The sequence below is a fragment of the Rhipicephalus sanguineus genome, chromosome 11 (assembly GCF_013339695.2).
Source record: "Rhipicephalus sanguineus isolate Rsan-2018 chromosome 11, BIME_Rsan_1.4, whole genome shotgun sequence".
Lineage (NCBI taxonomy): Eukaryota > Metazoa > Arthropoda > Arachnida > Ixodida > Ixodidae > Rhipicephalus > Rhipicephalus sanguineus.
Window position 1 is genome coordinate 106,023,283 of NC_051186.1, and position 72,089 is coordinate 106,095,371.

A 72,089-nucleotide genomic window follows, 5' to 3' on the forward strand; every position below is an offset into this window, starting at 1 on the left:
TGATGTCGTGGTGAGGGTTTTCTACAAGGGTTTTCTGCAGAAGCTGCTCGTCGAGGCAAAGGAGTAAGCATAACGCCAAGAAATGTAGAAAAGGGAATAAACTTATTCACTGAGCCAGTGTGTTTTTTGCTGAGTGCAAACATGGTATTATTGTGCCTGTTTTGCCTGATAACACATTTGGAACCAAAGCTGAGAGTTACCAATCTGTGGTTAACCTGTATGCCTTGTGTAACAAATATGTTTTGAAATATAACTGAAATAGCATTGAAAGAGAAATAGTTCATTGACAAATATGCCCGCCATCTCCATACCTGCCGCGTACCTTGTACACAGCATAATTTTTAGCCACCAAGGCTGCCGTCCACCATCTGCCCACCTAAATTACTGTCCACTATCCACCCACCTTGTCCACCATCCACCACCGTCCACTATCCACCCACCACCGTCCACCATCCACCACCGTCCGCTATCCACCCACCATCCACCACCGTCCACCATCCACCCACTACATTAATCCACTATAATGGTGGATGGTGGTTTCCACCATGTCCACCATTTGACTTTTTCCAATAGGGATGTACGTGCTGTGCTGGCCCGGAAACGTTATACTCGATAGCAAAAACATTAATCATACAAGAGTACCTCTATTTTACACCGCCATCTCTAAATGTAGCAATCGCCACAGTGGTCACAAAGCTGTTATATATTGTTCATTTCGAAATGGCGCACTCTCAGCATATCCGAGAGAAAATATCACGGTCCATACTCTCATAACCTTCTTTTGGTAAAATTACCCGGGGCTGAATATTTCAATATATGCTGTTCTTTGACGTACAAGTGCCCAGGACACCAGGAAATAGCGCAATTACTTGCGCAAGAGGAGCTCTGCGAATTTGGCCCTAATTTGTTTTGACATATATTCTGCAAGTAAGGCTGTAAACGTTTTATAAAGTGCGCACCATTCCAGATGACTTAGAGGTGTTTGGATGCGAGCTCGTTCGTGCGAATCATTGAAACCGTTTCCGGAAAAAGAAACCCTATACAAATACCTGTGAGTGTGAGGACACTCCTTAACGCATGTTTTGCGCGGCACAGGAGTAGAATCGCACCAAGCGCTAAAACATCTGAATTGCGCAAATAATGGTTGGTCTAAAGGCACACCAAGTGCAAAGCGCACAGGCATAATTATGTGACTAACAGCGCAAAAAAGGACAAGGGACCAGGAAGAAACACAGACGAGCGCTGAACATACAGCTGAAGTTTATTTCTGAAACGAGACCAACTTTTCCAAAGATTTGCTCTCTTAAGGCATAATTTATCATCGCTATCAGCAACAACATGAACAACGTGTACAGGTACTCGTTTTGCTTTACAGATGCGTAGTGGGGGTACATCGCCATTTCACAAAGGAAGATTTATGACGTAGTTGGCACTTCGCAACGGCAATTGCTGTAGGTATTTAGGATAGTTCGAAAAGGCCAATTTTACGTCCGCAGACCATCCTTTCTTTGAGGTACGGTCGAAGTGCCCACCTAGAAGAGAAGCCAGGCTAGTGATTTAGAAGGCAATCCGAACGGGCCCGATTATACGCTATCGCGTTCTACTCATAAAGGGGAAGCTCAAGTGTCCTCTAAGTTTTTTTTATAAATATATATATATATTTTACAATTTGGACACTTTTGCACTGTAGTAAGGTATCGCATCCGTCATAACAAATGTTTACCAGGTTTTTAATGCTGCTTTCCGTCTCATCATGTATCCACTACAAGCCACAAGCACGCCGGTTTGCGCAAGGAAATTACGAGGGAAGGGGTCCAGGGGAGCGCAATCATGTATCTTCTGGCGGCGCTTCAACTCCATAACGTTTTAGTGCAAATGGCCCATTGCGTTTCTTTAGCGCAACCGAGTGCTGGTGCGATATTGGCCAAATCAGCGGAAGCTCGCAAGACAGGAGGGTCATTGCGGCCTTTTTGTGTACATCATTTAACTGGAAACGCTCCAGCGTGAGGCCCGCTGCAACGAGACGGCGACCCCAGGGCATCACCTCAAGATTAGCAATAGATAAGAAGAGACGAACTCTGTGTCGGAGCGGTGGTCGCTTAAGTACTATGATTGCGCGCCAGTCAAGGTGATACGAGTAGGTAAATAAAACAGATGAGCAAATATTGATAGAATGCGGCGTTTATTGATTCGAGGGTCACACGTCTGGCCAAATAACGTCCAAATGTGTGTGAGAGAGAGGGAGAGCGTTTAATTAACAAAATATAGTTAGTGAAGTCGGGAGGGTCAGGTCAGAGGATTCCTCGAATAAGGGGTCAAGCGTGCAAATAAAAAGAAATACACGACATTCCTGCGGGACAGCGTAGCGAGGAATAAAGCCTAATCTAAAATATTATCTTGAAGAGAGATCAGTTAAAGAAAACAAATCGGTAGACATATCCTAAATAGTTAATAGCTGAAATTTAGCCATTCCAAAAATATAATCATCTGGTCATCTGCCGTTTCATGCAATTTATAAAGCAAGACCTCTGTTATGCAGCTCACAGTTCATGTTTGATTCCATTTTAAATGCAAAGCATTTCTTAGCGAACCTCAGGCACTTAGGCCATTTCTATCTACATATCTATGTATCTATCTATCTATCTAGCCGTTAACGTCTGGGCGCTCCCCTGGTCGCCTCCATAGGTTGTGGTATACCAAAATTGGCATAGCAGAGGATCAGTGTACGACCAACACGATTCGCTCGTCATGACAGTCGATAGCGCAAAATACCTGTCGCGTACGTCATGAAACCCTTTCTCTCAGTTACGTGTGGCACATACGCGCATACCATAGTTCATGTCATGCGGGTATGTGCCACAGATGATACAGTCTCAATCAACACAGTAACCGCGAACATACACAATGACATGCGAAGAAGGTGATCATAATAATAATTGTTGGGGTTTTACGTCCCGAAACTACGATGTGATTATGAGAGAAGCAGTAGTGGAGGGCTCCAGAAATGTTTACCATCTGGAGTTCTTTAACGTGCACTGACATCACACAGTAGGCAGGCCCCTAGCACTTAGCATCCATCGAAATGTGACTGCCGGGGCCGGGATCGAACCCGCGACATTCGGGTCAGCAGCCAAATACTGTAACCGCTACACCACCGCGGCGGATGCAAATAAAGTGAGGGAGCTGAAGGCAGAACACCCCTGGATAACGCTCTACTACCATCCACTCGTCCACATGGTCCGCAACGTGGACAGCATGGAGTGCGCAAAAACCTGGGTCGATGCTTCCTGGAATAACTCTACCCAGAGGACCATGCTATGTCGGGCAGACAAAGTGCTGCTTAAATAATTGATTATTTGACCACAGATCCTCTTTGAATGGACGGCCATGTTCGAACCTTTCACTTCACTGTAGGGACTGCGGCTGCGCGCCCAGGTTCACGGAAGCAGGTGTACTAGCAAGATTTAACGGAAAAACGGAGCGAGGAATTGAGGAAGCGTTCTGTATCTAAATATACGACGATACATGTGTCGCGAGGCCATGGATAGTGTTGCACCCTATCGAAATAGGTTACCTGGGTGCTAGTCACTAAAACACGTTTTCATTATCGTATCACGTGTCTTGTTCCTTGTGTATATATCTGTGAATGTTCTTCAATAAATTTCAGTTGATAGTCTGCGCTGTGTATGTTGCCACTTTACTTTGTCCGTGTTGTTTTGCGCTACGCTTATAAATGACTAGGCTTGAAGAGCGAGTGGTCCGTTCTGGCAAAAGGCGCACTATTCTGGATTGTCGGCAGCGTTTTCTTGTTCTTGGCATCTATTGAAGGCCTTGAAAAGTGCTCCAGCTCTTCTTCTTCTCCTGAGCTCGTTTTATGCCGTGCCGTTTCGGATAACGTCTTCTTCAAGTAAGAGATCGGTAGTCAATATTTTCAATTCATATATCTTTTATTTAAAATATATCATCTTCGAACGAAAGAAGGACTTGATACTGCAGCGCTAAACTCGAAAAGAAACGCTAAGAGGCAAAAAGAAGTAGGAAAGTCGGCCTCTCAGTCTTTATATTCGAGTTTTGCTCTACAACATCATGTACATCAGTAAGTGCCAAATAGCCCTAGAAACACTAAGTGTGGAACGTAAACACAATAGCAAAGCAACGAGGACACAAATGAAACATGTTGGATGAGACCATGTTGGTTGTTTTGCTCACGATTGTTAGGCGGCGCTGGTTTATTGAATGTGGCTCTGTATGATTGAAACAGATGCAGCATTTAGCTCATTTTTCATTAGAAACGGCGTTTTTGAGTTCACTTTACAATCAGGAATGGTCCCATTTTGATTCTGACTGTTTTAGGAGTTAAAGATACTTGGGTGCGCTTTGCGCTCCTGTGAAATTTAGCCCAGTTGCGGTTTCTGCATTTGGCTCTTTAAAAAAAAAAACGCCACGTTTGAGGCCCGTGCACTTAGATTTAGGCGCACCTTTGAGAACCCCAGGTGGTCGAAATTTCCGGAGTCCTCCACTACGGCGTCTCTCATAATCATATCGTGGTTTTGGGATAAACCCTAGATATTATTATTATATTAAAGCAAAAAGGCGCACTGCGGAACAAGGACATAAGAAGGGAGAAACCGACGGTCATACGACGAGCATAAGAAGAAGGATCACTGTTTGAAGGAATATTTGCCGCTAAAAGGACGCATACAGAAGACGAGGATGACGACACGGGAGCTACTTGCAATTTAATTTATTACTGTCAGGACACAAAGAATACATACTGAAATACAACGCATACGCCTAAGACCAGAAAAATACCTAACAACGCTGAATGTATCTAATCTTCGAAGAGTGCAGTTGTAACGATGGTTCTCTAATACACACTTCACCCAACTTCTCAATACACACGAATTCCAAGGATTCACGAGCTGTTTGTTGATTGGTCCTACCAGGAATCTTCATGTTATCTAATTGCAGTCCACGCTTGCTGGTCGTACAGTGCACATGTCCTTTATAAAGAAAAGGTAAAAAGACTTAAGTTAGATGCTTAGATTAGACAGCGTGCTGGAAAAGATTGGGAAGTGCAAGGAGAACTACCTTGAAGTCTTTTTTAGCGCTAAGACGCAAAAGCCAGAACCGCCCCCCCCCCCCTACGAGGAATCGTTTCTCAAGTAGGTACATGGCAGAAAGCTTTAGCTACGTTCCTGGAAGAAAAGCTGAAGCTTTTGGAAGTAAATGACCATTTCCTTGTGATAAAGTCGCAGGAAGTATTGGACGTTATCACCCCCATATCGAGCGAAGGCCTGTGCGCCGTGTCTACTGATATCAAGGACCTCTATTACTCGTTGTCTCGCAACGCATTGCGCGAATGTATTAAGGGTGCTCTAATTCAGTTCAGCTGGATAGATTTTAAGAATGGTTCAGGCATTTCGTCCAGACATCTCTTAGACCTTTTAGCGATGTACCTGGATTGTACCTACATTCAGGGGGATGGGAATCCTTTTATCCAGAAACAAGGTATCTGTATAGATAAACATATTGTGCCCATTCTTAGCGATTTGTTTTAGGCAGTCTCAACAGAATTCTCTTGACGCGTCTCACTGGAACAAATGCGTTTAGATATTTCAGATACGTTGACGAATATCTGTTTTTTGTGAAGTGTGACGAAGGTTCTTTTGATTCTGATAATTCTAATACACTAACACTTGTCAGTGACTGTCGACAGCCTCTGGCGCTGACTCATAAGGTTCCGGGAGAGGATAGTACCTTGAAGTTCTCAGATGTACGATTTTATTTCGGCGTCACGCATACGTTCTGGTCGTACGGTCCAAGGGGTAACAAATCTTTTCTCACGTTTTCTTCATCCAACTATAAATAAATTAAGATGATTGTCGTGAGATTGCCTCGAGAATGCGCTAAGCAAATCATGTCGCCATTTAGTGGGGACCAGCCTTGACTACCAAAAGCCTCGCCCTGCACAAGCAGGCTACCGTGACCACCTCCTGGTCTCAGTCGCGGAATCCCAGCTCAAGAAGCCTTCAGGTTGCCAGCAGAATGCCGCCACCGTTATGAATGTCCGAAAGAAGTTCACTACGATGCCCTACGTACAAAGATTTCCCATAACATAAGAAAGGTGGGCTCTCGGGCAATAATTAGCCTGGCTTCTACGGCTCCAAATAAGCTGGGAAAACTGTGCAGTCGCAGCAACCCAAGGGCACGCAAAGCACGAGGCTGTGATGAAAATCATAGGAGACGTCACGTACCATGCAAAGAAAGTGTTCTGTACCAGCTCCCCTTAGCTTGTGGAAAATACTACGTAAGGCAAAAGGGGCGGTGCCTCAATAAGAGGCTTAGAAACATCAAAACAATGTAAAGAAGGGTGGCGATCGCTTGCTTTCCGCGCATTGCAGCGCGTGTGGGTGTTTGCCTGTGTTTTTGTTGAGTGCTCGGTTGTGCGCATGCACCAAGATGAAACTACGCGGTTCATTGTTGAATCGGCTACCATACATAAGGTGGGCCCAGATTGCGTCAGCGCACCATCATTGCCATTATCCAGAAAAGATTTATCATCTCTTGATGGCTCCACATTTTCGCATGCCTGAGTGACCACAAGTTTTCATGTTTATATGTTTCATCCGGCTTCCAATAAATCATTGTTGAAAGTTAGCGCTTGTGTGTGTGTTATTCCCTATTGCGTGCTCGTCATTTCAGTTCCGCGCTTAGCAATATGAATATGTCGCACCAGCAAGGCGAAATATATAAGCTTGCCAAATATATGGCGTCATGCCCGTGAACCCATTCAATGCTAGTAACTACATATTGATCTTTGCAGAGCCTGTGTCTTCAAGCACGCCAAGCTGACGCAGTGCGGCGGGCCCTTGAGCGCACTCGTATGCAAGCAGAGCGATTCGATGCTGACTTCGGTGTCTGTGGTGGACATTATGCCGCAGCATATCACATGACCGGCGTTAAACGTCTCTTACACATCTCTGCGTCTTTTTAGCGAGAGAAAGTATGGTCCACAGCGAAACAAGAGAGCCTGACGTGCTTTGCTCCTCGCTCATGCACACGCTTACGAGGTCGCCTTATCACAGTCTCGCCGGCCATTTTTACCAACCGTCGCATCGCCTACAGTCGCCGGAAAGACCGAATTGCAGATCTCGCTCGAATTTTGTTTTGAATTCATGTGCATGTTGTTGCACTTACAGCTGATATAGAGAAAGCGTTTTTAGAAATTATTGCGCAACAACTTCTTACTTATGCGAAGAGCTTCATACTTCAGTATTTCCCTGATTGACATCAAGTGGTAGTCTCTGCTGAATGGTCGCTTCAATATTATTTTTCTAGTATTTTCTAGTAGTGCTGACTTTGTGTGCGCCGCCAGGCTCTTCTTCATGATGACTTGGGAAGTGCCTACGCTTGATATTAGAGCATGTGTAGCTTGTAGAGCTGATATGATTCACACAGGGTGCATTATAAATGGTCGCCGAGCATAGCGCGCCTTTCTGGGAAAGCAAGTGGCAACTTCATAAAACTACCTTGAGGAAAGTAACTTAACTGACTAAATCACGAGAAACGCTGTACTTCTTTGTCATAAATTGATGTTATTGTCATTCACAGCATTACTGAAATTGGACAATGTTATATATCGGCCATGACTCGTTCATATGCCTCATAAAAGTATTTCTAGCGTTCTGGAAGACTCCGGTCGAAACTTTTGAAGCGTTGATTGAACCTTGCCTAGAATGAATATTGCGAATACGTAACAATGAGGAGAAAATAGTGGCGGTGGCTCAGAATTAGATACCGGGGGTTTTTCCAACGAAGGTATTTCTGAGGAAATATTTATTTCCTCAATAAAACGGTACTTCTCCATATATTTATGTATTACTTAATTGAATTATTTAAATAATTCAATAATTTTCTTAGTGTATTATAATTTAGTTTATTATTGTGATTGATTAGGGGCGAACACAACACCAACACGAATAACATTCATTCCAAAAAGACTAGCAACTTAACGCACGCAGAACCGTGGAAAAGAAAGAAGGCACGAAAACTTATCTGTGCATGCACATGCAATACGCGAACCTATCAGTCCGGCGCACGTGGGGGCCTACGTGAAATATAACTGTTAAGGCATTTGATTTCATCTTTATGCAAGTTAATCGACGGTTCGCTCAAGTATGTGCCACCACTATTATCTATACGCCATGCCTTAATCGTCATGCGCGTTTCTTCATTCCTATGCCGGTACAAAACTGCGCATTTATGGAGCTTTGGCGTCCACTTACACTCTCGACAATGTAAAGATAGATTAGAAGGTGAGCCTCCAGGTAGTGATCTGTTATGTTTCAATAATACCTTATTAATGCAGCGGCCCGTATGTTCTACGTAGAAGCGACCGCAGCTGAAAGAGACCTTGTACACAACACTTGTACGGCAATCAGTCAATACGTAGGTTCTTGGTACAAAACAAAATATTGGTCAGCTTCGTCTCTTTCACTCGCTCATTCTTTCTCTGCACAGCGCCATAAATTTTACCTAGCATAATGGCAGCCACGAAGACCACATTAACGCCATATCTACTTCCTAATTTCTGTATTTTGTGAGATACGCAATGAATGTACGCTATACCTACGACACATTTCTTCCTATCGCTTTCTGAAACCATACTCGGACTTAACGGACTTCTTTAAACGTCCAGCGACAGTGGCCACTGCAACACGAGGATAACCTACATCTAAAAGACGCGTACGTAACATGTGCGTTAAAGCTACCATTTATTCATTTATTTTGGGCTCACACGAATTGGTGAGGGCAGGCTTAAGGCAAGGCATGGCTATACCAATTTTTACAATCTTCGAATACTTCGACGAAAAAGGTTCTAAAAAGCGGTCCTGATTCCTGATTCATCGCGAGCAGTATGTTCGAGCTAGCAGTGGCCTTAGTCCATGTACATTGTACTCTCAGAGCATGGCACCGCGATGTCTTTATTCAAATTGAGATCAAAATGCTTACCTGAACGTGTTATACGAAGCGTAAACTTATTTTCTGCTGACAGCGTAAATAGCTTGCGGTAACGATGTAATACCACCGCAGTCCGTTCCGAGTACTATTTGTCTCTGCCACAAATTCCACCAGTAAAAAAACAGAAAAATGCGCGAACATGAGGTGTCGGTGGAGCCGACGATTTCACAAGCGCACTCGTCTTTTTCAAGTCTTCTACGTTGCGGCCTGTCGAAACGGCAGCTCCAGTTACACATCGTGTTCACGAATTTTCATATCTTCACGCTTTCTTAATTCCCTGAACTACTGTTCTTTTAAGATCACCAGTAAAATTAAGTGTTTTAAAAGCACAAATAATGTTCAAAAGTTCACCGATTTATCAATAATAAAAATAAGGCTTGTATCTAAGCGCCGTCTCTTGATCTCTGAGTAGCTGCATTATCTCTCTGTTCGTAACATTATCCATGAGTGTTACGCTCCTTCTTTCATAAGATACAACTCAAATCCACTGCGGTATATCAAGCAAAATGCAAAGTTTTTTGCTCATCGGATCAAAGTCGACATTTACTTTTATGGATAATTTAGAAAATTGTGATTATATGCGCTGTCAAATGGTAGCAACATTAACAATAGCGTATAACTGATTAGCATTTTTGGTTTGTAGAGAATAGTTGTGTTTCATTAAACTTATTTTGAACAAAACCAGATATAAGAGAAGCTAGTTTTTCATTAGCAGCAAGTGTGTTAACGTGGCCCAAATGTAAAAGAAGCAGGACGCAAGCTGATACTCTTTAGAGTCTCAAAGCATTTCAGTTTATTTGCGAGGCATGCTGGAGGAATTCGAAATGACGCTGAATGCACCGCATTACCAAACGTGTCTTGCAGTTCGCCAGGTAATGGCCATTCTGTAAAACAGAGTAAAAGAAAACGACTTGTAATAATCAGGATTTTTTTCTTGCTTGACATCCGCTTCATAATAAGTTGCTTCACGGATGAATGATGAACGCGCTCTTTGTCCTGAATTCATATTAAAGTGCTATATAAACGACTACGTGATCGATGACAATCTAGAAACTACTTTATATGGGCGTTATTATATGATATAGAAAGCTTTGTTTAAGATGTCGGGAAATGGTGCGTTGTTATTTTATAGAACTGATGCCACTGTCTCTACATGGATGTCCAGGAACCCGCCAGTTGAGTAATATTCCACTGCGTACGGCTGAAAATTTAGCATTTTATGTAATAAAGACAAAATATTTCTCTGTAATTAGCCAGGTGGGCGCGGCGGACGCTCTTCCCCACGTCTGTAACGTATCTCAATAAAATTGTTCTTCTCTCTCTCTCCCTAATTAGCAAATTTAAATGGGGTAATAAATCTATTTATATTGTATTGCTATGAGTGTTTTTCTTCACTAAATGCAGTCAAAACTTCAGTATGTAGTTAAAAAAGACTGAAACAATATTCGATCTTTCTGTAGTCACTTTCATAGAACAACCTTCCGCTTTTTTTTTTTTTATTGACATGATGTAAGGAGATGTTGGCGCACAAATAAGGCGCCGGCTACTCCTTATCTCTTGGAGTACATAGGGTCCATAAAGATAAAGTACATATTGTCCACATTTCTAATCACAATTAACCCGTAGTACATACAATATACAACTTAGCGTAACAGTCAAGACATAACAGTCAAAACAACATATTCAACAATCACATACATGTGTACACACGGTGATGTTAAAAAAAAGAAACAGCAACTGTTGCATAACATATCCAAGACAAAAATAGGCAACACACATAAGTATACACTCTGCCGTTAATACAAAACAAAGCTTAAATCTGCTAGTAATGGCCAACACACATAAATATACACTCTGTCGTTAATACAAAACAAAGCTTAAATGCGCTAGTAATGGCCAAGGATGCCACTCTCTTCAAGAAAAATTTTCAATGCTTTTAAAGCACACTTCTGTAAGCCTCTTGTTGGCCACGGGCCTAGAAGTTTCCTTAAACTTAGTGGTCTGCGGTCTAATGTTTTAACGATGATTGAAGTCGGCGTCTTGGTACGTCGTGCTGTGGGCATTCTAGAAGGAGGTGATATATGTCTTCATCTACGAATCCACAATCACATTCAGGAGTTTCAGCGCGGCCAATTTTGTGTAAAAAATGCTTGGTGTAGGCAGTTCCTAGCCTTAATCGGTGAATAAGAGTTTCCACACTTCTGTCTAAAGACAACGGAATTTCAAATTCGATAAGTGGATCTACATGATATAAATCGGAGCTTTTAGAATTTTCGTCGAACCACGCATTTCTACACATATTGAAAGATTGTGTCTTTAAAATGCTTCGCAATTCATTTTTCGATATTGGGATAGAAACGATATCTTTTTTGCGGTGTGCTTGTCGTGCTGCTTCATCAGCTGCTGTATTGCCAGGAATGTTGCAATGTCCCGGTATCCACTGGAACATTATTTCATGATGCTTTTGATCGGCCTTGGTGAGCTCTTTAAGTGTCTCGTAGATCAGACTATTATTAATTGTTTCTGCTTTTGTGCTACAGAGTGATGTTAGTGCCGCCTGCGAATCACTGAAAATTACCCATTTCTGAGCATCTCTTACAGAATTGATAAATTTTATAGCACTTAGAATAGCGAATAGTTCAGCTGTTGTAGACGATGTAACGCGAGATAATTTAAATGAATCTTGTACCTTGAGGTGCGGTATAATAAATGCTGAAGTTGAAGATTTTGGTACACTGGAGCCATCTGTATAGACATGTATGTAGTCCGGATATCGCATATATATCTGGTAGAACGCTAGTTGTTGGGCGGCTAGAATGAACATGTCATTTTTTCTGATTATGCCGTCCACTGACACTTCGACCTTTGGTAGCGTAAGTAGCCATGGAGGATAATCAACGTCAGAGTTATAAAATGCATTTCTTGGCAATATACTGGCTCTTTCCTTAATTTCTTTATGAACATGGCTTCTATTCCTTTGTAATATCTCCAGAGCCAATGGGTGGTTTTTATGTTGCGTCTGAAGACGAAAAAAATGCCGACATGTTTCTATACTTCTCATGACTGTGAAGGGAGATTGGCGAGTCTCTGCTATTACAAGGGAACTGGAAGTCGCTCGTGGAACTCCTAGACATATGCGCAATCCCCTAGCTAAAAGCCTTTGAAGCCTCTGTTCCGACGTGGGTGAAAGGCCGTGTAAGATTGCCGCAGAGTACGCAATTCTTTGTCTTATTAAAGCATTGTGAACATTGAGTAGGGACGACACTGATCCACCCCACGACGTACCAGCAATTCTGCGAAGTATATTTACTGTTGCATTAACATCGTTTTCGAGTTTTTCTATGTGTGGTGTCCAGGATAGCTGCCGATCAAGTACTATTCCAAGGAATCGATGCTGTGTCACAATCAATAAAGGTCGTCCTTCCAGGCTGAGATTAAAATTCTTTAACTTCTTACGGGTGAAGGGCAACACAGCTGTCTTCGCATGCGACAGAGCCATCCCTCTCTCTATTAAAAAGTTGTTGATGGTATTAATGCCCTCTTGTAGTGCCGTCTGAATTAACTGAACATTAGTTCCAGATGTCCAAATGCACACATCATCTGCATACAGCGAGAATCGTAACTGAGATGACAGTCGTCTTGCTAAATCAGCCATGACACAGTTGAATAGAAAAGGGCTAAGCACACTTCCCTGTGGCACTCCTTGCTTGACATCGTGTTCTGCACTCTTTCCTTCACCCGTCTGGACAAATATCTTGCGATCTGATAAAAATTCAGAAATCCATCGCAAGGACTTTCCGGACATTCCGAGTTCCAACATACTCAGTAGAACATGCACGTGACTGACGGTGTCGAATGCCCTCTTTATGTCCAAGAATACTGCGACCGTCACGTTACCGCAGGCGCGTTCGTGTTCCACGTACGTTACTACGTCTATTATAGCATCCATTGTGCATCTCTGCTTTCTAAAACCTGTTAAGTAGTTGGACAACACATCCGTTTCGTTGCACCACCACTCAAGTCTCGCGCCAATCATCTTTTCCATTACCTTGCATAAGCAACTTGTCAAGCTGACTGGACGAAAAGAATCAAGGCACAAGGGCGTCTTTCCAGGTTTTAGAATCGGAATAACTCGAGCCACTTTCCAAGGTTGCGGTACAACTTCTTCTGTCCATAGATTATTATAAATGTCTAAAAGAGCTTTGGTGCCTGTCGGCCCGAGGTTTTTTAGCATATTGTAAGTAACGCCATCCGGCCCAGCAGCAGACTTTTGACGACATAAAGCAATTGCACATTGCAGTTCGCTTAATGTGAATGCGGCGTCTAGTTGAGGATGTTGTGCCCAATAGCAAGCATTAATTTTCTGCTTTGCTAACGCAACAGAATTATTAAATGTTGCATAATTTGATGTAGAGCCAGGTCTGCAGATAAGTTCACAAAATTCATCTGCAACCGCTATTTCCTGCGTGTCTAGAGCTAAAGCGAGGGCACGAAATGGGAAGCTCTGTGTTACAGGGCCGTTAAACGCTCGAATTACCAACCATATTCTCGGAACAGGGGTGTGTGGAGAAAGCGTGCCGCAGAAACCACGCCAGCGCCGTTTTCCTAAATTTTCCATCCGTTTGCGCATGACATTGTGGATTTTCTGAGCGCTTTTGTAAGCTTCTAAACTACCGCTCCGTCGGTACGCTCTTTCAGACCGGCGTCTAATGGCTCTGAAGTGTTCGTATTCTCCGTCAACTGCAGCGTAGTCTTTCGGAATTGGAACCTTCTTTGTGCACATGTTCACATTATCCTGTAAAAATTCCGTAAATTCTTCAACGCTTGTATGTTGTCTAAGTTGACTGCTTAGGCGAAACCGAAAAGCTTTCCAGTTCGTCAATCTGCTGTAGCGCCGGATGTCATCACTCCGCATGTTAGGGTGATTTACAAGGACTGGAAAATGATCACTTCCGCGTGTTTCCAAATCCGTTGACCAACCCACACCATTCACTAGATCTTGTGAACATAAAGTTATATCTATACAGCTAGAGTAATTATACCCGCGAAGGAATGTTGGTGATCCGTCATTTAAAACTGTCAAATTGCACTTGTCTATGGCGCTCTCTACAACGTTACCACGTGCATCACAGCGATCACTGCCCCAGATAATATTATGTGCATTAAAGTCTCCACAAATAAAGATATTAGAACTAGAAATTTTGAAGATATCCACTAGCTCGTCCACTGAAATACGGCTTGAAGGTTGTAGATAAACATTAATCACTGTTATGCACAGCTTATCAAACAATACCTTACATGCGATGAATTCCGGAAAGTCAGAATCGCTTGACTGAACTTGATAAGATGGTAGGTCCTTTCTGACACACAAGTGCACTCTGCTAACTCCACCTCGACGAGACGACTTGTATATCACGTAGTTTGAGAGACGGAAATCATCATTCATTCCAGCCTCTTGAATGCAAAGTATTGGAAAGTTATACTGCACAAGCAGTTTACGAAAGTCAGCACACTTCCTTCGAAGACTGTTGGCATTCCACTGGAATATGGAGACATTTTTGTAGCGGTTATTCATATGCTACTTGCTGCAGGTTTGACCCGGATTGTTTGCACAATAGTGCTTCCAGAGGTAACAGGGCTTTCACTTCTGGTAGGTTATTTGCTTCCGGCAGAGCAGACAGGATTGCTCTAATTGCAGCGAAAAGCATTGGCAGAATGAGTTCCGTCACTGATGCACTGGTGTGGTCGGTATTGGCTGGTATTTTTCCTGAGGGTCGCTGAGAACGACGTGGAGTTTCACTCGTATAGCTTGTGCAAACATTAGAGCTCTCGGGTCCATTACTTTCTGCCGGATGTCGCGGGGGTGTTCGCAGCTTTGAAGCGTAAGTAGGGGCACTTGGCTTTTCTACCCTTGTTTGGTCTTTCGGTTGTACTCTTTGTGGTTCTCTTGAAGCGTCTCTTTGATGTGGTGGTTGCGGTGTCCGCTGAGGTGGGTGATCGCGTACAGGATTTACAATCGCAGGATTTGGAGAGGCTTCGTTGCGGCGCGGTTGTCTTCCGTGGATAAGTTCATGTCGTCGCATTTGTGCAGCAGCCTTGTTCTGCGGGCAGCCTGAGTAGGAGGCAGCGTGATTGCCCGCACAGTTCGCGCACTTAGGCTGAAGAACTGATTTGCACTCCTTGTGGTCATGGTCTTCTGAGCAGATCTTGCACCGACGTGTGCTGCGGCAACTTTTCGCCATGTGTACAAATCGCTGACAATTATAGCACCGAAGTGCTGGACCAAGATATTCCTCCACTGGACGACTGGTGAATCCCAAGTAAATTCTTCCTGGAATTGGGCGGTCGTCTCGGAAAGTCAGTATTACTGTGTGAAGTGAACGCGACGTCACTGCTCCATCTTCCTGGCGGTAATACTTCATTTGTCGGCGCGCCGATATAACCCCAGCATCTTTCAAGTACTCTAAGAGTTGTTCGTCCGAATACTGCAGAGGCACATTGCTCACTTTCCCAACGTTTCGCGTGTATGACTCTGGGATGAAAGGCCTGACTTCTAGGCCGCCTACATTCGAAAGCATCAGAAGGCGTTTTGCTGATGCTAAGGAAGCAACGCTGACACTGAAACTTCCATCTCTGGTCGTCCTGAATGACTGCACTTTTTCCTTGGCAGCGGAAACTATTTCGGCTGACACTCGATTGGGGTTCACTTGCCAGAAACTAGTACCTTCGCCTGTTGGACGAAAGACAACTGGGATGCCCTCTGCTCGCTTTTTCTTATAAGTCACCAGCGTAAACGGCTCATCTTCGCCCATGTCTTCTTCATCAGTGAAGTCATAAGTTGACGTTTTATCGTCGAACTTGTTCTCTTCTAAGCGGGGCTTCTTGCTCTCCGCTTCATCGTCATCCATTGCTCCTGAACTCGTTGAAGCCGTTTCACGGTTGTGAACGAGTAAACGTGCTGGCTTTATGATGTTTTGTCGCGCCTGTAAGCCCCCAGGCTTTTCATTATGCCCTTGGTTATCACTCATATGGCTGGACACGCTTGGACGAGCATAGGGCTCGTGGCGATGGCTGCCAACCACCGTAGCGGTAGCGTATCAACCAAGCCTTCGATAAAGGAACGTCGTACCTGTAAGGCGCCGAGCCCGCGGAGTCTTCACCCGACGTCTTGTTAGTACACCGAGGAAGAACCTGATGTCGGCGTAAAAGTCCAAGAAAGGAACCTTCCGCTTAATGTATTGTTTTCTTTTGCGTCATTCCTCGTGACTACCCGGTCGGCAATTTGCGACATTCTTTGACCACTTTGTTCCTCATATAATATCTGGGGTTTAACGTCCCGAAATCACGATGTGATTATGAGAGACACCGTAGTGGAGGGCTCCGAAAATTTCGACCACCTGCGGTTCTTTAACGTGCACATAAATTTAAGTGCACGGGCCTCGAACATTTTCACCTCCACCGAAAACGCAACCGCCGCGGCCGGGATTCGATCCAGCGACCTTCGGGGCAGCAGTTCTTTCCTTAGCCGATCCCTTATATCATCCTTAGCCCGTTACGGTTTAGCATTCTATGGTCCGACTGGGGCGCACGGAAGTGAGCGTGTGTGTTTCTGTTCTATCCTACAGGTAGCAAGCGTGGTCGCTGTCCGCCACCTGTTGCCGACACCACAGTATTCTCAGGACGTTCCTCGCCGATCCTTGTTGCCCACTTACAGTGACCTGCTGTGATACACGGAGGAATAAGTAGTGAGGCGACAGCGTTGCGCATGACGACTGAAACAAATAAAGCATACATTATCGGCTCAGTACTTGAACACCCACAACGGAGCTCGCACGCATTGATGACCCTGCTTGGGCCGCGTAGCCGAGCGTACTTTCGTAGCCAAAGCGGTGCTCTTTAAAATAACATGCTCGGCAGATACTGCAAAAGAAAGAGGGAGAAAAATTGCTGCACGGAGAGTTCCATTGCGAGTGCTCGTTGCGTGACGTAGCATTAGTCGTCATGCTCGCTTTTCTGTCGTCAACTTAGCTTTACAAGAATTTGGGAGCAATCAGCCACAGAGCAGGTAGCAATCCTAGACAGTACATATAACCCGCATGTTTTAATTAGGCGAACTCACGCTTGAACTAGAAATAGCACCTGGCAGAATAAACTGTATAAGAAAAGATACGTAAACTCCAGGCCTTGAGACGTTGCGACGCAAGTTCCGCGACAGGCGTCGCAAACGTCGCCACATCCACCCGAGTATCCTCAACTTCAGGCACAACTTTGCAAACAAAGCGAGTCTGTGGGTCATGAGTTCCATTATGGCTGAAGTTGTCTCTTTTTGGTCGTTGTCTTTCGACGAAATGCTCCTAAAAAAAAGCATCTACACTTATACACTATTCACCTCGGCAACCATGCTGGATCTAATAAAATTCACATTTTAATTCTGTCGCTTTAGAGACGGGGAGCATATAATTTAGGGAGGACATAAAATGAGGCTTTAGAATGCGCTAACTAAATGAACCGGGCTTACACATCAATTTGCAGGCCATTTTGCATTCCACCTGGCTTGCGTAATTGTTGTCATTACCGCCGCACCCCCCATAGTAGAATGTGTCACAGACTTCCAAAGTAGCATTGTAGAACCAGCGCACCAGTTGACCATCGCAAGAGCCGCTGTCTGGCGCCGGCTGGCAGCCGGTCTCGAAATCGACGCCTTCAGAGTCGCTCACCCGCTCCGGATCTGCATGTACGCAAATTGTCGTGCTTTAATGCGAAAGCTTTACGTATAGCGTTCAACGCAGACCTTGAACGAAACAGGACAGCCGAATTAACTGATACGGAAATCCACGTGAACTTCTCCGAGCGAGGGACGTTAGTAATGGGAACGGCTTGTTGTGACGTAGTCATGACGACACGCATCACCGAAATTTGTAACTTCTCATGACTTCATCTGATGACAAATCGTCGCTCGGTCAAAGGAAGGCCCATCCCACAGGTGCAGTGCAAGACTATGTGAGGGGCGGAAAGTTGAATGTGAGGGAGAAACAATTCAGTTGGCTGAGAACATCATGTTAATTTAATCCAGATATCTCCCACTGCGGCTCTTAATGTCCTATAAGCAGTGTCGCCCCTCATTGTGTAACGTAATACATTACCCCGGGGAATGGTTGCGAGATTGTAAAAGGCCAAGACGATCAAATGTGCTATCAGTTTATTAAAATTTAACCGCCGAAACGGTGCCGAGGCAGGCAAAGAGATAAAAGCCACCAGCAAATTTGGCATCTCCCGGGCACTCGCTAGATTGATTTTTACTGACTTTTTTAACTGACAGATGTCATGACAACAGATTTCTCTAAATAGATAATGAATGATTCACTGCTTTGAATTCTCATGATTAAAAAAGTGGTCGACTGACAGGCTTGTCACCGTCCCAACTGGAGAAATTCACTCGTCAAATATTGAGCCATTGAGGTACTACTTGCGAGCCACTTTGACATCAACGCCTAGGAGTCCCACTCACGTCGTTTTATGCAGACAAACAAAATAGCGTGATTACGTGCGCCAAAAGTGCAAATAACACATAGGAAAGTAATATCTTACAAAATCTGTTTATTTATTTATTTATTCGAACGCACTGTCAGTCCACATTTGTGGGTCAATAGAGAGAGGGAGTACATCAAATAACAATTGATATATAAAGAACACTCAAAGAACATCAATGTCAGCAGCAATAACAAAGAAATCTAAAATATCAAAATCATCAACAAATGGCATATCAAAATCATCAAGTGGCATGACAGGAAACGTAGAACATCAGATATCATCCAGTTAATTTCAGGGAACGCAGCTGTCAAGCAAATCTTCAAGCGCCTTTATATCAGTACACTCAGCAATCTGTGAATGTAGTCCATTCCAGTTTTTAGTAACATCCGGAAAAAACGAATACCGAAAGACTTTTGTGCGCATGGCATAAGGTCCAATGGCTACACTGTGATTTATTCTTTTGCTAAGTCTACCACCTTCTCGTATGTGTACACTTTTATCAACATTTATGTGACCCTTAAAATTTGAAACAATAATTTTATTCTGTTCCTCTTTCGCCTAATATCAATCAATTCAAATTGATATGAACTCAGCATCTCGGTAACTCAGTCTGATTTTTTGTACCTAGAACATATAAATCTGGCTGCGAGTCTGCATTATTTGCAGTTCAGCAATTAGGCCAATAATGGAAGTTTACGTCTCTACCAAAACCAACAACAGCATTTATGTTTTAAAGGGCCCCTCAGCAGGTTTGACAATTTTGAGCTAACGAGCGCAATGCAAACATTGGGCGTTCACGGTCACGTATGCCAAAATTTGCAACGCTACGCGCCGCGAAAATGGGTCAAATTTCAAGGTGAACGCTGCTTGCCCTTCCTCTCGCGGGTGCGCGCTTGAGAGAATGAGGGGATGACGTACATGAGAAAATGGCCCTACGTAGATGGTAGTGCTGTGACGTCGCTCCTCTACGTAGACGGCTGTGCTGTGACGTCGCCAACAGTAGCACGTGACGCTGCGATAATTATTTGACACGACATGTGTAGTTTGTGTAATTTGTTGCTTGAATAGGTTAATACAACTTCAGAGAAATAATGAGACACACAAAGGGAATGTGTGCGTCTTTTTCTTTTTTTTTGTGAATTGCAGCGAGATGCGGGGCTAATGTGCCTCCCTTTCCCATGCGTTCGTGTCCCCGCGGTTAGCGCATCGAGCAGACGCCAGCCCTGGAAACGAACGTAAGTTTTTTTTTGTGTGTGTGTGTAGCGGCCGTGGTAATGTTCTGGCGCGTTCGAGCACTCATTATGCTCATTTATTCGACCGCGTCCAAGTAAACGTTAATGCGGCACTGGCTCATGATACCGCCACTCTCATTAATATCTCAACTTTCATGCCCGTCCCGCAGAAAGAGGCAGTACACCACAAAGAACGCCGACAAAACGCCCACGGCCGCTACATAAAAAAAGGTAGCGGCCGTGCAACGCCGCTCGCGTGCTCGGGCTGGCTCGGGCACGTCATGCGCACCTGACCATGCATGCGCATGACGTGTTCATGCGTATATGTCAAGTGAAGAGGGCAGGGAAGGGATTTGGCTTGCTAAGGCTACACAGGGCGTGTGGCAAGGGCTTGAAACTCGCCTCCTCGCATCATGGATTCGCGCCGCTACAAATTATTGTTTTTCTCACCTCGTAATGAACCGATTTGAAAAATTCTTGCGGCATACTGCTCTTCATTCGGCACACAAAAACTGCCAGCGTCGAACTAAAATTTGCTATGTGACCTGGTGAGGGGCCTTTTAAGGTCAGCACTCGGGCGTGAGGAACGTAATGGGACAGATCATCGGCATACCCGCTGTCCTTATGACCCGGAACTTAGCAATCAAAGTATCAACAATCGAACGCGCCAAGAAATTCTTAACTTATGCGAAATGCAAAAGTTCGGAAAACTGTAGTACACTTCCAAGGCAACAACCATAAAACGACGTGGCTAATATTTTGTGTTCTCACTATTCCATGACACTTCTTGTAGTCAGTGAAAAGCCATTGAGCGTTGCCAACTCAAAAATGGGCAGATGCTACGCATTGTCGGAAACAATTTCAAGCGAAGCGGACAGCTAGTAGCAGCCTACGCCGGACCTCTTTCATTGAGTCAAGTCTCACGAGGCGTATCGACGTTATTGTAAATTAAGTAGCTGTTCTCAATCAAGCGCTTCACAGGCATGATAGTACGCTAGTATGGGCAACTGAAGATCCTATGTGACGTCGGCACTCACGTTCGACCAAGGACGTCAGTTTTATCGCTACCAAATCAACAATAGTGTGTGATGATTGGAGGCTGGATTTTTAGGCATTAAAAAAAGTTCGTTGTAGGCGCCGAAAATGGGCAGGCAAAACAACGTTTTAGGCCTCCAATAACGTAAACATAGCCACGATAAACTTTCACATAAACGCAAATGATGTCAAACAAAGACGTGCGCGACCTCTACCTTGGGCCCCCACCTGCACTTAGTGGAATGGTCCCGAGTTCCTTTAACCACAAAAAAAAAACGCTAGGCCTGCGCGAATCACGTAGCAGAGTCACAGCGAAAGATGGAGAAGCGTCTCATTGAGCCCATTTGTAACTCTCTTGTGGAGACAGCCACAAGTGTATTCCCTAGGTACCCACAGCACCATAACTCATCATGATGCTGCGAAGTAAGGGATGTAGCCACTATGCCATTATTCTTCATTTAGTGGAGAAGGCAGGTACCCACTAGAGCTCTGGAGACATTTTGCGCCCTTTTGTCCCGCTGTGGCTGACAACGATAAAGAGCTGTAGCTGAGCCCTTTGTAATGGGTGGCAAGCTTTAAACCACCCACTCGCTGCGCATTTCGCACAGCTGCACCAGGCGTGCTGCGCACAGGACGTCTGGTGCGATTTTAAGTGCGAATGCACTTTATAAGCGACCCTGAATCCGCCGTCCCATAGCAACGGCGCGGGGAGCGGAGAGGAGCGTCTGTAGCAACGGCGCAGCGACGTCACGCCCCACGTGACCGCGCGCGTTCTGCCCTCCGCTCCGTGGCTGCGCGCGCCCCGCGCATTGCCTGTGGTGATGAAGGCCGGCGGCGAGACGCCGAACGAAAGCGTGCGAAGCGAGCCGAGCACCCCGAAGCCGATCTGGCGCGGGGACGCGCGATGCGTGTGCGAGCGCGGGCCCTCGAATTCGATCGGCCAGACGTGCGCTTCAAGCGAGACTTCCTGGACCGCAGCTTCGGATATAGCTGCGCGGTGTGCGATCGACTGTGGTACGACAACAACCTGAGCCCCATCTCGGGCGTGCGCAACGCCGCCAACAAGTTGAACGCGTTGCGGGTTCTTTGGAACGAGTTCGGAAGACAGATCATCATCATCAGTAAAAGTGCTTTGCACTTAAAAACGGCCAGACCTCCGTGGGTCGGCTGGCGCGTGCTCTCTCGCTGCCGTCTCCTTCGCTCGGCTCTGCAGTTTAGCCGCGCGCGCCCCCTCATAACATCACCCCGTGCTTCGCACTTCCTCATACTCCCCTTCGGGGAAATGCGGGTTTTTTCTCTTGCACCAGGTGATCAACATCTGTTAACGTAATTCCTTGCCCGATATGACATATGCACATGGCGTTTCTACAGCAGAACTGTCAAGGTCGAGGTCGGCCGTCACTCGTTAAGGGAAAATTATCATCATGAACCGGCGCTCGCCATTTTCGTCCTGTTATTCATCGCCTTCCTCTTCTTCTGCTTCGTTACCAGAAGTGCTGATGTGTGCGCCAGCTCAGACCCAGTCGTCCAGACAAGGGTCGTGGAGTGGGCCACACAGGTCGCCGTCAACCTTGGGTTGATGGCCATCTAACACGAAATTGTCCGCAACTGCTTTCTGACGAAATAAAGTTTTTCCACCCATCCATCGGGCGAGCGATGCGATATCTTGATGGGTGAGAGAACAAGAGGAGAGAGAGATAAAAAAACAGAAAGAAAGAGAATGTCTCGGCGAAAGACATTTTCGTGCTGAAACAAGATTCAAAATGAGAGATTAGAAAAAGACAGAACTACAGAGAAAGAAATAGACGGACAAAGAAATGTATAGAAAGTACACAGAAACATGACAGACAGAAAGTATAAGCCATGTATGGTACACTTCAGCAAGTATAGTATACCATGTGGCGCGGAGAAACTAGCACATTCATGATCCAGCACGTGCTCTCTTCGTTATATTCTTCATCTTTTTCCACTTCTGCGTCGCTCCAGAACACGTTGCGCCAATTTTTCCACCACCTGTCCACCAGTCTTGGGCGACTTTGTGCAAGAAGCGCAAATTTTTTTGAAGGAGCTTCAAGCACCGCCGTGGCGCACCGACGTGCCTATTTCTCACTGGGCACGCATATTTTCCCCGTTTCACTTTTTAATGCGACACGCTCTTCGACAGCTGGAAATGGCGCCGACTTCTAAAGTTGTCTCCGACTTAAAGGCGCCATGACACGGTCGCCCAACGATTTGTGGTTTTCAGCGAAAACTAGAAGTAGAGGGTCTATTATTCTTATACTGATTTCAAAAGTGGGCCGTAACTACTATTTCAGTGCAAAACGAGACATAGAGGCACGCCCACAGCCGGCGACCGCCATATTGCTATGGCGCGTGTGACGTCACGTGGAGCACGGAACGGAGCCATCGTCTTCTACCAAAGTTTAAGCCGCTGCAAATCGTTTAATTTCAGTGCCAAGCTGAAGAAAGCTCAAATATCTCGATAAAACGTGCAGCTGACCACAGAACAATATCGTTCGCCACACTACCGTGGCTTGCACAGCTAGCTGCTTGTTACGTCACGGCTCGCGAGTGCACCAGTGTTCCTTGACTCTAGGGCCGCTCGCATGTTTATAAAAATATTCGATTATAAATTAAGTGCTCGACCAAATGTGCTAAAATTTCGCCAGTATATTTGTGAATGCATAAGGATTAATCCACACAACACAGATTATGATGAAAAATTGGGTGTCATTGCCCCTTTAGGGTCTTACGAAAGCATTTCTTCAGGGTTTCTCGTTGAAGACAAAGTGTCAGGCACGACACCTTCCACATCCCACTGTGCACATCCTTCCGAATTGTGATAGACAGATTTGTTAATTTCAGGAACTTAGTACGTTTATTTATTATTCGATTTCATTTTTATGAGGACATTTCTGGAGCGCTTTGAGCGCTGCATATGACTTTTATCTGAGACTTCATAATCATAATCGTAATCGCAACATAAACAACAATGTTTCGACTATAGAAACGGTTTTCTATATGACGTGACAGCGGACAGTGAGAGTCGGCGACAAAGTTAGGTCCTTAGGTGCTTCGCTCCTAAAAGCGCTAGAAGGTAGCAATATTGCTTTTAAGGTTTGACACAAACAGATCGGCGTCACAATTGAGCAGAAGCTTCCAGGTTTATTTTAAGTTTACGATATGCTCTTATTTAAGTACAGCCGAGATTATATACACCGGCTGGTGGATATATGATCGAGGGAAGGTGAAGCTCTAGGACAAGGATTTAGTGCAACGAAATGTGGATCGATGGTAACCAACGATCCAAATGACCACGCGGTGTCAATGCAGGGCCAAGAAATACCGAGGGTAACCGAATACAAGAACCTAATAATGAGGGTAAATGGGGGTGATAAATACATGGTTGTACAGAAAAAAAAGCCTTATCAGAAAAGGGAAGGGGGAATGCTGCAATAATAATGCACAGAGCGTTATAGGAATACAACAGGTGCAAGGTGCTTCGAGGTCTGTGGAAAGGTGTAATGGTTCCCAGGCTTACATTTGGGAACTCAGTACTGTGCATGAAATCAAAGGTACAATCAGGATTGGATGTGAATGAAATGATTGTGGGACGCCTTGAGTTGGGCGCTCACGGGAAGACAACAAATGAGGCTGTAAAGGGCGATATGGGATAGACAAGTTTTGAGGTGAGGGAAGGTCAGGGCAAAATAAGGTTCGAAGAGGGTATAAGGAATATGAAAGGAAGTATATGTGCAGAGAAGGTGTTCCGGTATTTTATAGGAAGAGCGTTGACTGACAGTGGAGGAAAATTAAGGGAGCTTCACACTAGGGGATGCCACGTCTGAAGTAAATGCGCAGCTGGGCAGCCTTCTTTGTTTCTGTCCGGTTTTCTCTTTCTTTCATTCTCTCTTTCGTTATTTTCTCTTTTTCCGTTTCCTCTGTCTTTTGTACTCTATTTTTTATTTATTTCTTCCTCCCTCTTTTCTTTCTCTTTCTTGTTCTTTCTATTTTTCCTCATATTTTTTTCCCGTTCGTGCTATCTTTCTGTTTCTTGCTTGCTTCCTCCTTCTTTCTATTTTTATACGTGTGTGGGATGCGAAGTCGGTGAAGGACGGATCCCAACATAAAACAAACGATGTTTATCAACGTAGTAGCAGCAGCAGGGCAAGCATGCCGATGCTGCGCTTCGGAAGGTTAGAGAAACTAACATGAAATCAAGCTTGGTAGCTTGGGTTATATAGCCAGCAGTGGTGACGTAAGCCTCCGACGAAACTGCGTGGCGCTGTCTTTTATCGGAAGCGTGCTGCAGCAAGTAGCTTTGTCACGCCGGGCTAATCAGTGACGAGACGGAGGCTGCGTAGGTCTGTGCGCAGTGGTCGCCACATCACCCCCCCCCCCCCGCGGAGTGCAGAGCCCTCAGGGTCTGTAGAAATCTGGGAGGCGTACCAGACGTCCAGAGCGTGTCGTGAAAGGAGCGGGCTGCGACGTCGGTGGAAGGACGCCAGTTGAAAGAGTGGCGCTGCCAGGTTCATTCGCCGCGATGTATGCAGCTCGGCGTCCGTGGTCTGTGTCTCGGCGAGGATGTCTGCTGTTATTTGCACCGAGCTGATGGTGGCCACCCGTGAAAGCGCGTCGGCGACCATGTTGTCTTTCCCGCTGATGTGTTGGATGTCGGTGGTGAACTGTGCGATGAACGAGAGTTGGTTCTGCTGAACAGGCGGGAGTTTGTCGCGACGTTGAGAGAAGGCGTACGTTAGAGGTTTGTGGTCGGTATAGATGGTGCAGTGCTGCGCTTCGAGAACGTGGCGAAAGTGCTGCACTGCTTCGTATATCGCCAGAAGTTCTCTGTAGTAAGCTGGCGAACTCGAACGGGCAGCGGTCGTGGTTTCGTCGGTGGAACTGGCCATGGAAGGGCTCACCTTCCGAGATGAGAGTTTCCTAGAAAAGAATGCCAAGGCGTACCAGGTGTTGTCCACGCGTTGCATCAGGGCGGCGCCGACGGCGATACCAGAGGCGTCCGTGAAGAGTCCCAAGGGAGCGTCTGGGACGGGATGGGAGAGGAGCGTGGCGGTGCAGAGAGCAGTCTTGCATTCCTCAAAAACTTGCACCAAAGTCGGTGTCCACGTGACGGGTTGGTTTCCACGTAGACCAGCCAGGACATCATGAAGGGGCGCCTGGTAGTCGGCGGCGTGCGGTAAGAAGCGTCTATAGAAGTTCAGCATGCCGAGGAAACGGCGAAGGTCCTTAGCGGTGGTGGGTTGAGGGTACTTTTGCAAGTCAGAGATGCGATCAGGCAGGGGTCGAGTTCCCTCTGACGAGACTTCGTGGCCGAGGAAATGGACAGTGGAAGCGCCGAGCGTGCTCTTCTGGACGTTGACGAGCAGGCCGTGGTCGTCGAGGCGTTGGAGCAACAGACGAAGGTGCCCGTGGTGTTCTTCGGCGTCTCGTGAAAAGATCAATATGTCGTCAAGATAGACGAAGCAGAAGTCGAGGCCACGGACGACTTCGTCGATGAAGCGCTGAAAGGTTTGCCCAGCGTTCCTAAGGCCAAAACTCATGAAGGGAAACTCGAACAAGCCAAACGGGGTGATTATTGCAGTTTTCGTGACGTCGTCCGGGTTGACGGCTATCTGCGTGTAAGCCTTCACCAAGTCTAGCACGGAGAAGACGTGGCAGCCATGAATGCGATGGGCGAAGTCCTGTATGTGGTTGACTGTGTACCTGTCCGGGATGGTGCGTGCGTTGAGGGCGCGGTAGTCCCCACATGGTCGCCAGACAGCGTTCTTCTTCGGGACAAGGTGAAGTGGCGAGGCCCATGGGCCGTCGGAGCGACGGGCGATGCCTTCTTGGAGCATGGCTTCGAACTCTGCCTTGGCTATGCGCATGCGGTCTGGGGCAAGGCGACGGGCACGGCAAAACACCGGGGGGCCTGGAGAGGTCCGGATGTAGTGCACGGTGGTGTGCTGCACTTTGCGTGGCAGTCCGCTTGGGCGCGTCAAGCCGGGAAACTCGGCGAGGATGGCATGGTACGGCGAGTGATCATCAACACTGTGGACCTTGATGCTTGGCTGTTGGGCTGTCGTTCGCTGGCCTGGTGTGGAGTGTCCCGTTGTCGCGTCGATGAGCCGGTCGTTGCGGCAGTCCGGAAGGAGGTTGTAGTGAGCTAGGAAGTCTGAGCCGATGATTGGCTCGGCGACGTCGGCGATGACAAAGTTCCAGTGGAGGTCGCGGCGTGAGTTCTTGAGCTGGATGTGCAGGCGCAGCGAGCCGTACGTCTTGATTGTGGACCGGTTTGCCGCGCTGAGCTCGAAAGATGTCGGCGGGTGAGGGCCTTGAAGGTGAGATCGCGGGTAGCAGCAAATGTCGGAACCGCTGTCGACCAGGTAACGCTGCTTCGTGATCTGGTCGGTGACGAAGATGCGACGGCCTCCGGGTTGGCAGCTTGCGGCCGTCTCTACGAGCTGCCGTTGTCGTTTTCCGCATGTCCCATGGAACAAGGTGAACGACATTGGCGGGCTTTGTCGCCGAAGCGTCGGTGGTAGTAGCACAGACCGTTGATGTCAGGTTGCGGCAATGAGGTGGTGTTCCGGTCGCGGCTTGGCGAATGGCGGCACTGTCACGTCGGAAGACGTTCACCCAGGTGTTGTTGGATGGAGGTGCGCCGTCGATCGATGTCGTCGATACGGCGCGCAAGCTCCGTGGTGTTCAGCGGTGCGGCGACAGCCTGGGTGGTGGGTGACAACTGCGATAAGGAGGCCTCGACGACGCGATCAGCAATTTCCGCAAGTTCGTCGAGAGGTAGCCTGATCTGTGCCTGCAGAATTGCCTGGGCGTGCGGCGGGAGTCGTTGGAGCCACAGCAATCGCAGGAAAGAATCCTGTACGTGCATGTTGCCCGCGAGTGCACGCATGTGGCGCAGGAGCTGCGAAGGGTTGCGCTCAGCAAGCTCAGCGGACTGCAGTTGTCGTATCTTTTGCTCTTCTGAGAGTGATAAGCGACGGATAAGTGCGCTCTTGAGGTGTTCGTACGCGTTAGCCGTTGGCGGGTTTGCGAGGATATCCCGGACCTCGTTGGCGTAACGTGCGTCCAAGTGGGCGACGACGTAGTCGTATCGGGTGCGGTCTTGATTGATGTGCGCCAGGGAGAATTGGGCCACGACCTGGGCAAACCAGACCTCGGGTGAGTCCGCCCAAAACGGCGGAAGCTTGACCGCAACACGCCAGGAAGCAGCGTGCGGGGTGGCTTCAGCAGCTGCGGGTCCGGTGTGCACGGCCTCGTTTGTGGAAGCGTTGCGAGCTTGCTGCTGTTGCTGGGTCAGTAGTTCCTGTTGGAGTTGTTGTACCTGATGGCGGCGAGCGGTGAGGTCTTCTGGGTCGGCTATGGCGGTGCGGTTAGTTCGATTTCCGGGCACCAGATGTGGGATGCGGAGTCGGTGAAGGACGGATCCCAACATAAAACAAACGATGTTTATCAACGTAGTAGCAGCAGCAGGGCAAGCATGCCGATGCTGCGCTTCGGAAGGTTAGAGAAACAAACATGAAATCAAGCTTGGTAGCTTGGGTTATATAGCCAGCAGTGGTGACGTAAGCCTCCGACGAAACTGCGTGGCGCTGTCTTTTATCGGAAGCGTGCTGCAGCAAGTAGCTGTGTCACGCCGGGCTAAGCAGTGACGAGACGGAGGCTGCGTAGGTCTGTGCGCAGTGGTTGCCACACGTGGTTTTGCCTGCGTTACGCCAAGCGCCGAGAGCATACGACAGCCCGGACCCTTAAGGTGCTCCGCACTTATCATCATCAAGGTGCTCGAAGAATAAGAAGTAGAAGACTTCTCCTTGGTGCGAGCGCCCGCTCAATATGTTACAGATAGCTGTGTTATTCGTGGTTTTGCCTACGTTACGCGAAGCTACGGCAGCATACGATGACAGCATATGACAGCATACGATAGGCCGTGCCCCTAAAGAGCACCGCCCTTAAATTAACTAGGAGACTCACCAGCAAGTATAAGGCTGTTAGTGTAGGGGATATGGAAACAAAGAGCGTTAAGCTAAGAGTTGAAAAGCAGCGATTGAATAGCAGCGATGAAAAAACGGCTCCGAGTAAATACCGAAGGGGCAAAAGCGAAATAAGGAGCAAGGTATTTGATGATACGTCATGGGGAAGTGTTTTATGAATTGAAGCAAGGTCGGGTTGCCTTAGGACGCGTAATTATAAAGCGAGATTCAGTAAAGGAGAAGCTTTCAGTAAAATCCGGTCTCTAGTGATGATGCTCACACCATAAGTAGCAGTCGTAGGCGTATTCGCGCCACGGTTGACTACACCTTTTGTGAGTGATAGTTGTATATATGGAATGTTTATTACATTTATATGTAGCGGAGAGCGAACTCTGCCACCACAGTTGTGTTTGTTTTGACATGGCAATTGCATAGGCTTGTTTTCCGAAGCAGTTCGCAATTATGGTGGGGCTCTGTGGCAGAAAACTTCCCTGTCATGCAGAATATTGGCTTCGATGTGTGGCTGGAGCCTTGATTTGTATTCTTTGCTTCTATATTGATATTTCACCCATCCACAAGCCCACCGACGCTGTCATTGTATTTTTTGCGACAGGAATACCTTGTGCATGAAATGCAGAGGACAGCACTTCTGATGAAAGGGTCAAACTTGATCACGAAGCGATCTCACGACTATTGTCTCTCGGTCAAAGGAAGGCCCATCCCGCATGCTTAGTGCAGCCCAAAGTAAGTGGTGCAAAGTTTCATGGGGGCGGGGGGGGGGGCAATGCAAGCGACTCAGAATGTCAAGGTAACTTAATGCCTTTATCTCCCACTGCGGCTCCTAAGGACTTGCAAGGAGTGTCGTCACTGAATATAAAACTTAAAGGATTCCCAAGTGCTCGGCAGGCTTTCGTCTTCGTGTGTTCCCGAGTGCAACATACTGCGGAGCTTTATTAAAATTGGTTGGCTTTCGCAAGTGCGCCTTTGTACACGGTTTCAAGGATGTGGTGCCAGGATACACAGGGAAATGTATAGAGACTGGAAAGTGCGAGAACTATAAAATACCCTGGCAGTTTATTTTAACAGCTCAAACGATGCCGAAGCAGTTAAATGGACAAAAGCCATCTGCGAAAATGGTATGCGCAGTCTACTCGCTAGCTTGATTTTGGCTTACTTTCTTAACATACTGGTATCATGACAATAGATTGCTGCTGTAAATAATTAACGAATGATTGACTCTTTCACATTGTCATACTCAAAAAGCGGTCGACTGACAGGATTGTCATCGTCCCAACCGGAGGAATTCACTCGTGAAATATTGAGCCATGGAGGTACTATTTGCAAGTCAATTTAAAATCAAAATCTAGGAGTCAATTCACGCCATTTCATGGAGACAAACAAAATAGCATGATCACATGGGCCAGAACTGCAAACGAAACTTAGGAAAATAATTTCTTACGCAGTCAATAATCCAATTTTTACGTCTCTACCGAAACCAATAACAGCATTAATATTTTAAGGTAAACACACGGCCATGAAGAACGTAATGGGGCAGAGCCTCGGCATACCCGCTGTCCTTAAGACTTAGAAGCTGGCAAAGTATCGACAAATGAAGGCGCGAAGAAATGTTATAACTAATGGGAAATGCAACATTCCGGAAAACTGAAGAACACGTTAAACACAAGGCAGACGTAAAGCACCGTGGCTAATATTTTATGCTCTCATTATTGCACGTTGCCTGTTGTAGTGCGTAAATGGCCAGCGATTGTAGATGATTAAAAATGAACCGATCTCGAGCATTATGGGAAGTAATTTCATGCGAAGCAGATGGTGAACAGCCTACGCCGGATTTGTTTCATTGAGCCAAGAGTTACGAGGTGTATTGACGTCATTGTGTAAAGTAAGTAGTTGTGCATGTTCGTGCGTTTCCCAGGCAGAAAGAGTACGCTGGCATGGGTAACTAACAATCCTACTTGACGTCGGCAATCACGTGTGAGCGAACATGTTGCACGATACGGGGTGGTGATGTTCATGTAATCAGTAGCGGCCGTAGGCGCATTCGCGCAACGCTTGATTATACCATGGTGAGGCATAGCGGTACATATTTAACGTTTATTACAATTTTGTGTAAGCGGTGTGCGAACTCTGGCACCGTAATTGGCTTTGCCTTGACATGTTACTTGTACAGGCTGTTTTTCCGATGCAGTTTGGAGCACTGGCGTGGGTCTATGGTACAATACATGACTACCATGCTGAATGCATGGGTTGCAAACCAGTTCGAGCCTTCATTTTTAATCTTTGTTTTTATATTGATATTTCGCCCATAGAAATACGCCGCCGACACCGCCGACGCATTTTCTGCGACAGGGATCCTTGTGCAGGGACCGTCGTCGCGCTTATGAATTACGCGGTCCTGAATAGCTAATTATCCATTAGCTACATTGTTGTCGGCCCAGTGGCTGGACGGCCAAGCCGCATTCTGAGTTATTTTACCGCAATAAAAATAAGCAATACGGAACACACTGACCTCCGCATGTCTCTTCACACTCCTCTACGGTCTCGAAGTTGTTATCGTTTCCTTCGCAGCCGCCATAGTAGAACAAGCTGCAATTTCCGACTCTGGTGTCGAAGAAGTAGCGAGGAATGAGTCCCCTGCACATTCCTTCATCCGGCGGCAGTCGGCAGCTGTCATTGCTCCGTTCTGGTTCGGTCTCGGCCGCGGCAGTCACATTTCGATGGAGGCGAAATGCTTGAGGCCCGTTTGCTGCGTGATGTGAGTGCACGTTTAAGAACACAAGATGGTCAATATTTCCGGAGCGCTCGACTACGGCGTGCTTCACAATCATGTCGTGGTTCTTGCACGTTAAACACCATATATTATTATTTCTCTGCGCTGAGTGCGAGGGGAATTCTGTCCAAACTTGGAGTCATTTAAGAGGAACGCCTGCGTAACACCAGTCTCAACTGGGTGGGATTATAACGAACAAATGTAATTACTATATTGGAGTCACATAAGCAAGGAAAAAGTGCTTGAACACAATCTGTGCAAGAAGGATTATACAGCAAAAGTGGTAAAGTATTGGTCAACAGCGCCAGGAACCCCGCAGACGGACTAAGACATACGGAACAATGACTGCCAACCACGGTTTTTTTTACGCAATGTAAGGCTTTTTGTAGATGGTAATAAAGGAGGAGATCACAGTGAAATTTTACCGAATAAGGTGAGAGCGCACAATCGCTACATCACGCACAATCAGGTAAACTGCACAATCGAAAGGAAACCGACATGTGCGTAAGTGTTCCATCACTATCTCTAGTGAGTATATAAATTGGGTCTGTAGAACACAGCGAAAACCGATCGTGTGATCTCACCTGATTTGCAGAAATTTTAGTGTGCTATTATTTTCCTCTCCCACCTACAAAAGAAACAGATTAAAAAACAAACTGTATATGTTAGCGTGTATAAAAATGAACTGTTGTTGAAAGTCGGCGCTTCCTCTATCTCAGTGTGCTTGGCCCGTTCGTTGCGATGTTACCCAACGCTTTAAGTATATACAAACCTGCCAAACTTAGCACCTCATATCAAGGATTCGCTCTTGAATCTAATGAATTATGAAACTCTAGTTACTATCGTTGAAAGTTGGTTCTTCAGTGCTATGAATGTACATTGTTGGGGTTAAATGTAAATTTATGACAAAATATCTTGGAACGAGTCGAAAGTTTACACGTTCCTACAACCTCCGAGAATCACAACTTTAGGAATGGCTCTTCTCCCACATTTCTTTGGCCGGCTTCACTGAAGCAGCATGCAATTTCTAGTTCCGAAAAAACCTGTCTTTGTCCAAGGGTCTAATGATTCAGAAAACAAGATCCTGTAGAAAATATGACTCTTGGTAATATCCGCGGATCTGACAGCCTAGCTTCTGGTTTATTTCGCTCAATGGTCCATTTATACTTTACTGGCATCAGTTCATGTGCAAAACATATATAAAGTGCACTACTCAAAACACACAGAAAATACACCTACTTTCTTACGAATTGAAAATTAAAAAAAAAAGAAAGCTGGAGCAGGACATGAGACGAGGGGAGTGAATACAAAGTGTGCCTTCTGTGGTGGTTAATGACATGCTTTAAACTTTTTTTGCGGCCCGAACAAATAACTTCACGAAGGCAGTCTTTTGGCTGCGTTACGCGTAATAAAATATTGCGCCATTCTTTCCGTTGGACTTTCATGATGTTCAGTGTGCTAATAAGCTCTCAGAAATGCTAATACAAGGTTATTACCGCCGGTATAGAATAGCCATTTTTCAAAACGACAGTGTTGGTGAATGGGTAAAATATTGCTTTGGCAGTCCCCATATCAGCATTTGTTGTTCGGAGTAACTTTTCTCTCCTGCTTGCATACGCATGATCTAATTTATAAGCTGCTGTCTTTCCCGATCGACAATGTGTCCGTTAACATTTAAATTGGTCGGAATGCAATGAACGCGAGTTTTAATTAAGTGAACGCGAATAGGTGAACGCGAGTTTTAAGCATTGCAGCAAATTATCAGGGAAGGTAATATCCCTCGTATTGTAAGAGACTTACTCAAGGCTGCTCCGAAAAAGGCTTGAAGAATGATGTACTTCATTGTGAGTTCCTCGCCGAAGTTTCAACTCAGGCTGACGAAGCATAGAATTTAGGGGGAACATAGAATGAGGCTATAGAATGCGCTAACATATTGAACCGGGCTTACACATCTCTTTGCAGGCCATTTTGCATTCCACCTGGCTTTCGTAATTGTTGTCGTTTCCGCCGCACCCTCCATAGATGAATATGTCACATGCTTTCAAAGTAGCATTGTAGAACCAGCGCACCAGTTCACCATCGCAAGAACCGCTGTCTGGCGCCGGCTCGCAGCCGGTCTCGAAATCGACGCCTTCAAAGTCGCTCACCCGTTCCGGATCTGCATGTACGCAAATTGTCGTGCTTTAATGCGAAAGCTTTACGTATAGCGTTCAGCGTAGACGCTGAACGAAACACGACAGCCGAATTAGGTGATACGGAAATCCACGTGAACTTCTCGGGGTGAGGGACGTGAGTAATGGGAACGGCTTGTTGTGACGTAGTCATGACGACACGCATCACCGAAATTTGTAACTTCTCATGACTTCATCTGATGACGATCGTCGCTCGGTCAAAGGAAGGCCCATCCCACAGGTGCAGTGCAAGATTAGGTGAGGGGAATAAAGTTGAATGTGAGGGAGAAACAATTCAATTGGCTGAAAACATCATGTTAATCTAATCCAGATATCTCCTACTGCGGATCTTAATGTCTTGCATGCAGTGTCACCCCTCACTGTTTAGCGTAATGCATTGCCCTAGGGAATGGTTGAGAGATTAGAAAGTGCGAAGACGATCAAATATCCTGTCAGTTTAATAAAACTTAACCGCGGAAACGATGCCGAAGTAGGCAAAGAGATAAAATCCACCTGCAAATTTGGTATCTGCCGGGCACTCGCTAGATTGATTTTTACTCACTTTTTTACCTGACGGGTGTCATGACAACAGATTGCTCTATATAAATAATGAATGGTCCACTGCTTTGAATTATCATGCTTATAAAAGCGGTCGACGGACAGGCTTGTCACCGTCCCAACTGAAGAAATTCGCTCGTCAAATATTGGGCCATTGAGGTACTACTTGCAAGACACTTTGTCATCAACGCCTAGGAGTCACACTCACGTCGTTTTATGGAGACAAACAAAATAGCGTGATTACGTGCGCCAAAAGTGCAAACATAACATAGGAAAAGCATGCCTTACACAATTTATTTATTTATTTATTTATTTATTTATTTATTTATTTATTTATTTATTTATTCGAAGATATTGTCAACCCACGTTTGTGGCGCATTAAAGGGAGGGAGTACATAAATAACAATTGATATATAAAGAACACTCAAAGAACATCAAATGTAAACAGCAATAACAAATAAATCCAAAATATCAAAATCATCAACAAGTCGCATGACAGAAAACGTAGAACATTAGATACTATCCAATTAATATCAGGGAACGTAGTTCTCAAGCAAAACTTCGGTGCATTCAGCAATCTGTGAAGGTAGTCCATTCCAGTTTTCAGTAACATCCGGAAAAAAGGAATACCGAAAGGCGTTTGTGCGCATGGCATAAGGTGCAATGTCTACACTATGATTTATTATTTTGCTAAGTCTACCAGCTTCTCGTATGCATATACTTTTATCAATATTTATGTCAGCCTTGAGAATTTGAAACAATAATTTTATTCTGTTCCTCTTTCGCCTAATATCAATACCACTTATATTCCTCGTCGACGGGCAGCACGGACATTTTCATTCCTCTGGAGAATTTTTTTTTAGTAAATGGGCTTATATAAAAGCAACGAAGCTAAACGCGAAATTTGTGTAGCTGAGTCAATCATGCATTGTAAGAATGTGAGAATTCGCAAATGACGACAGTGGTGAACGGCGAGTACCGCAGTCCAGCCTGAGCCCAACAGCCACACATGGTTTGCTGAACATATCGTAACTGGCGCGAAGGCTTTGTCGCTCTGCACGAGAAAATGCTGGGGTTTGGATTGCGTTGGTTACACGATATATTTTTCACCGCTCGTCTCTCTCCAGCCCGGTCTCTGGATCCGCACCGTGCGGATCGTGTGGCGGACCGAGTGGCCCGCGCTACACGCCTTCGTGTAAACGGAGTAGCATGAGTGAGAAGGAGGGAAAGAAGGAGGGGAGATAGCAAAGCGTATCACAAAGAATGAGAAAGAGAGAAAGAAATGAAGAAAGAAACACAGAGAGAAACGGCGAGAATATCAACGAAGGAGAGAGAAAGAAGTTAGAGAGAAAAAGATAGAAAGAAAGAGGAAGCAAGCACCGCGTCATCTAGCGACCAGATGCCGCACCAGCTGGCGAAGCCGCGCATGCGCAGCAGCTAAGCCATGCGCACCGAAGAAGACATCGCGCGCAATCTTCTCTATAGCGCACAGCCTGGCTGCGCATTCTCGAGGAGGAAGCTGCGCATCTCGAAGCTAGACGTGTCGGTCGACGGGGAGTACGAGCAGCGATAGGTCCGTGCTTCTGTGCCAAGCGTTGCGCGACTTAGTGAATTACGCGCAATTTCTATTCATTGCGTTTTTTTCTCAATTCAGGCGACAGTCGTAACGGCACCGGCGGCGGCGGCGGCGGACAACTCCTCCACCAAAAGTGCATGTTGTTATTTCATAACAGCTTTCACTGTAATAAGTGTCGTTTTTTTTTTCGAAATGAGCTAAATCCCGAAAGCGAAACTACCTCAAATATTGCTCCATTGGCAAGTACATTCTCTCAGCTTTCCTCTAAAATAGTTGTCAAAATGAAATTGATCAAATAGCAACAGCTACTTGTGCTCACAGATCTCGTTTCGAAACGAACTTGAGCCAGATCCATGCGCTGTATGGATCGAAATGAGTCAAATCCAGTATGCCAATAGCAGAGCGCTTCAGGGATCGCGTGATTCAGCAAACATGGAAGCCTCCGTTTGATTTCCTGCCTCACCTTACTGCTCTGCCTATTTTTTGGGTGTTTCTGCAAGTTTTTTTTTGTGCTTTCGGAGCTGGATTATCATGGGTTCTGATGGAAGTGAAGATATCGGCAAGAGATCTGTCCCCAGACGTCGACGACATCGTGAACAGAAGCAATGTCGACGCCGGCGAAGCAAGAATGTGCCGCTGCCGGAATTTCATAAAGTTTTTTCAAAAATACCGCATTGAATTCAATGTCTCAATTCAATATGAGGCAAATCCAACGTTAGCATGCTAATAATGGTGAAATCCGCTGCATATATTTTAATTGACTGTGGCCAGAAACTTTCCCTAGCCGACATGTAAAACATCACAGAATAGCTTTGACAGCGTTGTATTTAGTTTGCATAGCCAATTTGTGCGGTTTTCTCAAATTCTCTTTGGATGGATTTGACTAATTTCGAAAAAAAAACGCCTCACAAAAGTCTCAAACTGCAATTCAAAGCAATACTTGAGGCTAAATATTGTTCATAGAGGCCCCGATTTTTAAAATAGGCATATATAGGGTTTTAGGGGTTAAGGCACAAACTCCAAAATTAGGCGTCTATAGGCGCTAGAAAACAATATTAAAAACCTTATTAACCTCTAAATCGTGCTGATATATGAAAAAGGGGTTATAGGAGCGCAAGGAACAAAATAGGCGTTTCAATAAAATCCGGTCTCTAGTAATCAGCTACATCACTAACGAAGTGCATATAATGCCTTAAAGGGGCCCTCCAACACTTTTTTTGAAGCGCCTACATCGCTGCCGACCGCATCAACGCGTAGTGGCACTCGCCAGAACTATTGCGCGCGGAAATGACGAAGATGAGCGCTGGCCTGTGATTGGATAAATGTAACGTTAGAAGTAATAACGGCGTTGCATCACAAAAGGGCTTGCTGTTTGGGCTTAGTTTTTCTTTGGCATGCTTCTTTCACTGAACACCAACAAGACGAACGATCTTAGACTTTTTCAGCTTTAAAACTGCAGCGCCCGGCAAAGAATGCGCCGAACGCCACGGCGCTGGAGGAAACGCGCTGGGGACGCTCCAGGCGCCGTTGTTTGAAGAAACTGAAGGGAAAAAATTGTAAGAGCGTTGAAATAGACGCCGTCGCAACAAGAAATATGACTAAAACTACAAAACGTGATAGAGGCGTTCGCGATCTGCCTCGTTCCTCACGTGCAGTTCACTCTTAATTGTATGTTACGATCGCAACGCGTCCTCAATACTTTTGAAATAACGGGCAACATGGTATGCAAGCTTCCCGTACGTAGGATCTTTCAGTGCATTTCATTGGGGCGCCATCCAACGTCACAGGGAGAGTGAAACGTGGTCAGGTGACTCCGCGAAAATCGAGTTGAGAGTAGGCCTCCATTTTATTGTATTTTGAGTGTTCTGGTCTGAATAACTTCGGAGTGCGTGCCCCTATCACTGCCATTCTTTCTACATTAATCTCTTCAGCCTTCAGTCTACGCAACCCGAAAGTAAAAAATCTAAAACAATCAGGTCTGGAAAAGTGTTAGAGGGTCCCTCTTTAAAGATGTGTAGAGAGCACCTCGCTTGTCCGCAAAATATTAACTAATGGCATAATGGGTACTTTCCGACTTAGCAAAATTATTATTCCTGGCGTGATGGCTACTTGGCAACCTTACTTTTAGCTATCACCCCGAGACAGCTTACAACGGGCTCAAAAAAGGCCGCTCTTCCAGCTTTTGCTGCGAATATGCTGCGTCTTCCGTGCAGGCCTTTTTTAATGCCTTTCTTGTTTCGTCACAGTACGGAATTCCTGAATGCGGCTTGGTAACTGCGCAATATTTATTATTACGGTATTGCATTCATCAAGTAATCGTAAATTCATTTTTGCTAGTTCTTGGTACCCTTGGCGAAAGGCACTTTAGAGATGCAGAATTTTTTCACTTGATTGATTATGACGAGAGATACCGGAGTAACTGAATTCAACTAGAGAACATTCTAGCGTAATGAACAACCAGCCCTTTTGACGTACTGTACATTGAATAGTTTCACGAAGCACTCAATTCTGTCTTTGTAAATATAGAATTCAAAAATTCTTTTTGCATAATTCTGCAAATTGCAAGGTTGGACGTCCGGATATAATGCTCACCTCCGAAATTTGCTCCACTGTCATTATTCGGCGACCTATGATGTGCTGCAGCGGTAACACTGTAATTTCCACTGTGTACAACATTGTTGTCCTCCCCGCTGTTGTAGTCGTAGTCCAGGCTAGCGACGGTAGCTGCAGCCGTGACTTGCAGAGCTGTGCGAAATATTTTGCATATACTATGTAATAATTGGCAACACCTGAATGATGCTCTGGTACTTTTATCGTTTCGCGTGCTGAAACCAAATTTCGTATTAATGCTTCCTCCTGAAAATCTGCAGCTTTAGACGCTCGTGCGCCCACTTCCATGAAAAGCCTTAGGTGCCTCTTGAAATGCAAATATCTACTGTCGGCGTCAATGTACCCGCGACGAAAAAAACATCACTGCGTGATGACTCCATCATATGAACTAATGTTGAAGTCGCAGATCGCAAATATTATGCCATCCTCCTGACGTCTCTATAGACACCACAACATGGTGTAAGGATATGACGTCATCAGACGAGGTCGTCGTTTTCTCAAAGGTGGGCGGATACCACAGGCACTCCTCAGCCCAGCGAGGCGCAAAAACCTTGCAGCGCCTGCGTTCTCTGAGGCAGTGCACAACTACATAATGTGCAGAGAGCTTTCGTGGACGGCGAATACAATTTTCTGAAGAAATGATGGCTTTCGCCTTCATATCGTCGTAGGCGAACGCATAAGGTACCGTGCGAATTTCAATTTGATACTTATTGCTTTTATATCACATTTCTATGAAGGCTTTCCTGATATTAAAAGATCAGATACCTTGATACTGCGGAGTATCGCAATTGCAAATGCCATGTTAGACAAAAGTCATTTTTTATGCAACATTGTCAATTATACGATGGGACTGCTGCGAACAGTGTTGTAAAGCTATCATTAGCTTTTCTGTTCTCTTGCATCACAAGTACGCACGAACACAGTTTATCTGATTACGCATAGCAGGCGAACTCGATGCTCAGAGACTTTTCATGTAACACTTTCTTCTTACAGAAAGCGATCTATTTTCCAAGTGTCCTAAATAAGAGGGCATGTCCATCCACTAGCCTGTATGGCAGCAATGTTTTACTAGCGTAAATGTTAAATCCTTAGGCGGATATATGCGCCACAGGAATTGGGCAAGTCCCAATAACGAATACAGCAGAAGCGAGCGTTAAACAAAAACTCTGTTGGTTGAAGGTGCTCGTTAAACACATCAAGGAGAGATAGAGGGAGAGAAAGAGAAAGCGATATAAAGAGAACGAAAAAAGTAGAGAAATAAAGGGAATGAAGACATAAAAAGATGGAATTAAGTAGAAAGAGATAGAAGCAGACCCGAAAAAGAGATAGAAAGCACAGAGAGCAAGACAAAAAAAAAAAAAACAAGCAGAGAGCGAGATGAAGAACGGGAGGAAGGAAAATAAACATGGAAAGTGCGAGAAAGAGAAAGAAATAGATAGAGTGACAAAGCAAGAGAAAGAAAGAACTAGAAGAACCGGTACAAAAAAACAGATACCAGAAATAGAGAAAGAAAGAGAAGGAAAAGCAAAATAAGCAGAAGCAAGGAAGGCTCCCCCGCCCCGCTCTTCCTTCAGGCTTGGCGTCACTAGTACGAAGCTGCTACAATTTTGTTTCTCTCCGCTGCCCTACAAGTAAATATACAGCGAGTCTGTCACAAACATACAGATGTAATGTTCTCGAAGAAACTTGAGTAGTGCTTAATGCAACATCTTTAACAAGCTCTTAGCAAAAATTAATTTATATATTGTTCAATCTGTCATATATGCATATGTTTTGAATATATCCAAATATAATACGCTATTTTAATCAAACTAAAACGTACGACATGTTGAATGACACTTGCGTTTTGCAACGAACACATGGCATTTAAAAATAACACAGAGATCTAATACATTTTGTGAGAAGAAATGTGTAAATACATTGTCACACATGAGAAGCAGTGGTATTTATAACACTAAGAAAAGCACTGCTACAAACATGACTATGATGCACAATATGATGATACTCCGTATGTTGAAACACTGAGCGCGAAATAGATATTACAACAGAAATCGAAAATGTAAGTACGATTTCGCTTTGTGTAAATTCCGGCTTACAAAACACTCTCTAGTTTGTTTGCGAATCAAAATATTTGAAAAAAATCTTTCCCTTTAAAATTTATTTAACAACGAAGGTAGCGTATGTCGTAGTGACTGCATGAAATAATTTGTGAGTCTATGGTACAGACCACCTGTCTTGGCTGCGAGTGCGCTATTCACTTTTTTGTATTCAAGTCTTGACGTATGTTTTAAGAAGGATTTGATATTGTCGGAGCCGAAACAAAATGAATACAAAAGTCGATATTCGCAAAAGACTTGTTACACGTATTATGTTATCTTTTTGAAAAAGTTGCGCGCTGGGATGAAAACGCGCTACTATATGTTCCGCATATTCGATTACAGCTTCATCACCAGCTCTTATAACACAAGTGAAAACGCGACTGTCTAAATGAGCGAGCATAGTTACAATTCTGTTCTAAAGTAACATTGAATAATAATAATATCATTACACGAATTTCATTGAACGTGTCATTCCTTAGGTACGCCGACCTTTTATGGTGCAAGTGGACAAGCACGAGAACTCGTAACTACAGAGATAAGATCAACATACTTACCAATAGACGCAAGCAGCAGCAGCACCACAACTTTTGTCATAGTGATCTGAGTAGTTGCCTTTGCCCGTTCACTACTCATTGAGGTTGGGCAGTACGGATTTATATATGTTTGTCCAAGTGGAATTATACGCTAGGCTATAGTGCTCAAACTATATTAGCGAAGCACGGCGTGAATAGTTGATATTTCGGATGACACGGCCGATCGGGTCATTAGCTAGGAGGACAATTGATAGATAACGAGTATTTTGTTCTTTCATGTTCATGGTGTCTACACCTGTGACTTTATGACAGAAATGTCTGAAAGAGAAAATGCGTTGTCAAGTTTTTTATGAATAATAATGTATATAGAGCGCTGAAACAGGACGAAATCATTACATTAAACGTTCTACATACCTTCATTATTGAAATGTGTAAAAACCTATCATGAAAAATGGTCAGTTTGTAACTCGAGCTATTTCATCATAGACTAGGACGTTTGTCTGTTCATTACTAAGGCATTTACAGAAGTACCATGCGAACAATTCTGTCGATTGACACAGTTCTAGAAGGAGGTTCAGCCACTGCACCCCGACATTCGAACAGGTAACCTGCCGATAAGACAGCAACGGGGGCTAGTTGGTGCGACTTCATTTTGTAATGCGCTGCCAGGTATAACGAGGACCGAAGAAAAGGAAACACAGGGTGATGCGCAAACCAACAACTTACTTCATTGCGCATCCCCACAAGATTGCTCTGTGCAACGCGTCAAGCGCCGATCGGTTACGTAAGCCATAAGTTAAGGATACCTTTCGTCTGTGAGTACGGGTCTTAGTGTTTCTTGTTGGGTTTAATGCTACCGTATCATGCCCTTCTTTCACACCAAGACGGTATGTTTGAAACAAAAGACATATGAAATGAAGATATCGGGCACCGATCTATTCCTTGAAGAAGAAGTGATCCTTAACGGCACGGCATAAAGCGAGCTCAGAAGAAGAAGAAGAGCGGGAGCACTTTTCGAGGCCTTCAATAGATGGCGAAAACAAGAAAACGCTCACGACAGTCCATTAGAGTGCGCCTTTTGCCAGGAAGGACCATTCGCTCTTCAAGTCCAGTCATCGCCATTACCCCAATGCGACGAAGACGGCACCGACGGAATCAGAAGGATGACGTTAAATTAACGCAAGATATAGCTATACCGAGCTTACATTTCAATCATTTTAGACTTCTTTCACGAGCTAATTCAAGCCCAAATGCAATGTTCCAATTTATAAGAGCCATATCCACATTTAGTCCTGAATACGGACGATTTTGAGGTATTCAGGGGACACGAACACACTGGCAAAAACTTGTTGCAGCAGGCCCGACCATATTGTCAGCAGCAAGGAAGTGCGTTTTTATCAGTTTGAGCTAAAGTGCAGAGCGCTCTTCTCAAAAATAAACGCCACATATATAAAGCATAGTTGTACCCACTCCCCCCTGGCTACCGTACTCTGGCTACCGTACTGGCTACCGTACTCCATTGCGTTAAAAAGTAAATGACTAACATAAAAAAACTGCACATCACATTTTTCTTGCTGTTTAGCTCTTCACTCTCCTTTCCTCTGACGGTTCTCCGCGGGTTCGGATTCGCCAACCACTCGCGCCGTATCAGCGCGGCAGCGAAGTATCGACGGCATGTTCCACTTCATTGCTACTAGCGGTTGTTTCCGGGGGTTTGTTAAACTAGAGGACGAGGTTGAACCCCTTAAATTTCCGAACAAAATTGCCTTTAGTAGAAATATCCGTCTCCAACTGCATCCGGAAGCGAAACTTGAGGTTAAATAGTTCTCATATCAGCGCCAATTTTCAAAATAGGTATTCATAGGCATTTCTAAGCATTTAGGCACGAACGCCAAGAACAGGCATTTATAGGCACTATAAAAGCAGTATAAAAGCTATTCTGAACCTCTAATTCATGCCAATACATCAAAATGGCGCGACAGGAGCACAGGGAACAAAATAGGCATTTGCCTAAAATCCGGTATCTAGTGATGATGCTCTCATCATAAATAGCAGCCGTAAGCGTATTCACACAACGGTTGACTACACCTTGGTGTAGTCAACCATTGCACGAATACCTGTATACCTGATACCTGTATATATGCAATCCTTATTACGTTAGTATGGAAGGAGTTGCCTTTGTCTTGACATGGCACTTTATAAGCTCTTTTTTCGATGCAGTGCGCAGTAATGGTGGGGATGTGTGACGGAAAACTTCACTGCCTTGCAGAATACCTGGCTTCCATTGCGGCTGGAGCTGTAATTTTAATTCTTTGCTTCTATATCGATATTTCACCCATCCACAAGCCCGCCGACGCTGTCACTATTTTCTGCGAAAAGAATACCTTGTGCATAAAATGCAGAGGACAACACTTTTGATCAAAGGGTCAAATATTTTAGTTCTCAAAACACCGCCACAATGATTAATTGTACTACTGAACCGTGTACCTGTGACATCAAACCGAATATAATGCGGTGTGAGTTTCTGAAGTCGCCGTAATATCATTGTTCCCCCTAAAGCTTGATACCAAACCTTGGACCGGAGAGCATAACCCAAAATTTAACTGACAAAATCTACTTCTGCGTCTTTCACAAGGGCATAAAAACTTCGCGTGGTACGTAGTCTATTAGGAGATGGCCCATTCCACAGGAGCGGATGTCATCAGAGATACTGGTTGCACCTACGAATTACGCAGTCGTGAACAGCTATTAATCCATTGGTTAAGTGTCTGTCGACCTTGTGGCAGAGCGGCCAAGCCACATTCTGAGCTATTTTCGCTGCAATAATAATCAGCAATACGGGACACACTCACCTCCGCATGACTCTTCACATTCCTCTATGGTCTCGAAGTTGTTCTCGTTCCCTTCGCAGCCGCCATAGTAGAACAAGCTGCAATTTCCGCCTCTAGCGTCGTAGTAGTAGCGAGGAATGAGTCCACTGCACATGCCTTCATCCGGCGGCAGTCGGCAGGTGGCATTTCTCTGTACTGGTTCGATCCGAGCCGTGTCAGTCGCATTTCGATGGAGGCGAAATGCTCGAGGCCCGTGTACTGCGCGATGTCAGTGCACGTTAAAGAACATCAGATGGTCAAAATTTCCGGAGAACTCCACTACGGCGTGCTTCATAATCATACCATTGTTTTCGCACGTTAAACACCATATATTGCCACGCGCACTTCTTTTTATCATTTTTATGTAACTACTCCGTTGCACGCGGACTGGAAACCTTCCAGACTGGGAACCTTCCAGATTATCTTAGAAGCCTCTTACGGCTTGAGCGTGCAAACGGGAACAGTTGGGATTGCTCTAGAACTAACGCGGCCACCAGCGATAAGGCTCCAATGATCGATGCTGCATGTATAAATGCCCACGCGCCTTACCGCAGAGCAGTTTATCGACGACCGACGCTCTATACGCCGCTATTAGTCTACAATGTGTATTGCTGTAGTTTGACTTTCCGTTCCCAGGCCACAAGTACGGCCAAATAAAGAGTTTCACCTTGGATACCCCGACTGCTGCCTTCGTCGAAGTCATGACCCCGTGACAATATTATTATTTCTAGCGCTGGGTGCGAGGGGAATTCTTTCCAAATTTGGAGTCGTTTAACAAGAACACCGGCGTGACACCGGTCTCAACTGGGTGGGATTATAACGAAGAAATGTAATTACTATAATGGAGTCACCTAGGCAAGGATAACGTGCTTGAACATAATTTGTGTAAGAAAGATTATACAAAAAAGTCGTAAATAATTGGTCAACAGCGCAAGGAACCCCGAAGAGAGATTAAGACAGAAGAAACGATGACTGCAAACTGCAGTTTATTTTTTTATGCACTGTAAGGCTTTTTGTAGATGGTAAAAAAGGAGTCGATCACATTGAAATGTTAGCGAATAAGGTGAGAGCGCACAATCGCTACATCACGCACAATCAGCTCAACTGCACAATCGAAAGGAAACTGACATGTGCGTAAGTGTTCCATCACTATCTCTAGTGAGTAAATAAATTGGGTCTGTAGAACGCAGCGAAAACGGATCGTGTGATCTCACCTGATTCGCAGAAATTTTAGTGTGCTGTTATTTCCCTACAAAAGAAACAGATTAAAAAACAAACTATATATGTTAGCGTGTATAAAAATGAACTGTTGTTGAAAGTCGGCGCTTCATCTATCTCAGTGTGCTTGGCCCGTTCGTTGCGAGATTACCCAATTCTTTAAGTATATGACAACCTGCCAAAAGTAGCAGCTCATATCAAGGATTCCCTGGTGATTGTAGTGAATTATGAAACTCTAGTTACTATCGTTGAAGGTTCTTCAGTGCTATGAATGTACATTGTTGGGGTTAAATGGAAATTTATGACAAAATATCTTAGAACGAGTCGAAAGTTTACAGGTTCCTACAACCTCCGAGAATCACAACTTTAGGAATGGCCCTTCTCCCACATTTCTTTGGCCGGCTTCACTGAACCAGCATGCGATTTCTAGTTCCGAAAAAAACATGTCTTTGTCTAAGGGTCTAATGATTCAGAAAACAAGACCCTGTAGAAAATATAACTCTTGGTAATATCCGCAGGATCCGACCGCCTAGCTTATGGTTTATTTCCCTCAATGGTCCATTGATACTTTAGTGGGGTCAGCTAATGTGCAAAACATATATAAAGTGCACTACTCAAAACACACAGAAAGTACACCTAGTTTCTTACCAGTTGAAAATTTAAAAAAAAAGAAAGCTGGTGCAGGACATGAGACGAGGGGAGTGAATACAAAGTGTGCCTTTTGTGGTGGTTATAGAAATCCTTTAATTTTTTTTGCGGCCCGAACAAATAACTTCACGAAGGCAGTCATTTGGCTGTATTACGCGTAATAAAATATTGCGCCATTCTCTCCGTTGGACTTTCATGATGTTCCGTGTGCTAATAAGCTCTCAGAAATGCTAATACAAGGTTATTACCGCCGGTATAGAATATTCATTTTTCAAAACGACAGTGTTGGTGAATGGGTAAAATATTGCTTTGGCAGTCCCCATATCAGCATTTGTTGTTTGGAGTAACTTTTCTCTCCTGCTTGCATACGCATGATCTAATTTATAAGCTGCTGTCTTTCCCGACCGACAAGGTGTCCGTTAACATTTAAATTGATCGGAATTCAGTGAACGCGAATAGGTGAACGCGAGGTTTAAGCATTGCAGCAAATTATCAGGAAAGGTAATATCCCTCATATCGTAAGAGACTTACTCAAGGCTGCTCCGAGAATGGCTAGAAGAATGATGTACTTCATTCTGAGTTCTCGCCGATGTTTCAACTCAGGCTGACGAACACGCGCGAACTGCCTTCTTTTATGTTCCCAGTCCTTGCTCCATACCGAGAAACGTATGAGGTGTACCCGCGATATCAGCGGCAACTTTCATGTGAAAGATGACACTCCCGCGAAAAGCATTGTGGTTGCTCCACACAATGATAGAAGTCATTTATTTAAGGTTCCGCTTCACTGATATCAGCCAGGCAAACAGCGTAATTTAATATACGCAGCATGGCTTGCTGCTAGAGCAAAGGACACACGCCCCAAACCTAACAAAAACGAAACAGTGCAATGGAAATTGAATGTTTTATCAATCTGCAATCTTCTTTTACACTGAATATACAACAGGCGAAGAAATTGCAAGCCTAACTGAAATTTAATATTGCTATTTGTAAATGATGCATTCATTATATACACTCAGGCGAAATTTTGACTAACTAAAGCTCGATCATGGTTTGTGGCCCTGTGATAAGGGACTGGCCCAAAGGCATACAGAGCTTGCTTGTAGTACATCGTTTCTGGAAAGCCGTCATAAGAGGTGATAAGAGGGAGAAAATTTCAGTCAATTCTCCGTGTTCACTTCGCCATGTTCGACGTCCTACTGTTCTTGAAAGCTGATAATTGCGGTAGAATTCCCTGGCTTAACCGAATAAGTAATAAAGTTTTAAGATAGCAATTTGTGTGCCGATGCTCACTGAGCGATCGTTACTTTTCTTGCGTGGCTAACGTACCAACAAATATAAAACAACCGAAAAAGATGCGCATTGGTTGTGCGACATTAAGAGTTTAGGCAACAAGGTTATTGCGCCGCAACATCGACTTATGGATTCTTTTTCGTCGAGATGTGCAAGCCTTTGGAATGTTACGCTCTTTACCCTTTCTATATGCTCCATAACTGTAGCACCAGCCTTTTTTGTGGTTTATTATCTACCTGAATAACACGACATTCATGGAAATAAATATTTCTCTCAGTGTTTGCATAATGTTCTGAAACAGTACAAAAGAAACGGCATCATTTCGTCATTATTATCGTGCTTGCTTCTATTTTTTTTCAATGCGGCAGAATAGGAACCGTATTGGTCGCGCTACCTGGAGCATCGCATATGTGATTGGACTGCTGCCCTTAAATCAGCATAGTGGTTCCAGTAGATGTGACAGCAAAAACGTACGGTGCCATAAAATTGCCGCAAATTTTCATGTTAACACTGTCCAGACACGTTGTTAGCGCTGAAAAATTCATCACGCACGTGTAGCTGTATTGTTACAGCCGTTTAGATATGCTACAGTTTACGTGGTCAAGAGTGTAAATCAGGCAATATATTGATTGCGAACGTTCAACATGCTCACGAGTACATCCCAATGCCCGTCTGCAAATCAAGCTGCCGGCGACTGACTCAAGCTTAGTGAATATTTAGTTCAGCTCACAAATGTAATTAAAACGTTGGACCCCACAAAATGTGCGCATTTCAGAGCGAAATCTGTTATGAGATCTCAACAAAAGTCTATTTAGGTAACGTCTCCGCCGCCACCGCCGCCACCGCCGGTGTTCCTTACTGTTATCGCGCAAACTTAGACAGAAATATTAAGGATCAGCTGAGATATGAACCCACGCCCACTGCGCGACAGTCGAGTATTCCACCCGAGAGCAACACCGGAGCTTGGAACTCCTTCGCAAAACGACCCTATACAGGCGTCATGTCGGGTAAGGAATCATGTTAGCGGATGTTAATTAATGTTGTAGAAGAGTAAAATAACAGCCAGGCGTTACACAATGAGAATCGTGCAACGAGCGTGCGATTTAAAGCTTCCCACCCATTACAAAGACCTCAACCATGACTAATCATCATCGGGAGCCTCTATATCAAAACAAGTGCACAGAATTGCTTACAGACGCGCGGTCAGTACCTTGGTTCTCCGCATGATGTTGAATGATAGCATAGTGGGCACTTCTCTACCTCTTTAATAATAATGGCTTATGGTCAAGTGACTTCGTGCGCTTCCCTTTTATTGTATTCTCACGCGGTAGTTTGTTTGCAAGGTAAGTTTTATATAAACTTTACTAACGTCATCAAAATTACGAAGCTATAGTGAAATGTTTACCGAAGCTTTTTGTTGCCTCTTTATTATACGTAACGTTTCTTAGTATTGCATTCTTATGTTATTTCTTGGTGTAGAAAATGTACAATTGCAACCTTAATGAAAGTCAACAGGCATTGAAGCCATGATGGGTATAGGGCACGTTATTTGTAGTCTTTTAACTTTATTGTAGTAGTTAAGATACAAATGTTTAAAAAATAAAGTGGACGAAAAGGCAACTTGCCGCCGGGAGGGACCGAACCTGGAACCTTCGGAGAACGCGCCCGATGCTCTACGAATTGATCTACGGCGGTGGTCATGCACCCGTCCACTTAATGAGGTATTTATATATGCATGCAAAAGATGGAGTGTTAGTCAGCGTCACTCGTAGCCACGAGGGCCAGTGCGGAACACTTTTTCTAGAGAAAGCTCTTATCAGATCACAACGGCAGTGTAGTAGTTGTCCATTGCCGCCGCCGCCGCTGTCCGTAACCACTATCGCGTGAAATAGGAAAAAAAAACAATATAAATGAAAAATACCCACGTTGGGATTCGAACCCAGGCCCTTTGCGTAGCAGTCGAGTATTCTACCAAGGAGTTTAGAACCGGCTATAAAAGAGTTTAGAACCAGCTATATAAAAGGCGCTCTTTTAGCTTTCGCTGTGTCTGTGCTGCGCGCTCCGCGCAGGCTTGGCGTTCTTTCACCAGCTGGCATCGCGTACCACGTGGTACTTCAAACAGCTGACAGCTGACCAATAAACCTTCGGTTACTACCTGGCGGGACACAGCCCTAATGAAGAGAAGGAAGAGCAGGATAAAATCCACAGAAGGACAGGGAGGTTAGCCGGTTCTGAGACCGGCTGGCTACCCTGTCAATGAAAATAATGATGCGAAGGAAGGTATAGGGCAAGTTACTCGTAGTATTTTAACTGTATTTTAACTGAACTCTAATACATGGTACATTTAACTTAACTAATAGACATTCTACCTGTAACCTAACTGTAATACTTTCTAATTAACAAGTACGCAGACAGAAGGCCTCAGGCTGATATCTTGGCTACGAGAGTTCAAGAAAAGTAAACTCAATAAATGCTCCTCCGATGAGTGTAAACCCTTTAGTGCTACTCTCGTCCTTTTTATTATCATTGCCATTTTGACGGTAGGAGCGAACTATATATTAAGATTGATCACATGATGATAAAGGGCTCATATTCTTTGTTATAGGTGGTGTGGGAAAAAAATAGCGTAGCTTTCACTGGAGGCGCAATGCCACAAAGAGGGCGGAGCTGATGGGTGCCTAGGTAGCCCTGGCTGCTGCTATTTTGCTATGCTTTGCAAATTTGCTAGTTCTTCCTCTATTTCTATTTTTTTCTCTCTTTTCTCTATTTCTGCGTATGTCTTTTTGTCTCTTTCTATTTCTTTCATTATCTCTCTCCATCTGTTCAGCTATTTCTTCCATTTCTCGGGCTTTCTATCGTTCCGTCTTTTCCTTTCTCACTATATCTCTGTATTTGTCGCTTCCTATATAGTTCTATATCTATGGTTAACCTCCCTGCATTCCTCTGCTCTTTCTTTCTCTCTCGCTCTCTACACCTTTCTCTCCCATTCGTTATCTCTCGTTCTCTCCTTTTCTACATTTTGTTCTCTGTATTTCTCTCTCTCTCTTTAATTCTATGATGTGCTTAACTCTCTCCCTTTCTCTTCGCCCTCAATCCCCTTTGCCACCTGCTACACTATGGGTCATAACACGCCAACTGTCGCAACCATGGCGCTCGACCAACTGCGATTTGTTTAGAAAAAATAGAGATTTTTTTATTATCTATCTAAAATGAAAAGTCTGCCAGCCAAAATATATTTGCGAAAAAAGTTTTTCAGTGCCGCATGCCCCATCTGATTTTTTTTTCTGAAAGCTCCAAACATGGCTCGTAAAATGCGTTGTCAAAATTTTTGTTCTTTCTAAATTATGTTAGGACCTAAATTATCCACTAATAATGGTCGTACCCTGTTACTTAAAACAAGTTTTAAGAAATTTTACACTTTCGCGAGTCTTTTCTGCTACCTTAAAGATGGACATTATCGCTCACACTCCGGATCTTTTCGTAAACGGATAATTTTAAGTCAAATGTAACATTTTGTATTAACTGATTGCTAGGAAGTTTTACTCTAGCCAAGAGATTGTCTGAGTCGTGTATAGCGTGAAATTTGTGAAATATGTAAATTTTAGACAAGTTTAGTCGTACATTTAGCATTGTAGGGTTCCCAGTAAAAATATGCTAAAGACATATTTATTGCAAACACTGATTGTCTACTGACGACAAAAGTTATATCGAATTATTGTTTGTATTAAGCGAGAAAAAAATTCAAGTTGTATTATCCCGGTCTCTGTGCTTGCATGTGTTCAGTCTTCTCAGAAACGCGTCCTAGCGGTAAGTGCAACCTACGTGAACGCAAGGTTTGCCAGGGAAAATCTACACAGCATAATAACCTTTTCGCGTGCTTATTGGAATGCTTTACTTGCCAGTATTAGCCTGAGTAAACGAGAAATGCGAACCCTAGTAGAATGTATTTAACCACATGTAGCTCTCCACTGACGGCCCGTATGGTGTGCTTACACAACAGCGGGAAGTGACACCGATGCGTGCAATACTCCATTACCTGCGCAATATTGCCACGCAGTCGGTGAAGTACGCGGAACAAAAGCTCGTACAGAGAAAAACTCTTCATTAGATGAACTTGCGCCCAGGAAATGAATGGTCAAAGTTAAGCAATGCACGCTGCACACTAATAGCGGCGATCAGTCCTCGGCCGTCGGCAATCTAATCTGCGGTAAGGCGGGTCGGCATTTGTACTCTTCATTTGTACCAGCACATGTGTCATCGAACATTCAAGCGTTATCGCTGGTGGCCGCGTTTGTTCCCAGAATAAACCCTATTGTGCGCGCAATCGTAACGGAGAATTCTGAAATAATCGGGAACGTTCCCAGACATTCCGGAACAAGCTGCACAAGGCAGTGGGCGCACGTGTAACGTGCCTGTTACATAGAAAAGAGTAAGAAGCACATGTGGCAATATTTAGAAGGGGTAGAGCACTGCGATTAAGATAAGGCTTTGTGGCTGAGATATGGAGGACAGGTTGTACTATTGCACCAGCACATGTTCAGTGGTCAAGCATCATCACTTACATACTTATAACTTATATAGGGAGTTTCTTTTCTTGAACAATACAGATTTTTTAAAATTAAAATTTTATAACGGTCGCACTCCAATCGTTTTCGCACGTGTACTCCATGTCGAGGCGGGGATACTTTGCCGCAACTAAAGTGATAGTGACAAGCCTAATTAACAAAAACTCGTTTCATTTTAATTCTCGACTTAATGGCTCTAATTTATAATACAAAAGTTTAGCCCGAGCCAGTTTACGGCATGCTCATTCTTAGAAATCGCGAACGTTGCATGTAATTCCAGATATTCTTAATCGAATTTTAAGGGCGAAATCGAAACTGATCCCGCCCGGCGCGCAGAAAAGACGGCTTCTCTGTCACGTCAGACCGGAAGTACCCGTGGCAAGGAAGTGACGAAATTTGAATGAAGGTGCGTCGTATTCGTATCTTTTCGTGAAAAGTGGGAGGTTATCCGACTTGCGCCAACGGATCGCCTTACCTTTGCGTGTGGTGTTTGGTGCTTATGCGTTTCTTTCGAGCTGTGCGCAAGAAAGGCGCGATATGAACCTTTTATTTCTTTGTGAAGCTTAAAACTCCGGGGCAGCCGCTGCGGTGCTTCTTATTGCAGACAGGTGAAATAGTTTTTTTTTTTTCGTGATTTCCTTGTCAGGCGTAGTCCGGGTCTTGCGTAGCAGAGGGGTCGCGTTTCCTGCGCGCTGAGTTCGATCAGTTTTGATTTCGTCCTTAAAATTCAATTATGATTATTGCGAATTAGGAGCAACCTTTGCAATTTCTAAAAAATAGGCATGCCATAACACGGCACGTACTATAACTCTCTAATAAAACCACTGACCTTAAATCGATAATTTATTACTTAGTGAACGAGTACTTGTTGATTCGTCTCACCAATGACATTTTAGTTGCGGCAATGTGTTTCAGCCTCCACATAAAGTACTTGTGCGAAAACTACTGGAGCGTGACTGTTATAAAACTTTATAAAAATACCTGTATCGTCTAAAAATGACACCCTTTTATACGCCCATCTCTTATATACTAGTATGTTGGTTCAGGAGTGAAACTTTTCCGCTATGTTGAAGCAGCACATATTTTCCATAGTCGTAGTTTTCTACCCACTTCTAGATCTCATGGCGGGTAATGAAGTATTGCACACATCGGCGTCAGTTCCCGCTGTTGTGTAAGCACAGAATGCGGGCCGTCATTGGACGGCTGCGTGTTGCTAAATGCACTCTAGTAGGGCTCTCATTTCTCGCTGACTGAGCTTAATAGTCGCGAGCAAAGCATTTATATCAGCGCGGACAAAGATGATTATGTCGCGTAGATTTTCCGTGCCAAACTTCGCGTCCACGTAGGTTGTACTTGCCGATAGGACGCGTTCCCGTGAAGACAAAACACGTGCAAGCACAGAGACCGGGATAATACAACTTCGGTTTTTTTTTTCTCGCTTACAACAACAAGTAATTTGATAAAACGTTTTCAATCATTATACAAGCAACGTTTCTTGTAAGTGTGATGTTTAGTGTATTCTTACTACGACCACCTCAATAGTAAATATTTATTTATTTAATTATTATTTATATATATACTCATTCATTTATTTATTTATTTACGTATTTATTTATTTATTTATTTATTTGAGAATACCTCACAGGCCCCGTAAGAGGCATAGGGTGAGGGGAGCATATAGCAATTCAATACATTGTATATGAAGATTTTCACAGAGTACAAATTACAGGGCAGTAGAATATAATAACATGTAGAAAATAGATTAACAGATAACTACACGTGCAAACGAGGAAGAAGAAAAAAAATTATTTGTCAGCGACATAGTAAGTATTGCGTAGGAGGAATATAATACGAATTACAGCCACAATACACAATATGACAGCCACCATGCAATTGCTTCATTGCAAAAAAAAAAAAAAAAAATGTGTGACAGTGGTATGCAAAGACAGATGCCATCAGTTTGAAAAGCACCCTTGCAATAACTTATCAAAAAAGAAGGTATACAAATAAAAAATTAAGGATACTAAGCGAAGTGTGTGGAAAAATGTTTGTTCAACTGAAGACAAAAGCGTCATGGTCTCTAAGTGAAGCAATGTTGTCTGGTAAGCTGTTCCAGAGACGGATAGCGCGAGGTAGTGGAGAAGAAATAAATTATTGCGTCGCACCATATAGGCAGGCGTAACTGAGAGTGTTGTACAATCTTCGCGATGCATAGACTTGATGATTCAAACCGGGTAGTGATAATTCGTCAGAGTGAATGACCTTATGGAACAATGACAGCAATGCAATATTACGGCGGGTACTTAACGACGGTAATGATAGTTTGATTTTGATTTGCGTCATAGCAGGCAGGGCACTATAGTTGTGAGCAATCAAACGGCTTGCCCTATTCTGAATGATTTCTAATGCTTCGATAAGGTATTTCTGATATGGTGATAAAATGGGAGACGCATACTCAAGCTGCGGTCGCACAAAAGTTAGATGCGCAAGTTTTCGCAAGGGGGAGGGTGCACTGCGCATGTTTCGACGCAAAAGTCCTAATGATTCGGATGCACTGGCACATACGCAAGTTACGTGCTCTGACCATGATAAGTTAGGTGTAAGGTGCACGCCTAGATGCTTATAGTTCGCGGTCGGCGATATGACATCACTGTTGATGCGATAAGAAAACTGTGAATTTACAGGTTTGCGGGTGAAATGCATAATTTTACATTTCGACACGTTTAGTGTCATGAGCCATGTGTTACACCACTGGTTCACTATTTCTAGGTCTTGCTGAAGCGTGGTATGATCATCAATGTTGGTTATTGGCAGTAAATTATGCCGTCAACGGCAATTATTCTTATGCGAGAGGTGATGTTGTTAGGCAGCTCATTTATATAGATTAAAAACAATAGAGGCCCAAGGACGCTACCCTGCGGCACACCAGAAGAAACGACAGATTTAGGAGAATCGACTTCATTAACAGAAGTAAATTGCTCTCGATTGGATAGAAAGTTACGTAGCCATGACATTGTAGAGGAGTCGAATTTCAAAGCTGAAAGTTTTGATATGAGGCGGCAGTGTGCAACGTGATCAAACGCTTTCGAGAAGTCTAGGAATAAGCAGTCTGTTTGTAAGAAGTGATTCATGTTAAGGTGGATATCTGTGGTAAATTCGAGTAATTGTGTCTCGCAAGAAAGGCCTTTTTTGAAACCGTGTTGATTCGAGAAAAAAAAGTTGTTCGACTCGAGATGTTTGTAAACATGCGAAGCAATGACGTGCTCCAGCAATATGCAGCAAATGCAGGTGAGATGGGCCTGTAATTTTCACATGCATTTTTACTTCCATTTTTGAAGATAGGCACTACCTTTGCTATTTTCCAGTCAGAGGGAAGGACACCGGACGATAAGGACCGCCTGAAGATGTGAAACAGGATGATGCTTGATATAGATGTGGTGTTTTTTAGTATCTTAGAATTCATTCCATCAATCCCGCACGACGAAGATAATTTAAGACTTTTTTATTAGCGAAGCAATGCCCTCGATTGTAATGTCTATTGGTTCCATGTAATTATAATCGAAATTAGGTACAAGCGGTACATCTGAGCTATCCTCACTTGTGAATACGGACGTGAAAAAGGAATTGAAAGCCGCAGAACACTCGCTCTCAGAAAGAGCAACTGCGTTGTCATTGTGCAAGACGAGTTGTGTACTTCCTTGATTTGGGCTCAATGTTTTCCAAAGGTTTGTTGGATTGTTCTTGAGTAATTGTGGCAGGTCATTTGAAAACTATTTATCCTTTGCTATGAGCACGGCGGAGCAGTAGGATTTAAGGTAGGCCTTGTAATCAGTCCATGATGATGGTGTTCCTACGCGCTTAGCGTGCTTATACATCCGCTTCTTTCTATTTTTCATACGGCTAAGGGTTTTTGGGAACCAATGATTAGATGTACAGTTACTGATCTTAATGCGAGGAATGTATACATCTATTATTGTGGACATCTTTTCCCTAAAGATCAGCCAATTTTCTTCAACTAACCTACTTCGAAAAGATGGCAGCATTTCATGCTCCCAAAAGCAATCTAGTTCAGTATTTATTGCGACGTAATTACCTTTATTGTAATTACGAATAAGTTTCGACGACATATCAGTAACAGGAGAGGGTATATTAAAAATGACTTGAAGCAAACTATGATCGCTGACACCGTCTACATGTTCTATGTGTACTAATGTTTCAGGATGACTTGTAAGAATAAGGTCCAGTATGTTTGAACCACGGCTTGGCTGCGATACAGTTTGAGAGAGGTTGTAGTCCAGGGTCAAATTAATGAATTCAGTTGACACGTTACATGAAAAAAAGTCTGTCCCAGTCAACTGACGGGAAGTTGAAGTCGCCAAATAAATAAGCAATGTTTGAGGGGAACACCTGAGATGCGTTCTCTAGGCTAATGCGCAATTGATCGTTAAAAGAGCTGTTTGAATCTGGTCTACGGTAACAGCAGCCGACGAGTATATTGATTGAGAATATCGCGCAGGCAACCCAGACAAATTTCGATATCGGAGTTTGTGTTCACAATGAATGATGGAATACTTTTTTCAAGCACAATGACACTTTTTCGATCAGCTTACAGAGCAAAAAGACGAGGACACAGACCAAGAACCCGACGACATTAGCGCTGACTGTCAACTAAGGTTTATTGGAAGGAAGGGCACGAATAAATACATACAGAGGTCAACCGGCTATCAACCGTGCAAGCGACCTACTTCGAAAAGATGGCACGGTTGATAGCCGGTTGACCTCTGTATGTATTTATTCGTGCCCTTCCTTCAAATAAACCTTAGTTGAGAGTCAGCGCTCGTGTCGTCGCATTCTTGGTCTGTGTCCTCGTCTTTCTTGCGCTGTAAGCTGATCGAAAATGAACTATAACCAACTAGCCCAGATTTCCCCTTTTGCCCAATGGCACACCGCCTCCCCTCTTGCAAGTGCGATCATACCTATATGTATTACATATACTTGTAAGAGCACTGATTTCGGTGTCATATACTGCGGGAGACAGCCAAGTTTTAGTGAAGGCGATAACGTCTGAGTCAGCATCATCAAGATACCTTGAAATGAGATCAGCCTTTGATATGAGGCTTCGCGTGTTTGCAAATGACACTGATAATGACTGTAAGTTGCGATCTGGCTTTGTTGTTAGAGAACCAGCACACGTGTTTTGGCGTAGCTATCTTTTGAGCTCGACGACAGAGCCAGCGATACCATCATAGACGTATGTCGCGAAGCCGATTCGTAGTTTGTCAACTGAAAGCTTAAATGGTTTATGCAGTGTTTTCGCAAACGCAAGCAGCTTTTGTCTGGCCTGCCGAGTTGCCAACGAAAAATCTTCTCGAACTGAGAACGCCGTTCCCTTAAGCCTCGGTCCACAAGACAAAATGCGCTCTTTATCTTTGAAGAAAGTTAGCTTGGCGATGACAGGCCTTGTTTTAGGGGCGAAGCTCCTCTAAGTCTAACCTTGTCCGGCGTCAGGCGTAACCTGCAGTATCTCCCGAACAGTATAATAGATGGCGCTGTCTCATAGAAGTACATACAATCTGCAGTTGAGTGATGATATTCTAGATGGCGCTGTACACAATCTGTGTCGTTATCACCATTTCTCGTCTCATTTCCTAGATGGCGTTGGTCAATAGTGCAATAGTGTGCAATAGTGTGTGCAATAGTGCGCTTGTGTGAATCGCCACTAGATGGCGGTGGAAGTGCCGCTACTCTCCGATTGGCTGCTGCGCGGGCTATGCCTGGGCGCACGGGAAACGAGTGCCTCTCTCAGTCTCCTGGATCGTCACCGTACGTGTCGGATCGTTGGTGGGGCATGGACGAAGCGGAGTGGCGGGCGCGGAGGGCCGCGGCGGCTCGTGCTCGTCGCCAGGATCCCGAGGTGCAAGCCCGAGAAGCGGCGGCGAAGCGAGCGCGGCGCCTGGTGGATCCCGTGACGGTGCGCGCCAATGACGCCGCGGCGCAACGTGCACTCCGAGCAGCGGACCCCGAAAGGCGAGCCCGAGAAGCGACGGCGAAGCGAGCGCGGCGCCTGGCAGACCTTGATGGTGCTCGTGCGCGGTGAGCGGCGACCAAGCGGCGCCAGTGCTCTCACATTCAAGGAGCCGACGCGCGGTTCGAGCGGGAATTTCTCGCTCATTCGTTTGGCCTCAGTTGCGACGTGTGTGATCGACTTTGGTTCGATAATAACCTCACCGCGGTGTTTCACACTCTTTATATGATGTACTGGGCGAATTTCACGGAAGAGTGTCACGGTTTACCGATGATTCCCTCCTGAGCTACGCCCGACTCATCATCAATCACCCCGTGGATATGTAGTGATTTTTTTTCCGGCAGCAAACCTGCCAAGTCGGTGCACACGCTCAAATCGATCGCCTGATAATGTAACGCCCAGTTTTTCTGCACAAAATTTAATTACTTGCTGTTCTGACGCTGCCAAATCCTCCTTGGGATCGTCATCTAGGCCGAAGAAAACCAGATTTGAGCGCCGCATCCTGTTTCCGTGTCGTTACATTGAGTCGTAATAGCCGTCACTTGTTTGGACACCATGCCTGCTTTTCAGCACTGCTTTTCAACTCTGTTGACAAAGCGGCAAGATCTTTTTCGAGCTTCTTTATGGTGTTTAGGGCATGGGCAAACGCATCAGCTTTCACCTTATTCATGGGACCAGGATTCGATTCTGCGTCACCTGAAATCATGAGGAGAAGATCAAATAAATAGCCAGACGTGCCAGACAAGAAGTATTTCGCCTGTCGCGTCAGTTCAGTCAGACAAGGTGGGCACGACACCGCCAGCAGGCAGTAATTGCTACTCTTAACACAAGCTGCATGGTTCAAATAACTGACCTGCAAGAGCATCGTGCGTGAGTATGCCATTCTCGGTGCGATGTCGTGCCAAACTGGAAGGCGGGAGGCGGTGCTTTATATCTGCCGACAGTATATTCAGTCGCTGTGGAAGTGGATCCGTGTTGCCAGATGGGCCAGACGCTTTCGTCCAGAAGCGGCATCCGGTACGCTGGAACATTCCTTGGCGTAGACTGGTTGCCTATACAGACTGGTTGATATACGACTATACATATGCGAAAATGAACTTTTTCGCAACATTGTCGCCAGCTGTACCCACCATTCCACTCTATATGCGTCCCAACCTATTTCTTGGCGAATGTAAAACTTCCTGGCAATCAGTTAATAAAAAAAATTACATTTCACCATATGCAACCGTTCTACAAAAAAAAATCCGCTATGTGAATAATATTGTCCATCTTAAGGTAGAATAAAGAACTCACGAAAGCGTAAAATTTTGTAAAACTTTTTTTTAAATGAAAAGCCTACGATAGTTCTATAGGGAAAATTTTGTCCTAAGCTACTTCAGATAACACATATTTTTGACAGCGCGTTTGACGAGCCGTAGTTTCGAACTTACCGAAAAATTTCACACGCGGCTTGCGGCACTGAAAAATGTTTTTCGCAGGAAATATTTTGGCGGGTGACATCTTGCTTTAGATAGAGAATGCCCAGTTTTGTTCAATGAAATCACACATGGTCGATCGCCAGGGTTGGGAGTGTTCGCGTTGAATGACCGCTAATCAGTACAAGGCTATTCTATGTTCTACTAGCGTGCTTGGATAGCCGAGTGCTTAAAAGGCTCGCCCGTCTGGTAGTGAGTACGTGGGTTCGAATCCCGCCTGGCCAAGGATTTATTTCTTTCTCGCTTTCTGTAATCGTTGTTTTGCCCATCACAGTTGTTACATCCCGAGTGGGAAAAATTGTCGCACGTGTTCTGGGAGCGAAGCAGAAGATGAAGAGGGCGAAGAGATCGCGCGCCTGTTCGGCGACGTTGGAGTGTACTGTAGCGGCGACGCGTGGTGTCACACGAGATGCACCCGTGTACACGCGTTCTGGCAGTGATGTCATCTCTCTGCGATGTCTTTCAATTCTACGGATTACACATTGCCTAAACAGCTCCACTGCTAAAAGGCAATGCGTATGCTCTCGAAACAAAATTTCCGAATTCCTATATGCTTAAGCTTACAAATTACGAATTCCTATGTACCTAGATTTCTTGCACATGCTATTTAAGAGAAATCGTCAAAACCCCGTCGGGCCGCACCTTTTCAATGGCTGACGCATAAAAATATAATCTACGGGCCGGTCTCTCAGTATCATCACATTGCACCAGCCTGATGACTCTACAACATTGTACTTATTTACCACATCAGTGTCGGCAGCCTAGCTGGCTGAGAAGTGTCGGTGTCAGCGTCGTTGGTTGTGAGCGAAAAATCAGCGTTGTCAGCAAAAATTCGAGGTAGATGCAAATAACTAAATAAAAAGAAACGTCGGTCCGAGTGAGAATCCGAACCCAGGCCTTCTCCGTGGCAAGGAGCTGTTCTACCCAGAACCACGCAACTGCTTGAAACCGCTTCGCAAAAAACACTATATGAATGTCATGTAGTATATGGAGTCTCCTTAAACGAGTACTGACACGATTTTGAGACATAAAAAAGGGGACATATTTCGTTTCCTTGGTATGCACTTTCAAAGCTGTGCACACACCAGAGTTGGAGAAGACGTATAAAATATTTTAATTCGACTTTGAAGTTTTCACCTCTGAGCATCTGAAAGCCAGCCCCAGTGCAATGGACATTATCCCGACGAGTCAAGACAGTTCCCCCGAGTTTGCGAGTTCTGCGTCCCGCATGCAGCATAAATTGCAGAAATCACTCTCAGGGTCACTGGACGACAATTCACTCATCGTTGTTTATGTGCACCACGAGCAGATGACGGATTTGCCGCTGTTACGTTGCGAGTTTCTGTATCCCCGTGACGTCAAGTTGCTATGAAACGTCACTCAGAAGCCGCCCCCCCCCCCCCCCCGATATCAAAACCGAAAGTGTCTTTTTAAGGTAGCGGTAATTAAAATATATACGATGCATTCCCAGGCACCACGATACTCGTTTTAGGTTCCCTGACACCCGTATTTTTATTTAGAGCAACAATCTCCAAATTTTTAAAATTCGTGTCAGTACTCCTTTAACGCGTGTAATATTGCGGGACAAAAGCGTAGAATCGCGCCAGGTGTGAACACATGTGAGTTGCCCAAGGAGCCAGGTGTTTAACAGGCTCACCCCAGCGCCTTCTTTCTCTTTCTGTGCCTGGGCGAAGGCGAGGAGCGCGATGGGAACCACCCGTCGGCGTTAGTGCGGCATTTAGCCGCCAGGCGCCGCCACCGGAGTAGACCCACCGTCGCCTCGTCGCTCGTGGAAACGAATGCCGTGGCTGCATTCGAAGCTGCTATATGGTTGAGTCTTCGGCAGTATTCGCGCTGTTTAAAGTGAAATGAAAGCTGTAAACGGGAATCATGGAGCACTTGTCGTTCTGGGCAACCAGCCCACTTCAAAGGCATGTGTCGTTCGCGGCTATATGATCGAGGCGCTCGCGCGTCGTCTGCTAGACCGATACCAGAGAGCGAACGCCAGTGATGCACGGAAGATTGTTTTGTCACCGTTATGTTAGCTTGAATGAGAGTCGTTTTTTGACTGTCTGAAAGTTGATTTTTGAAAGCAGCATTTGCCAGGAGCTCATACGGAAACCTTGGGCGCTTAAAATTCTCTGATGGATACTACCCTCTACTGGTGTAACACATTATGCGCGTTAAACAGCACAAAATGTCACTAGACTACTTCCAGGGATATACGTGACCAGCCGTTTCCTTCGTAAAGCTTTTGAGAATTACATTTGTTGCCACCGAGAGAAAGCAACAGCTGGTACTCGAAAATGAGCAACTACGCCAGGGGATTCCACCATTTCAGAGCTTAAAGCAATTAAATGGTGGTGGTAAGAAAAACAAGCAAAACAGCTGCATATGCGGTGCGTAATGCAACACTGGCCAATATGTGTGAACATGCGCTGTTCTTCAAGTCTAAAGTACTCTAAACTTGAGGCAAAGTGATAGGCAGTGTATTAAGGCGAAACACAAATAACAGTGTATTGAGGCTAAAGATTTTAGATGCCTCATCAAACGCAAAAATTTACCGTCGGTGGCCTTTAGCGGCGTCTGGCGTCAGCGGCGTCAATACGAGTGACGCAAGTAATCATCATTACCTGATGACGTTATCATATGATGTCCCAGATAATAATATTTCGTCACTTCGCCGTGACGTCACATAACGGGACGTCGTCATATTACATCTTCGCTTGACCAAAATGGGCCGATCATGGAAGCAGAGCATAACGAGCTGAGGGGAAAAAGCTTGCAGTGCCTCCGATCCTTGAGACAGTAAGAAAACAACGTCAGGTGCAGAAATATCTCGCAGGGAAGCAGGAGACCTTCAATACATTGAGTGGGAAGAAAAAGAAGAAGATGGCTTTCGTCTTTCAGTCGTCTTAGGTGAATGCATAAGGGAACCTGGGAGTTTTTTGTTCTTTATCAATATATGTACATAAAAAAGACAATGGTGATTTGTTTCCGTTCGATTTGCAGAGTGGTACACACGAGTATGACATGCTGAGGAATGCAAATGACGTGGTTTCCGTAGCTTGCGATAGACAATAAAACGCGAATACTATCAAACTCGAATTCAAGTATCTAACCGGTTGCACGGACAAACAGACCGCCTGCAGAATACGTGCAGTGGGCATGGAAAGAAACATGAACTTGCGGTATCTACTTTCTTTGCTGTTTCGCATTTATTTTTAAGCGGTTATCGACTGGATGATTGATAAAAGGACCCGAGTCGTCCATGATAAAATCAAGTATCATACTTGACGAAAGCCAGCAAAAAAACGAGACATGAGAACGGGACACAAGTGTACCGTTCTTTTGCTGGTTTTCGTCAAGTATCGTGAACCAACTGACCCAGATCTCAACATTTCTGCAACACTTCTGCAAGGTCAGAGCGTGATTAAAAAAGCGCGCCGCTATGTTTACGTTTCTTTGTATCAACCCTGAACCTGTGAAAGCCTGCGAGAAGCACGGATGCAATTAAGCTCGGATAAAAACACGAATTCGCTAGCTTCGTAATACGTGCGACCGTTCAGCGCCAGCTTCCCGTAGTTTACTCGCAGAGCACCGCCACGCGGCAGTGGTGAGTGGAGGGGGAGCTCGCGCTCGATGGCCCGTGGTGAGCGTTAGCCCAGGCACTAAAAAAATAGAGGCGCTGCTCACCCACTACAAAGCACTCATATACATTTAATCATCATCAGCAGCAAAATTATCAATAAAGTGAGCAGCTGCGTAGGGATGCGTAGTGGACCCTTAGCAGACCTGCAAAATGGAGAACTATGGCGTGGCGTAGTTTGCACTTCGTAACTGTACTTGCAGTAGGCAAGTACAGTTGCGATTCTTGGATAGTGTGAAACGGCCATTGTTACGCCCACAGACGCTCCTTTCCATGCGGCACGGCGGTAGCGTTTGAGAAGACGATGCGAAGGAGTTATCGGAGAGTCGAAGGCGATGCGAATGTTATCGGAGAGTCGAAGTAGCTGTAGTCGAGTGAGCATGTTGAGAGCCACTTTAAGAGTGTTAAAACGAGAAAGCCGCTACTCGAGTTTAAGCCTCGTCCACTTCATAAGCCCAAGCGCTACGGTCGCATAGTCTACATCGGCGTCTGGCTCAATGCCTATCGCATTATGCTTTTGGCCCTATTCTGACGGCTGCACCATCTAGCACTGCTTGTTACCGCATTTTGACTAGTGCATTATCAGAGGGTGCTTGCATGACGCACTCAGGTTTCATCTTAATATTTCTAAACCGCTAAAAAAACAAAAGAGCGTGGAAAGCATTTCGATAAAACGCTTACTGTCATATTTATGAAAACGCGGGGTTTTTACACTTTCACGAATAGCAATGCTGCAAGTTTTGCTTGCGCTATCTTTCTGGTCGAGCGTCGACAGCAAGAATATGTTACTCATATTATTGTCACTTTAACATACAATGACCACAAATATATTTCTTGTGTGCAGGTATCTTGGTAATACGAAGGTGGGACGCATCTGATATGAATAATACGAAAGAAATTCGGCAGAGAGCATGCCATAATGAATGCAGCATTATTTCGACTTGTATTGAAATAGTATGGTGACGCCTCATATTGGCACCTCGAAAACGTGTCGTGTATAAGACATGTATGGCTGCCAGCAAAACTTTTCATAAGTTTCGAGGTCTTCCAAATACCGGTCAAAGGCAGTTTCACCGTTTCTATCTATCTATCTATCTATCTATCTATCTATCTATCTATCTATCTATCTATCTATCTATCTATCTATCTATCTATCTATCTATCTATCTATCTATCTATCTATCTATCTATCTATCTATCTATCTATCTATCTATCTATCTATCTATCTATCTATCTATCTATCTATCTATCTATCTATCTATCTATCTATCTATCTATCCGCTTACGTCTGGGCACGCTCGTAGTCGTCTCCAAACTTAGTATAAGCCAAAATTAGCACAGTAAGGCATTAGTGTATGGCGAACACCATGGAAAAATCATGAAGTGCAAATCACGACATGCTTATCGCGTACGTCCATAAACCCTTTCCTTCAGGCACGTGTGGCACATATCGCTTACCACCGCCTATGGAATCCCTGCCTATGGAATTACTGCGAATGGATATTACATATCTAATATCTAATAATGATATATTAGATATAAGATACAAGCATTAGATATCTATTCCTATGACGCAGTAAGCTACGGTGAAGTGTTAGTCGACGCTGGAGGAATACGCGTACGATTGCTACTCATGATACGCACCTCACTGCACCGTAACGTGCACTTCGTTTCGATAAAACGTATGTATGCTTTACCGTGCGTAGAAATCTTGCTAAAACATGTTTCCGGGCTAGTTGGTTCATAAGTGTGCAAAATGTAATGACGCCATGCAACACAAAGCAAGGAAGGGGCAAAGCAGATGCTCTTTCCTGTACCTCTTGTGTTCTTCGCATTGCGTTCCGTCATGAATCACTTTTTGCACAGAGATTTTACATTGAAATATGAGCTATCCTTTAGGTGCCAGTGAACTCTACGTGCCTAGTAAGCCCTTCACATACACACAACTACTCAATTCAAAGACATTGGTCTAACTCGTAATGCCGGCCTCAAAAAAAAAGTCACAGTTTCGCTGCAACGGCGAAGCAATGAATGTGATAGCAATAAATTGGAATGTAACGCGAAGAACGGAAAGCAACTCGAAATTGCCAGCGCGTCGCTCGAGCCTAAAAGACGCACGAAAAGAACACACACAGTACGAGCGCGAACTATCATGCGTCACAGCTCGACACTGGAATCGCACTGCTCAAAAACATAAAGCAGGAAGCACGAAACGAACGATCAGGTACACACAGAACGAGCGCGAACTAACTGCCCCAGTGGTTACTTATATCTGTTTGAACAGCGCGCCCCTTTCGCTAACGCGGCCGCTGCAGCGTCGAAGCGACCTCCGTACGCTCTGTGACTTCAGCGCAAACATCGCGGGGAAAGCACAAGTCATACAACCCCCTGCCCCCCCCCCCCCCACCGTTAGCCGCCCCCTTCTTTCCTCGAGATAAGCGCACGAAGGCGACCACGCTCTGTATTGCGAAGAGCAACGGCGTTCGCAGGAACGGAGCGACGATCTTTAAAGCGCGCCACGCGTGGACATCGCGCCATCTATGTGGTAACTCAGAAAGTATGCTGATGTAAGTGGTGTATATAAATAGCTCGCCGTTAGCAGGTTCAAAGACAGTGCTGTCGTGGCCTAACTGTCTAACGCCGCGCGCTGGAAAGCGGGAGGTCGCCCGTTCGATTCCGCGCGTCGGAAAGGTTTTCTGAAATGTTTTTCTTTGTGGCTTTGGTATATATATATATATATATATATATATATATATATATATATATATATATATATACAAGTACATATACGGTGCATGACGGCGGCGACGGCAAAAATCAGCCAAGACTGTCCACATAATTGCTATCGCAATAAAAAAAAATCGACAGGCCTACGCTGAAACCGCAGCACAGTCACACCGAAAGCTGGAATAGCGGCGTTTCTAGAGCCCGTTGTAAGCTCTCTTGGGGCTACTAATACAAGTACACTAGCATGGTACCCACTACGTCATAAACCACAATTTTTGTGAAGCTGGGAAGAACCCAGCACGACATTACTCGTTTCTGCGGGGAAGCGAGGCACCAGCTACACGTCTGTAAGGCATTATGTGCACGTTGTTGAAGCGACGACTGATTGATTGATCGATTGATTGAAATGACTTTAATGAGGTCATGCGCGACGCGCCCTAGCGCGCAGTGGGCGACTCCCACGTTGGGACCGTCAGGCCAAGCCTGTGGGCCGCTTCGCGGGCCTGCTGGAACCCCCAAAGCTGGTCGGCCAGGAGCGGGCTGCGGATGGCCGCCTCCCACCTGGCCATGGAGGAATCGGGGCTTGATTGAACGCACCCCCAGACCATGTGTGCTAACGTGGACTTCTGCCCGCATGCGGGGCACACGTCATACGGATAGTTCTCAGGGTATATTGCATGTAGCGACGACCGATGACGATGAAGAATTATGGCTCAGCCCTTTGTAATGGGTTGGAAGCTTTAAACGGCCCACCAATTATGTAATTTGCATTGGGTGACACCAGGTCGCTATTTGCCTCTCCCGCAATGCTGTACAACATACGTTGACGTGGGGGAGATAGGGGGGGGGGGGCGAAGAACTTTATTGAGACCCCGAGGAAATGGATCATGCGCTTATGGGCTTCCTTGCCAACCAATACATGTGCACTTGGGAGGAACCCACTACGCTATAAATCATTGTAATTTTTGAGAAGTAGGGAAGCAGGCACTATGCCATTTTTCGTCATTCTACGGAGAGCCGTGGTACCTGCTAAACGCATGCAAGGCATTAGGCGCACTTTGTTGATGCTGTGCTTGATGACGATGAAGATTTATGACGGAGCCCTTTGTAATGGGTTGGAAGCATTCAAGAACCTACTCGTTGCGCAATTCGCATTGTGTGACGCCTGGTTACAGCATTCTAGTTGTGCGACGCTTGGTGCTTATTTTGCTCTTCTACCACGCTATATTGCATATGTTAATGTGGTTCCTTCCTGACATGAATCCTGTATAGGATCTTTTTGCAAAGTAGTTCAAGCACCGGCATGGCTCAGAGGTTGAATACTGGGCTCCCACGCAGTGGGCCCAGGTTCGAACCTCGTTTCATCCTGGAATTTTGTCTTATTTCGTTTTTTTTTATTTCGGGCGATAATGGTTACGGACACCGGTGGCGGCGTCGGCGGCGGACAACTAGGGCGCCAAAAACGGCCGCTGAAATGATCTCATAACAGTTTCGCTGTAAAGTAGGAAAAAAAAAAAGATGTGGCATAGGCAGCTACTCGCTAACTACTTCGCATGAAATGTACTTCCACAAAGCGTGGAATCTGCCGGAATTTTTGTTTTGTTATTACGAACATAGCAGTGCTCATTACGAAACACAATCCTTCTTTTGGATGTTGATCAATTAAAGCATTTACACGTTTTCTTTCTGCCGTAGATACTGCACTAGGCCAACCTATTGCACATCCATTACAGTAACTTCGCCATAGAATATAAGTAGGTCAAATTACAAGATCTCAAGGTGCAGCAATGAGGTTGCTGGAGCGGAGATTAAAAGCATAGGAAAAAGTAGCAACTGGGCATGGGTTTTAAAAGCACTAAGAGTAACTCGCGTTACTTTTAGCATAGTTTTTTTTGTAGCCCCATCGATGCATATGCTCAGTGCGGGTGTAGGCGTGAAGCACGCACACCAGTGAGCAGAACTACAAAAATTAGCACTGAAGATCTTATCAAACTATTACAATAAGTTGTAGAGCGTTAATAAAGGCTGCACTGCGTTCCTTTTTGTCTGGTGTCTGACACTGACAGTCTTACATTATTCAGGAGAACTCGTAAATAGTAGCGAGATTCAAAATAGTAGGCGCAAAGGAGACGACGGTCGAGAAGGGAGACACACACACAGGGCGCCATTGCCGACAATGTTTATTCCAAGAAAAAACAGGTGCTATTCATGCAGACAGTGTTGTGACATTTCATTGCTGTGTAGTCGCATTCAGATATCGCAACTCTTTCTGAGATAAAATACGGAGGCCACAGTCACGCAACGATCACGGGCGTCAATAATTTTTTTTGCCTCAATTATTATCTATTTCACTTGTCTCGACTTCTGGAAATCACGAAGCATGCGCGAAAATCCGGTACACACTTGCAATCTGTGCAATGTATTGCCAGGTGACCCTCTCTGCCATTCCTAGCATTGTTGCAATGCTGTTTGAGCCTGTCGTTTAAGCACTGCTGAATTTGGCCTACGTACGTTTTGCCACAAGACAGGGGCATATCGTAGACCACGCCATGTCTGCTGGCAGTGCGAGCCTCAGGCGAATAAACCGCTGCTACCCTTTAGCTGCTATCATTATAAGTTTGTTACGCGTAGCATCGACAACCTCTGCTTGCTGAACGTTTTCAAGAAATCCTGTCCCCATCGTGTAGCGGAGAGTTCGGGCAAGCAGGTTTCGGTAGCTGCAACAATTTTGAAAAAAATCGCGAACCCGCCAAGTGAACCAACATCCACCTCGTGTAAAAGAAAAGGTGGCTGTGATAATGTATCTTCATCGCGTGTCCCACAACTTGAAGAAGATTGCTAAGCGAGCAGATGTAAAGGTGATCTCTGCACCTTTGAAAATGTCTAAACTTTGCAAAATGACGAGTTCCTGCCTCTGAAATGCACCAACCTGTGCAATAAGCCACGAAAGGGAATATGTCAATTCAAGGTTGCCAAGAAATTCACTGTCCAAATAAAGAAAATCTTCCGGTAAATTGACCCATAACCGAATATTTCAATGTATTCTGGTGTTTCACGTTGTGAAGAAGGCTGGCCGAAACGAAACTCCCTTGCAAACGAAAACGTTTGAGAATTTTGTCCATTATATATTCGACATATAATTGCGCTAGTTACACTAGTGCTGAGGAGTGTTTCGTGTCGTTGTAAGCTAGATTAGAACGATGCCATGTTTTTCAGTGTATAGTAAAGTGGAATATTAATCAGTGAGTGGTCGCCTAACGACGCTCATTTTACAGGTATTGGTACCTCGTAAAGCGAGGTGGCTGAACATATTGTTTTGGATCTCCCCCTTGGCGTTGTCAACGGCGGCCAACAAAGAGGCGATCAAATTTCACCCCGCCCCACGTGATGGCAACCTACACTAAGTGCGGAGAAGTAAGCGTATAATTTCGATTTGCTCTGCCGCAATTATTCTCGTTTGCGATCCTTACAGAAGGACATACAATTAAAAAGTACATGGGCATACCGTGAATATGCGCATATTTTTTTATTACATCTTGAACACTGTTGCGTCCTGATCGGAGCTGTCACGAAAAATGTTTATCATGTTCTGTAATCCTGCTTTGCATATAATCATGGATCTTCTGGCGGTGCTATTAGCCCCATAGTGTACATGTGCCCATTGCGTTCCTTTAGCGGAGCATAGTGCTGATGGGGTCGTGAGCAAATCAGCGGAAGCTTGCGAAATACGATTGGCATTGCAGCCGCTTGATGTACATCATTTAACTGGAAAAGTTCCCGGATGACTTGCGATGCAACGAGACGGCAACTTCATGATATCGCCTCACAATTAGCCGTAGATAAGAAAAGAAAAACGTTTCTGCGCGACGCGACAGGCCGCACTCTACTTTTTATGGAGCGGCCGTGGCTCTGTGAACACTTCACTAGAAACTAGAGGGCTTGTCATATCATCTTTCGAACCATATACGCACATGCAGAAATTGGGTCAGAAAAAACGGCGTGATTTCTGCACCTCATTAACCGCATTCACCCCGCTTCCGAGAATCTGGCAAATAGTCACTGCTTTAAGCCATTCAGTACCCCAGCGGAACCCATTCAGAGCATTCACAATATCCCTTGGATTATCCGAACGTGATGTTGCTACTAAGTTTTGTTAAATTCTGACTGGAACTGGACCACTTGTTCAGAGTATTACTGCACTGCCTAATTCTGTGGAGAAGCAAATCCAAGATGCTTGTGCATTACCACATGCCCAACAGCATAACCCGTATTCTCTACTAGAACTACGAACTGCTTTATCACTAACCCGTGTAAGAACAGCAGATGGTCCACAAAACGTGTCGTACAGCGTTCTTAAAAATCTCGGCCCCAAAGGCACGCCAGTTCTTATAGGGATATATAACTATATTTTGACAAAGGCGTACGTTTCGTCGTGTTGGAAGATCGCAAAAATTGTGCCACTCGTAAAGCACGGTACATCACCGCTATCCCTTCACTCATTTCGCCCAGTCAGCCTCACTAGCTGCATATCTAATGTAATGACATAAATATTGACACAAGGTTGCAGTGTTGAATTGAAGCTAACAATACTCTTTCAGAACAGATGGCTGGCTTGGCTTTAGACGACGACGATGCACTATGGGCTCCGTCTTTCACCTGGTCACATTTGTGGAACACGAGATCAACTGTGGGAACATAGCTGTTGCGGTGTTCATAGATATAAGAAAACCATTTGGCTCTGTCAGCCACCTATCTGCGCTGTATGGGCTGACCTCAGTTGGGGTACATGGCTATTCTTAAAGGGATCGCCAATTTCGTGCATGACAGGCAGATGTAAATTTCTACCAATGATGGCGAAAGCGATCTGTTCAATGTGAGCAGAGGTGTACCCCAAGGAAGCTTTCTCAGTCCATTTCTTTTCAACGCTGCAATGACAGGTCTTGACAGGTAAAGGCTTCTGAAGATGCCAGAAGCCTTGAGCATATCCATGTACGAAGACGACATACGCATATGGACGTCTCACAAATCTCTTGAAATCATCAAGCATTGGATTCAGCAAGGACTAAATATAATAAGCGATTACTTCAAGGAGCGAGGCATGCAGATTTCTCACGCCAAATCTGTAGTTCTACCATTCACGAGAAAGAAAGTGAAAAACTTGAAACTTTTTGTAGACGACCAGAGAATCGAAATCGCACGAAAGCATCGATTCCTTGGTGTTACTTTAGACAGCCAACTCAGATGGAGTCAACATATAGCCGATCTCGAAAAATAAGTGAACAGCACCATAATTATTCTTCGTCGCATTGCGGGGACAAAATGGGGCGGAACATCGGCGTCACCACTCCACGTCCGCTGCGCTCTTATCCGACAGAAGATTGCCTTCTACGCGCCAGTTCTCCGTAACATATCCCAGACGTCTCTACAGCGACTTCAGCTGCTACAAGCACGAAGCCTGCGCGTATGACTGGGGGTTTCGCATGCAACATCAAGTGCTCTGATATTAGCAGAGGCACGAGAACCCAATTTTAATGTGATTCGAAATGTAGAGACCTGTCGGCACCTCTTTCGCGAAGTCTCGCAACGCACTTCACGTCCACTCATATCACAAATTGAGAACCGTCCCGGAACGCAAATACACCGTGTGTACCAAGAGTACATTTCACGGCTTTCTTCGTTGACGCATTGGCCACCGGACTTAAACTACCTGCCCTGGTTACTAGTGCTACCAACTATTGAAACGGCAATAGAACGACTTCGCAGTAAACGTGATCTAGCAGCCGTTGGCGCACTGCAGTTGGCCTCAAATCACGTGTTTGACAGGTACCAAGGCTACACTCCCGTGTAGACTGATGGCACTGTCAACGAAGAGACTGCGACATCAGCATTCATCATTCCGGAATACATGAAGAATACGCATGTCGGCTGAGTCATCTTTCCTCTTCAACAACATCGGAGCTTGTAGCCATTTTCCTAGCCATCGGCTTTATTAAATGACAACGACGACCAGAAGCTGGATCGTAATTACGGATTCCCTGGAGGATCTTGCATGTGTGGAAAATACCACTTCAGGAAAAATTTAAAAAAAAACGGCAGGAAGGAGAAGATGGAATCTTGCGATGAAAAAGTTCCAGCCTTGAAGAAATGTCCACTTGTCGAAACGGCGGCTCGAGCACGCACACCCTCTTTACGGATTTTTTTCATTTCAGGAAAAATAGATATACATATAGTACGCGCGATCTCAAAAGAGCTTGCAGAAGCTCTGAAGTCAGGTCATCCCGTGGCATTTCAGTGGGTTCCCAGTCACTGGGGAATTAAGGGAAATGAAATGGCAGACGCGTTGGCGAAAGCCGCTCATCATAGCACAGAAACCCGCCTCATTCCTATATCCAAATGCGACATACACTGAATTTTACGAACAAAGCGTGAATTATGTTTATCTACCTGGTTCTCAGACAGCACAAAGGAGTCGA

The 72,089-nt window shown here is 44.9% G+C and overlaps 1 protein-coding gene across 1 annotated transcript; it reads right to left on the minus strand.

The window, feature by feature from the left end:
• Window positions 1–33,526: 33,526 nt before the first annotated feature.
• LOC119375309 (boophilin-G2-like) lies at window positions 33,527–39,456 on the minus strand. The gene is made up of 3 exons (XM_049411229.1): window positions 39,453–39,456; window positions 38,499–38,651; window positions 33,527–33,759 (listed from the first exon to the last, which is right to left on the minus strand). The coding sequence occupies exons 1-3, from the start codon at window positions 39,454–39,456 to the stop codon at window positions 33,527–33,529; spliced, it is 390 nt and encodes a 129-aa protein (XP_049267186.1).
• Window positions 39,457–72,089: the final 32,633 nt, after the last annotated feature.

Excerpts from the sequence above, each read along its gene's own strand:
- LOC119375309 (XM_049411229.1), bottom strand. Across the intron at positions 33,760-38,498 it reads CAGTGGAGCAAATTTCGGAG|ATCCGGAACGGGTGAGCGAC; the intron begins GTGAGCATTATA and ends GCGTACATGCAG.